The following is a 72089-nucleotide window of genomic DNA, read 5'->3' as shown; positions in this document are numbered from 1 at the left end:
CATTTATGGCTTAACATCTATTTTGTTTGATACAAGTATAACTAGCCTTGCTCTCTTTTGGTTTCCACTTGTATCAAATATCTTTTTCCATCCTTCACTTTGAGCTTATGCATGTTATTTAATCTGAAGTGAGTCTCTTGTGGGCAGCATATAGTTGGTTCTTGTTTTTTTAATCCATCCAGCCACTCTATGCCTTTCTTTTTTTTTTTTTTTTGCGGTACACGGGCCTCTCACTGTTGTGGCCTCTCCCATTGCAGAGCACAGGCTCCGGATGCGCAGGCCCAGCGGCCATGGCTCATGGGCCCAGCCGCTCCGCGGCATGTGGGATCCTCCCGGACTGGGGCATGAACCCGCATCCCCTGCATTGGCAGGCGGACTATCAACCACTGCGCCACCAGGGAAGCCCCCACTCTATGCCTTCTGATTGGAGAATTTAATCTGTTTCCAAATAGAGAATTATTAATAGGTAAGAACTTGCTAATGCAATCTTATTAATTGTTTTATGGCTCTTTTATAGTTCCCTTGTTCCTTTCTTCCTCTCTTGCTGCCTTGCTTTGTGAATTGGTGATTTTCTGTAGTGGTATGCATTGATTCACTTCTCTTTATCTTTTGAGAATCGACTGTAGGTTTTTGCTTTGTGATTAACAGACGGCTTACATAAAACATCTTATAGATAGAACAGTATTTTTGTTTGTTTTTGTTTTGTTTTTGTTTTGCAGTACGCAGACCTCTCACTGTTGTGGCCTCTCCTGCTGCGGAGCACAGGCTCCGGATGCGCAGGCCCAGTGGCCATGGCTCACGGGCCCAGCCACTCCGCGGCATGTGGGATCTTCCCGGACCGGGGCACGAACCCGTGTCCCCTGCATCGGCAGGCGAACTCTCAACCACTGCGCCACCAGGGAAGCCTGATAGAACAGTATTTTATGCTGATAATCACATAACTGATTGCATACAAAAACTACCCTTTTACTACATCTTTTTGATGTCACAATTTACCTCTTTTTATACTATGTATTCATACAAATTATTGTAGCTATAGTTATTTTTAACACTCTTATCCTTTAACATTTATACTAGAGTTAAGTGGTTAACACACCACCATATTACAGTGTTAAGAGTATTTGACTATATAGTTACCTTTCCCAGTGTGTTGTATGCTTTCATGTTTTCATGTTACTCCTTGACTTTTCATGTTCCTTGAAGTTTTGCATCATTGCTTTCTCATTTGAAATAGCAGTCACCTCCTTCAGGCTTTACTAACTGCCTTTGGGAGAGAAATGTCTTCTCTCAGTCCTCCTAGAGATTCTGAGGCTATCTCAGACCGGCTATAGATACACCTCCTCCACTCTTCTTGCTCTGTCTTGTGGCAGAATTCTTAGCTTGTATGCCTTCTCTGGATTCTGCAATGAACCTGGCCTAGGGATGACCCTCTCTTTTGTTTTCCCAAAGGTGGCGCTCAATCTCAAGTTTGGACACACTCTGGCTTGCAGAGTTGGGCAGGCTTTATGCACATGCTCACTAGCCATCTACCAAAGCTCACTCCTGCCACCACAGTGGGAGAGGGCCTCTTTGTCAGCATCTTGCAGAGTTGGAGAAGCAATGTATCTTATTTTAATATAAGGAAGATCATAGGCCAAGAAAACCTCCCTTGGCCTTACTGTGCTGCTTTGGGGGTGGGGTGATGCAAGTAAAGTCAAGCTGTTTTCTTACACCCTTTGATGCATCTAAACTCGTGTGTGTGTGTGTGTGTGTGTGTGTGTGTGTGTGTGTGTGTGTGTATTTTTCCCTCCAGTGATGTGCTAGAACTTCTCTGGAAATCTGGACTTCCACAAAAGGGTCTTGTCATCCATTGGTGATTTTCTAAAATGGTGCTTTCCAGGTGCTCCTGGGCCACAACCAAGGGAAGCTGGAGATGGATCACAGACCACCATAGTGTCCATAGGCAGGATCAAGGTCTAAATGTATATTACCTGGTGCACAGGTGGGCAAGACTTCTCCTGGGTCCCTTGGCATATGGTACGAGATCCCACAGCGCCCACAAAGGCACCTCTGTCCATAAACAGATGGCAAATTAATGTTGTTGACGGGGAAGACAAAAACAAGGGACATCGTATTCTACCATGATGTTGACGCCACTTTTCTGAAAACTCCTTTTGTACCACTCTTCCTGAAAATATCTGCTGGGAGAGGTGAAAGGAAAGAATAGAAGGCAAATCTTTGTAACGTTGAGCGGAAGAAAAATCAAGAGCTAGGGATGACTTGTGCAGGTATGGCCACTGCTGATCCTTTTAGCCAAAGGTGGTCTAAAGGAAGGGATGAAGATTATATTAAAATAAGACACAATCCAGGAAGAGCAAGAAATGGAATTCTAATACATTTATCCCTTTTCATTTTATTTTTTACATTATAAAGATTCATTTAAAATTATTTAAGAATCTACTATATGTAAGACACTGTTCTGGGCACTTCAGAATCATAAGGGAACAAAAAAATGTATCTGTCTTCATGGAGCTTACATTTAATAATAGCACATGCTTGGTGTAAAACATTTAGAAAATACTGAACTTTGTAAGGAAGAAAAGAAAAACAGACTATTACTCCACCAACAAAAGATAGTGAGTTTTTAGAGAATGGACTTGAGGACACGAGGAGGGGGAAGGGTAAGCTGGGACAAAGTGAGAGAGTGGCATGGACATATACACACTACCAAATGTAAAATAGATAGCTAGTGGGAAGCAGCTGCATAGCACAAGGAGATCAGCTCGGTGCTTTGTGACCACCTAGAGGGGTGGGATAGGGAGGGTGGGAGGGAGGGAGACGCAAGAGGGAAGAGATATGGGGATATATGTATATGTATAGCTGATTCACTTTGTTGTAAAGCAGAAACTAACACACCATTGTAAAGCAATTATACTGCAATAAAGACGTTAAAAAAAATTCCAGATAGTTAGGAGACTAGAAAATGGAATTATCTAGCACAATTATCCTCCACAGAAGATGAGTTGATAAGTTTCTGGAAAAACACATTATTTAGTGACATGGACATAATCAGCAAAATAATTAAAATTTTTAAAATTTTGAATTTAAATGTTTCAGTCTGGGAATGGGATAAGGGTGTGGAAAAATTAAAACTGAACGGACATTTAAAAAAATACATTTATTTTTATTTAAAAAAATGATAGTGAGTTTTAACATTTTGATGCATTTTTTAGTTCACTTTTTGCTATGCCTATACTCACACATCTATATAGTTTTAAAATTTGGGATTTTATTGTACCCTTGATTTACATAACACTATACAATTTGTAAAAGGATATGAAACTATCAAGTCTCCGTCATAAAAGTTGCCAAATGGCTTTCCAGAAATTTTGTTAGTCAACAGTCTGAGAGTTATTAGGGGCTTAAAATCAACAGAACTTGGTAATTGATTAGATGTATGTGTGTGTGAGAGAGATAGAAAAGTGGGAGAGAAAAAGAAAAGGGATAGTTCTCAGATTTATGAGTTGCTCTACTAATGGACAGATGGAGGTATCAATAAACAAGAATAAAATTCATTAAAAGGAGTAAACTTGATATGCAGAAGATGTTGTTTTGAGGTACCCCAGGGGCAGCATCCCAACAGACCCACCAGCCTGGAGCTGAACTTTAATGTCTGAGCTGGAGATATGGGTCTGTATTGTATATTAAACAAGGCCAAGGGTGAGATCACCTTGTTAGAGTGTACAGAATAACAAGAAGATAGAAGCTGAGTTTCAGGGAACTTGCACTGTCCCAGAGACTTAGCCTTGGCCTTCCCAATCTGGGGGAGCCGGGGATGGTTGGGATGTTTCTAGGAAAGTCTAGAGTTTTCATCTACTCTGGCATTCACTATACATGGCTCTAGAGTTCCCTGATTGAGTTATCCCTCAGGTTTATCCCTAATCAAATTGGCTTATGGGGTCAGAAGTTGAGGTATAGATTCTCTGTTTACTTCCTTCTCCCTCTACACACTCACACATTCCTTGAGTTTAGGTTAGATTTCTCCATATAAGAATTTGTAATCATGCTAGGAAATCACGTGGGAAAATTATACATTGGAAGTTCTAGTAACATCACTGCAAAGTCTCGAAATTATGTGTAAAACAGAACTTTGGGAGTCCTAGCAATGGAATATAAAACTCATATTTTAGTATCCTAACTTTCAGAAGTCAAATGAGTCATTCTTAAGAAAGAGTTTAGTCTAAAAATGAATTTCAGGGCTTCCCTGGTGGCGCAGTGGTTAAGAATCCGCCTGCCAATGCAGGGGACAAGGGTTCAAGCCCTGGTCCGGGAAGTTCCCACATGCCGCGGAGCAACAAAGCCCGTGCGTCACAACTACTGAGCCTGCGCTCTAGAGCCTGCAAGCCACAACTATGGAAGCCCACGTGTCTAGAGCCCATGCTCTGCAACAAGAAAAGCCAACGCAATAAGAAGCCCATGCACCGCAATGAAGAGTAGCTTCTGCTCGCCGCAACTAGAGAAAGCATGCACGCAGCAAGGAAGACCCAATGCTGCCAAAACTAAAAAAAAAAAAAAAAAAAAAGAAAAAAGAATTTCATTCTTTTTTATGCCTGAGTGATAGCCCATTGTATATATGTACAACATCTTCTTTATCCATTCCTATGTTGATGGACATTTAGGTTGCTTCCATGTCCCGGCTATTGTAAATAGTGCTGCAACAAACACTGGGACGCATGTATCTTTTTGAATTAAGGTTTTCTCCAGATATATGCCCAGGAGTGAAATTGCTGGGTCATATGGTAGCTCTATTTTTTTTTTTTTTTTTTTGGCGGTACGCAGGCCTCTCACTGTTGTGGCCTCTCCCGTTGTGGAGCACAGGCTCCAGACACGCAGGCCCAGCGGCTACGGCTCATGGGCCCAGCTGCTCTGCGGCATGTGGGATCTTCCCAGACAGGGGCACGAACCCGTGTCCCCTGCATCAGCAGGTGGACTCTCAACCACTGCGCCACCAGGGAAGCCCCTATTTTTGTTTTTTTTTAATGAACCTCCATACTGTTCTCCATAGGGGCTCTGCCAATTTACATTCCCACCAACAGTGTAGGAGGGTTCCTTTTTCGCCACACCCTCTCCAGCATTTATTGTTTGTAGACTTTTTGATGATGGCCATTCTGACCACTGTGAGGTGAGTGATGTTGAGCATCTTTTCATGTGTTTGTTGGCAATCTGTATGTCTGCTTTGGAGAAATGTTTATTTAGATCTTCTGCCCATATTTTTTTTAGAAATTTATTTTATTTATTTACTTTTGGCTGCATTGGGTCTTCGTTGCTGCACACAGGCTTTCTCTAGTTGTGGTGAGTGGGGGCTACTCTTTGTTACGGTGTGCGTGCTTCTCATTGCGGTGGCTTCTTTTGTTGTGGAGCATGGGCTCTAGGCACACGGGCTTCAGTAGTTGTGGCACGAGGGCTCAGTAGTTGTGGCTCGTGGGCTCTAGAGTGCAAGCTCAGTAGTTGTAGCATACAGGCTTAGCTGTTCCCATGTCCTCTGCAGTGGCAGGCAGATTCTTAACAACTGTGCCACCAGGGAGGCCCCAAGGTCTTCTGCCCTTTATTTATTTTTTTTTTTTTGCGGTACGCGGGCCTCTCACTGTTGTGGCCTCTCCTGTTGTGGAGCACAGGCTCCGGATGTGCAGGCTCAGCAGCCATGGCTCAGAGGCCTAGCCGCTCCACGGCATGTGGGATCTTCCCGGACCCGGAGCACGAACCTGTGTCCCCTGCATTGGCAGGCGGACTCGCAACCACTGCGCCACCAGGGAAGCCCTCTTCTGCCCATTTTTTCATTGGGCTGTTTGTTTTTTTGATATTGAGCAGCATGAACTGTTTGTATATTTGGGGGATTAATCCCTTGTTGGTTACTTCATTTGCAAATATTTTCTCCCATTCTGAGGGTTGTCTTTTCGTTTTATGGTTTCCTTTGTTGTGCAAAAGCTTTTAAGTTTAAATAGGTCCCATTTGTTTATTTTTGTTTTTATTTTCTTTAGGAGGTGGATCAAAAAAGATCTTGATGAGAGGCCTGTGTGCGAGCGCAGGTCACTGTCCATGCCACCCTTCCGGGAGCCTGTGCAGCCCGTCATTGCCGGGGTCCTGGGATCCAGGGAAGGCTTCCCTGGGAGAACGCAAGGTGCGCCTCGGGCTGGTGCAACGTCACGCTGGCCTCTGCCGCTGCAGGCTCGCCCCGCACCCCGTGCCCCTCCCTCCCCCCTGGCCTGAGTGAGCCAGAGTCCACGAAGCGGCTGCTCCTTTAACCCTGTCCTGTCTGAGCGAAGAACAGACGCCCTCCGGCGACCTACATGCAGAGGCGGGGCCAAATCCAAAGCTGAGACCCGGGAGCTGTGAGAACAAAGAAGAGAAAGGGAAATCTCTCCCAGCAGCCTCAGAAGCAGCGGATTAAAGCTCCACAATCAACTTGATGTACCCTGCATCTGTGGAATACATGAATAGACAACAAATCATCCCAAATTGAGGAGCCAGGAGTCAGTGCTGTGCCTCTGAGGTGGGAGAGCCAACTTCAGGACACTGGTCCACAAGAGACCTCCCAGCTCCACATAATATCAAACGGCGAAAATCTTCCAGAGATCTCCATCTCAACACCAGCACCCAGCTTCACTCAACGACCAACAAGCTACAGTGCTGGACACCCTATGCCAAACAACTAGCAAGACAGGAACACAACGCCACCCATTAGCAGAGAGGTGGCCTAAAATCATAAAAAGTCCGCAGACACCCCAAAACACACCACCAGACGTGGACCTGCCCACCAGAAAGACAAGATCCAGCCTCATCCACCAGAACACAGGCACTAGTCCCCTCCACCAGGAAGCCTACACAACCCACTAAACCAACCTTAGCCACTGGGGACAGACACCAAAAACAACGGGAACTACGAACCTGCAGCCTGCAAAAAGGAGACCCCAAACACAGTAAGATAAGCAAAATGAGAAGACAGAAAAACACACAGCAGGAGAAGGAGCAAGATAAAAACCCACCAGACCTAACAAATGAAGAGGTACTAGGCAGTCTATCTGAAAAAGAATTCAGAATAATGATAGTAAAGATGATCCAAGATTCTATTTCCAAGATCCAAAATCTTGGAAATAGAATAGACAAAATGCAAGAAACAGTTAACAAGGACCTAGAAGAACTAAAGATGAATCAAGCATCGATTAAAAACACAATAAATGAAATGAAAAATACTCTAGATGGGATCAATAGCAGAATAACTGAGGCAGAAGAACGGATAAGTGAGGTGGAAGATAAAATAGTGGAAATAACTGCTGCAGAGCAAAATAAAGAAAAAAGAATGAAAAGAACAGAGGACAGTCTCAGAGACCTCTGGGACAACATTAAACGCACCAACATTCAAATTATAGGGGTTCCAGAAGAAGAAGAGAAAAAGAAAGGGACTGAGAAAATATTTGAAGAGATTATAGTTGAAAACTTCCCTAATATAGGAAAGGAAATAGTTAATCAAGTCCAGGAGGCACAGAGAGTCCCATACAGAATAAATCCAAGGAGAAATACGCCAAGACACATATTAATCAAACTGTCAAAAATTAAACACAAAGAAATCATATTAAAAGCAGCAAGGGAAAAACAACAAATAACACACAAGGGAATCCCCATCAGGTTAACAGCTGATCTCTCAGCAGAAACTCTACAAGCCAGAAGGGAGTGTCAGGACATAATTAAAGTGATGAAGGAGAAAAACCTGCAACCAAGACTACTCTACCCAGCAAGGATCTCATTCAGATTTGATGGAGAAATTAAAATATTTACAGACAAGCAAAAGCTGAGAGAGTTCAGCACCACCAAACCAGCTTTACAACAAATGCTAAAGGAACTTCTCTAGGCAAGAAACACAGCAGAAGGAAAAGACCTACAATAACGAACCCAAAACTATTAAGAAAATGGGAATAGGAACACACATATCGATAATTACCTTAAATGTAAATGGACTAAATGCTCCCACCAAAAGACACAGATTGGCTGTATGGATACAAAAACAAGACCCATATATATGCTGTCTACAAGAGACCCACATCAGACCTAATGACACATACAGACTGAAAGTAAGGGGATGGAAAAAGATATTCCATGCAAATGGAAACCAAAAGAAAGCTGGAGTAGCAATTCTCATATCAGACAAAATAGACTTTAAAATAAAGACTACTAGAAGAGACAAAGAAGGACACTACATAATGATCAAGGGATCGATCCAAGAGGAAGATATAACAATTGTAAATATTTATGCACCCAACATAGGAGCACCTCAATACATAAGGCAAATACTAACAGCCATAAAAGGAGAAATCGACAGTAACACACTCATAGTAGGGGACTTTAACACCCCACTTTCACCAATGGACAGATCATCCAAAATGAAAATAAATAAGGAAACACAAGCTTTAAATGATACATTAAACAAGATGGACTTAATTGATATTTATAGGACATTCCATCCAAAAACAACAGAATACACATTTTTCTCAAGTGCTCATGGAACATTCTCCAGGATAGATCATATCTTGGGTCACAAATCAAGCCTTGGTAAACTTAAGAAAATTGAAATTGTATCAAGTATCTTTTCCGACGACAATGCTATGAGACTAGATATCAATTACAGGAAAAGATCTGTAAAAAATACAAACACATGGAGGCTAAACAATACACTACTTAATAACGAAGTGATCACTGAAGAAATCAAAGAGGAAATTAAAAAATACCTAGAAACAAATGACAATGGAGACACGACGACCCAAAACCTATGGGATGCAGCAAAAGCAGTTCTACGAGGGAAGTTTATAGCAATACAATCCTACCTTAAGAAACAGGAAACATCTCGAATAAACAACCTAACCTTGCACCTAAAGCAATTAGAGAAAGAAGAACAAAAACATCCCAAAGTTAGCAGAAGGAAAGAAATCATAAAAATCAGATCAGAAATAAATGAAAAAGAAATGAAGAAACAATAGCAAAGATCAATAAAACTAAAAGCTGGTTCTTTGAGAAGATAAACAAAATTGATAAACCATTAGCCAGACTCATCAAGAAAAAAAGGGAGAAGACTCAAATCAATAGAATTGGAAATGAAAAAGGAGAAGTAACAACTGACAGTGCAGAAATACAAAAGATCATGAGAGATTACTACAAGGAACTCTATGCCAATAAAATGGACAACCTGGAAGAAATGGACAAATTCTTAGAAATGCACAACCTTCCAAGACTAAATCAGGAAGAAATAGAAAATATGAACAGACCAAACACAAGCACTGAAATTGAAACTGTGATTAAAAATCTTCCAACAAACAGAAGCCCAGGACCAGATGGCTTCACAGGCGAATTTTATCAAGCATTTAGAGAAGAGCTAACATCTATCCTTCTCAAACTCTTCCAAAATATAGCAGAGGGAGGATCACTCCCAAACTCATTCTACGAGGCCACCATCACCTTGATACCAAAACCAGACAAGGATGTCACAAAGAAAGAAAACTACAGGCCAATATCACTGATGAACATAGATGCAAAAATCCTCAACAGAATACTAGCAAACAGAATCCAACAGCACATTAAAAGGATCATACACCATGATCAAGTGGGGTTTATTCCAGGAATGCAAGGATTCTTCAATATATGCAAATCAATCAACGTGATACACCATATTAACAAATTGAAGGAGAAAAACCATATGATCATCTCAATAGATGCAGAGAAAGCTTTCGACAAAATTCAACACCCATTTATGATAAAAACCCTGCAGAAAGTAGGCATAGAGGGAAATTTCCTCAACATAATAAAGGCCATATATGACAAACCCACAGCCAGCATCATCCTCAATGGTGAAAAACTGAAACCATTTCCACTAAGATCAGGAACAAGACAAGGTTGCCCACTCTCACCACTCTTATTCAACATAGTTTTGGAAGTTTTAGCCACAGCAATCAGAGAAGAAAAGGAAATAAAAGGAATACAAATTGGAAAAGAAGAAGTAAAGCTGTCACTGTTTGCAGATGACATGATACTATACATAGAGAATCCTAAAGATGCTACCAGAAAACTACTAGAGCTAATCAATGAATTTGGTAAAGTAGCAGGATACAAAATTAATGCACAGAAATCTCTGGCATTCCTATATACTAATGATGAAAAATCTGAAAGTGAAATCAAGGAAACACTCCCATTTACCATTGCAACAAAAAGAATAAAATACCTAGGAATAAACCTACCTAAGGAGACAAAAGACCTGTATGCAGAAAATTATAAGACACTGATGAAAGAAATTAAAGATGATACAAATAGATGGACAGATATACCATGTTCTTGGATTGGAAGAATCAACATTGTGAAAATGACTCTACTACCCAAAGCAATCTACAGATTCAATGCAATTCCTATCAAACTACCACTGGCATTTTTCACAGAACTAGAACAAAAAATTTCACAATTTGTATGCAAATACAAAAGACCCCGAATGGCCAAAGCAATCTTGAGAAACAAAAACAGAGCAGGAGGAATCAGGCTCCCTGACTTCAGTCTATACTACAAAGCTACAGTAATCAAGACAGTATGGTACTGGCACAAAAACAGAAAGATAGATCAATGGAATAGGATAGAAAGCTCAGAGATAAACCCACACACATATGGTCACCTTATCTTTGATAAAGGAGGCAGAAATGTACAGTGGAGAAAGGACAGTCTCTTCAATAAGTGGTGCTGGGAAAACTGGACAGGTACCTGTAAAAGTATGAGATTAGATCACTCCCTAACACCATACACAAAAATAGGCTCAAAATGGATTAAAGACCTAAATGTAAGGCCAGGCACTATCAAACTCTTAGAGGAAAACATAGGCAGAACACTCTATGACATAAATCACAGCAAGATCCTTTTGGACCCACCTCCTAGAGAAATGGAAAGAAAGACAAAAATAAACACATGGGACCTAATGAAACTTAAAAGCTTTTGCACAGCAAAGGAAACCATGAACAAGACCAAAAGACAACCCTCAGTATGGGAGAAAATATTTGCAAATGAAGCAACTGACAAAGGGTTAATCTCCAAAATTTATAAGCAGCTCATGCAGCTCAATAGCAAAAAAACAAACAACCCAATCCAAAAATGGGCAGAAGATCTAAATAGACATTTCTCCAAAGAAGATATACAGATTGCCTACAAACATGAAAGAATGTTCAACATCATTAATCCCTAGAGAAATGCAAATCAAAACTACAATGAGATATCATCTCACACCAGTCAGAATGGCCATCATCAAAAAATCTAGAAACAATAAATGCTGGAGAGGGTGTGGAAAAAAGGGAACCCTCTTGCACTGCTGGTGGGAATGTGAATTGGTACAGCCACTATGGAGAACGGTATGGAGGTTCCTTAAAAAACTATAAATAGAACTACCATATGACTCAGCAATCCCACTACTGGGCATATACCCTGAGAAAACCATAATTCAAAAAGAGTCATGTACCAAAATGTTCATAGCAGCCCTATTTACAATAACCCGGAGATGGAAACAACCTAAGTGTCCATCATCGGATGAACGGATAAAGAAGATGTGGCACATATATACAATGGAATATTACTCAGCCATAAAAAGAAACGAAATTGAGCTATTTGTAATGAGGTGGATGGACCTAGAGTCTGTCATACAGAGCGAAGTAAGTCAGAAAGAGAAAGACAAATACTGTATGCTGACACATATATATGGAATTTAAGAAAAAAAAATGTCATGAAGAGCATAGGGGTAAGACAGGAATAAAGACACAGACCTACTAGAGAATGGACTTGAGGATATGGGGAGGGGGAAGGGTAAACTGTGACAAAGCGAAAGAGCGACATGGACATATATACACTACCAAACGTAAGGTAGATAGCTAGTGGGAAGCAGCCGCATAGCACAGGGAGATCAGCTTGGTGCTTTGTGATCGCCTGGAGGGATGGGATAGGGAGGGTGGGAGGGAGGCGCAAAAGGGAGGGGATATGGGAACATATGTATATGTATAACTGATTAAATTTGTTATAAAGCAGAAAAAAAAATAAAATTAAAGACTTAAAAAAAAATAAAATGGCATGGCATACCCAGTTGTTACCACTCTGCTCACCATAAAAAAAAAAGAAAAAAAGATCTTGATGTGATTTATGTCAAAGACTGTTCTGCCTATGTTTTCCTCTAAGAGTTTTATAGTATCCAGCCTTACATTTAGGTCTTTAATACATTTTGAGTTTATTTTTGTATATGGTGTTAAGGAGTATTCTAATTTCATTTGTTTACATGTAGCTGTCCTGTTTTCCCCGCACCATTTATTGAAGAGACTGTAATTTCTCCATTGTATATTCTTGCCTCCTTTGTCATAGATTATATGACCATAGGTGTGTGGGTTTACATCTGGACGTTTTATCCTGTTCCATTGAGCTATATTTGTGTTTTTGTGCCAGTACCATATTATTTTGATTACTATAGCTTTGTAGTATTGTCTGAAGTCACAGAGCCTGATGCCTCCAGCTCCGTTTTTCTTTCTCAAGATTGCTTTGGCCATTTGTGGTCTTTTGTGTTTCCATACAAATTAGCCATAAAAAAGAATAAAATAATGCCATTTGCAGCAACATGGATGGGCCTAAAGACTGTCATACTGAGTGAAGTAAGTCAGACAGAGAAAGACAAATATCATGATATTCCTTATATGTGGAATCTAAAAAGGGGTACAAATGAACTTATCTACAAAACAGAAACAGAGTTACAGACGTAGAAAACAAACTTATGGCTACTGGGGGTGGGGGGGAGGGACAAATTGGGAGATTGGGATTGACATACACACACGACTATATGTAAAATAGATAACTAATAAGTACCTACTGTATAGCACAGGGAACTCTACTCAATACTCTGCAATGGCCTATATGGGAAAAGAAACTAAAGAAGAGTGGATATGTGTATATGTATTACTGATTCACTTTGCTATACCCCTGAAACTAACACAACATTGTAAATCAAGTATACTCCAGTAAAAATTTAAATAAAAACCATTATAAGACCCAGAAAAAATAAATTAAGAATAAATAAAAACAAATTTCAACAAACATTTGTTGAACGTCTGCTATGAACCAGCCACTGTGCTAGGCTCCTGGTACAAAGATGAATAAGACCAGGGCCAATGCAAGAGTTGGAGCCAGAGGAGGCAGGAGGCCCATTTGAATTAAGACGTCATATACTTGAAAGGCCTCAGAAACAGAGCTACAGTGACAGGAATGCAAGGTGGTAATTCTACAACTTTAACTTTTTGTCCCTGTTTGGCACTATTAAGTATCTTCTTTTTAAAAATCCTGTCATTTTTTTGGAAAAGCATAACTATATTATATTATACTTTAATTTGTGAAAAAACAGAAATTTATTAAATCAGAATTTTTAACAGGCTACAATTTTTGGAAAATTGTTTCAGGATTTCTCGGTGTTTTAATATGCGAGGAACTTCCAAAAATGAGAGAGAGCCCTGAGAGACCACAAACAAGACATAGTCTCAATCCTCAAGAAATTTGCAATCTAAGGGGAGAGAGACACACATTAACAGACCATTTCAGTTTTGTGTGAACCTGAAGCTTTCTTAAGCCCTATGTGAGAATGTTTCAAGACAAACCGGTATCAACAACAGCAACAATGGTTTGGCCAGAAACAGATACTAAATTGAAGTACTTAGTGGTGAGGGGGAAAATGCTAAATTTTTTCACTCCATTTATTCTTCAATTTTCAACTAATTCCATGTCCCATTCTGCTATTCCTATCATTTCATTTCAATAAAGGTTCAAAATGTATTGAACAAGTTACTTTGCCTCTTTTCATCTAGTTAATGTCATCTTATGAAGTGAGATTATGAGCTATCTCTATTTCAGGGGAAGACAAATTATTTGGTTGGAAGTCTATCCAAATTAAGAGTCTGCACGAAGACCATCCCAGGTCTCCTCCCCACTACAGGTTATAAACAGACTGTTCATACAGCACTAATCTCAATGTCTTTCTTTATACCCACTATAATGTTATTTTTCTTTTTTGACTGACATCAACTGCAGGACTCTGTTTGCCTGATCCTCAGAGGAAAAAACAAAACAAAACAGGAGTTTAAAAGATTCAGAAGAAACCAGTGAACATATAAGAAAGTGCTAGCTTCGTCAATAAAAATAATGTTCTGGGCTCTAAAGCTTACACAAAAAGTGGTGAGAGAGAGGGATCCTCACACTAAGCCCATGTGCCCTCACCCTATCTCAGTGGTTTTCCTTAGACCTGAAAAACTCTTATTTATCATTATCACCTCAGGCCAGCCAGGGCAGGGCACTACTTCCCCTTTAACTTGGTCTGGCCCAAGGAAGTACAAAATATTGATTACCAGCATAGACAATTATGGAATATTATAACATTCCAGAAACAGACAATGAGAAAAAATCCAAACAATATTAACAAAGAAGAGGCTTTGATGTGGGTTAAGAACCTATACCCTAGGATTAAAGGAGAACAAGAAGTAGATTGTTCCTCAAAGGGCAAGAAGTTAATCTTTGAATCACCTCTATTTCTGACATTGGATAAGGTTATCCCAATTACCAATGTCCCTAGCTGCCTGCCAAAAGCAAAATTAAATCTTCTGTGGAGGCACGCCATGAATCACAACCAGACAGCCTGTGCAGCACAACTACTGAGCCCGCGCACTCTGGAGCTCGCATGCCACAATTAGAGAGCCTGTGCACCGCCCAAGAGCCCACGCGCCGCAACAAAAGATCCCTTGTGCTGTAACTAAGACCTGACAGCCAAATAAATAAATAGATTTTTTAAAAAATCCTTTATGGAGGAAGATAAAGTCATCCCATTTCCATTCAGTTCTTCTTTATATCTTCTATCACTTTGCTGAGGCTTTGTATTCTTTTTCATTTGTTTCAAGCATGTTCATAATTGCTCCTTGAAGCATTTTTATCATGAATAATAACTGTCTATTCATTCTCACGTCTCTGTCATCTTTTTGTTGGCATCTATTGATTGAAAATAGTTTGAGATCTTTTGGTTCTTGCTCGGTAGGATAAGTGATTTTTTCCCCCTTAGGATGAATGACTTTTTAAATTGAAACTTGGATATTTCACGTTATGAGACCCTGGATTTTATTTAAACCCTCTGTTTTGACTGGTTTTTTATGACACTGCTCCTGCAGAGGAAATAAGCATCTTATTACTGCCCGATGGAGGTAGAACTCCAGGTTCCCCACTTGGCCTCCACTGACACCCAAGGAAGAGGTTGATCCTTGTCATTACTGGGCAGGAGCGGATGCTCTGGCTTCCCACGTGGTCTTCACTGACACTGCAGTGGAATTGGCCTGTTACTGCTGAATAGTGGTGAGAGTCCTGATGCTCCACTAGGCCTCCTGTAACATCACCCCAGGGGGAGAGAGAGGGGAACCTTGTTACTGCTGGGTCTGGATTAAAATCTGGGTTCCTACTTGGCCTTCTGTGACACCACCCCAGGAGAGGAGGGGAATTGGGATGCATCACTACAACCTGGAGAGGGCAAACGTATAGGCTCCTCACTCAGCTTTGCTGCCATGGGTAGCGGTGGGACCACATTCTTCTCTGTGGTGTTTGGCCTCAGTAGAGAAGCTTCTGTCTAAAAGTTTTATGTCTTGTGAGGCTGCCCCTTTCTTGGTCTTTTGACTAGAGAGAGCAGGCTACTGTAGGGTTGTTTTTTTTTTTTTTTTCGTGTGTTCATTGGCACCTCTGACTTGCTGGCTTCTTTGCCTACAAATCTGGGATACATAAGCCAAAAGAAACCTCAAGGAAGTTAACACTGTGTTGTTCCTCGGGTTCTGAGGTCCCTAGTCAGTCTTCTTTCTTCTATGTTTCAGAGTCTTCTTATGTTTGTTTTTTACATAAAGTGTCGGGTTTTTAGTTGTGCTTAGTGAGTGAAATAGTGAAAAGTACATCTACACTATCTTCCTGGCAGTAGAGGTCTTGCATTCATTTTGTTTCTAAAAACATCGTATAAGAATAGTATTTATCTTGATTTCTGAGTTTTGACCCCCTCTTAAATTTGGCAACTCAGGCAAGTGCCTCCCTCACCTTACCCTAGTTCCAGTCCTATTTAGAAGTCATCTTAGAAGCCAAAAAAAAAAAAAAAAAATCCAAAATAAGGCAAGAAATGAGAGAGAAATAACACAGAACAGTAAGACAAATAGAAAACAAATGTTAACAAAATAGATTTAATCCCAAATATATTAGAATTACAATAAAATTAATGGGGGGGGGCACATGAACATGGAGAAGTTAAGGAAAACAGGAATATCCAGAGAGACCAAGGAGAGTTCAGTGAGTTTCATGTTTGCAATAAAAATTTAACAATAAAAGCAGAGTGCATGGATCCTAAAGGACACTTTGACAATATCAGCATTCGTGAGTTTCTCCAACTTCCAGGAGAATAGTAACCACTTCCACACCTGGGTGTTATTACATTTCATATGGTTGTTATGCCAAGATGGGACCAGAGCTGAACTTGAACACTCAAGATTTAGCAGCCACTCGGGGCAACAATGCTGAAAAGAAACTTCTAGGTCTGGTGTGTCATCCCCTGTTTAACTTGCTGTCTTCTGTGATTTTTGCTGTCCAGCTGCTGTCCTGCCTTCCTCAGCTCCACAGGAATGATTGAGTGCTCTCTTAATTTGGAGTTTCCAAGCCAACATTAAAGTTTGACTAGTATAAGAATAAAGGTCACCATCTACAAGTTGGGAAGCAACTAAGTAACTGTCCTCAAGCACATACTGACACCCTAGTTCCAGCATGTTGCCTGAAGAAAGAAAAGGAGGAAATAACCCTAATAATTTGGTCAGTTTCTTATTTGTGGCATATGTAAAATATTATGTGCCGCTCTGAAAAATCTGGACTCGTTATGATCCCTTTATCAGCTTTCTGTATCTGTGGGCTCACTGGGGACATCCTGGATTTTTAGTTCCTTTGGGCAACCACAAGAAGATTTCTTTTTTTCTTTTTTTTTCTTTCCTTTTTTTTTTCTTTTTGCCATGCCACACAGCTTGTGGGATCTTAGTTCCCCGATCAGGGATTGAACCCAGGCCCCAGCAGTGAAAGCACTGAGTCCTAACCACTGGATCGCCAGGGAATTCCCAACGATTTCGTTTTTTGACCCATAAATAGCTTTTTAAAAATTTTAGCAGGTAGCAAACAGAATATAAACCTTATACTGGGGCATAACAATGAAGACCATGTAATGAAAGCTTACTACGTACCAGGTACTAATGTAGGTGCTTCCCATGTATTATCTCATTTGCTTCCCCTAACAACACTATTTTAAAGATGAGGAAATATTTTAAAGATGAGGAAATGGAAGGTAAATGAAGTTAAACAATTGGCCCAAAGTCACCCCACTATTAAGTTGAACTAAGACTTCAGCCCAGGCTATCTTTCAAACCAAACTCTTAACCACAAGGCTATCTCCTTCCCAATGTTGCCTTAAAACATATGGTAGCCAGAACTGCCCTTAGTTTTTCAACTCTCCTTAAGTTTGAAGAATCCATTTTAACTCCAGAGAACATCTATAAACCTGGTTATTATTAACTGACACAAAATCTGCACCACAGAGAACTGTGTTTTTCTTTTTTTTTGAGAACTGCGTTTTAACACTAACTTCATTCTTAGGTCCTCATCCTTATTATCCTTCTAGGTACCTGATTACTAAATGCTTCTGGAGGAAATCACGATGCCTGACAAACTGCTATCACAGAAATTCGAGGTCACCAACTTCTACCAGATCCTGTTGATGCTATTGTGATATTATTATGTTCAAGATCCATTTGAATGCTTTCCATTCTGTGGTAGGCAGATTTTAAGATTGCTTCCAAAGATCATGCCTCCTAGGACAAGCATACTGCACTTTTAAAAATTTACTTATTTTTATTTATTTATTTTTGGCTGCGTTGGGTCTTTGTTGCAGTGCGCGGGCTTCTCGCTGTGGTGGCTTCTCTTGTTGCGGAGCACAGGCTCTAGGCGTGCGGGCTTCAGTAGCTGTGGCATGTGGGCTCAGTAGTTGTGGCTCATGAGCTCTAGAGCGCAGGCTCAGTAGTTGTGACTCACGGGCTTAGTTGCTCTGTGGCATGTGGGATCTTCCCAGACCAGGGCTCGAACCCATGTCCCCTGCATTGGCAGGTGGATTCTTAACCACTGTGCCACCAGGGAAGCCCTGCACTTTGTTTTATTGCACTTCGCAGATATTGTGTTTTTTAAATAAACTGAAGGTTTGTGGCAACGCTGTGTTGTCAGCTGATGGTTAGTATTTTTAAAGCAATAAAGTTATTTTTTAATTAAGGTATGTACATTGTTTTCTTAGACATAATGCTATTGCACACTTAGTAGACTACAGTATAGTGTAAATATAACTTTTGTTTGCATTGGGAAAGCAAAAAATTCACGTGACTCACTTTATTGTGATATTCACTTAATTGCGATAGTCTAGAACTGAATCTGCAATATCTCCGAGGTTTGCCTGTAGTTCCACCACTGTATTACTTTCCTTTGACTGTGGGCTGCACCTGGTGACTTGCTTCTAACAAATAGGACACAGAAAAGTGATGGAATGTCACTTCTGAGATTAGGTTACAAAAAGACTCTGGCTTCAGGCTTCCCTGGTGGCGCAGTGGTTAAAAATCCACCTGCCAATGCAGGGGACGTGGGTTCGAGCCTTGGTCTGGGAAGATCCCACATGACACAGAGCAACTAGGCCTGTGCACCACAACTACTGAGCCTGCACTCTAGAGCCCGCAAACCACAACTACTGAGCCTGTGTGCCACAACTACTGAAGCCTGCGTGCCTACAGCCCATGCTCCACAACAAAAGAAGCCACTGCAATGAGAAGCCCGCACACCACCATGAAGAGTAGCCCCTGCTCGGCGCTACTAGAGAAAGCCTGCCTGCAGCAATGAAGACCTAATGCAGCCAAAAATAAATAAATAAATAATCTTAAAAATCTATTAAAAAAAAGAGTTTGGCTTCTGTCTTGCTTGTTCTCTCTTGCTCTGATGGAATCTGTCAGTCCCTATTGTGAGCCCCAAATGGAGGGAGGTGGTATAAAGAAAATTGAAGTCCTCAGTCTAATAGCCCAGGGGAAACTGACCTCTATCAACAACCACTTAAGAGAACTTGGAAGCAGATCCTGCCCTAGCCAAGTGCTGATACGAGAGCAGCCCCAGCAAACATCTTGATTAGAAACTTGTGAGAGACCCTGAAAATCCAGCTAAGTGATATCCTCAGACCCACAGAAATTGTGGAATAACAATATTGTTTTAAGCCACTACATTTTGGGGCAATTTGTTTCACAGCCTTAAATAACTAATACATCTCCCAATCTCAAACTTTTCCTCCCCAACACACACACACACACGCACACTCACACCTTTCTTCTCCTAATCTTGGCTTTTAGCAGATGACCTGGCCACCTATTTCATAGAGAAAATAGAGGTTTTCAGTTAGATGTGAATTTTCTCAACCTCCTGGAAGCAAATCTACACTCCTAAAAACACCAAACCTATTAATCCTTCCAGTGCTAACAGATGTTCTTCTTCTTATCTAAAGCTGATTCATTCACCTATCCTCTCAACTTCATCTTCTTCAGTCTCTTCCTCTCTTGCACAATTAGCCCCTTTTCCTCCTGTATTTTTATCATCTTCCACTGCTGGATTCTTCTCTATCAGCATTTAAGTTGTTTAAGTCTCTCCCATACCAAAACACAAAAACTAAAACTGGCTTGACCTATCACCCTCTACAGTTACTACTTTCTTTCCTCCCTTATTATTTTTTGTTTGTTTGTTTTTTGCGCAGGCTCAGCGGCCATGGCCCACGGGCCCAGCCGCTCCGCAGCATGTGGGATCTTCCCGGACCAGGGCACGAACCCACGTCCCCTGCATCGGCAGGCGGACTCTCAACCACTGCGCCACCAGGGAAGCCCCTCCTCCCTTATTTTTTTTTTTTTTTTTTTTTTTTTTTTTGCGGTACGTGGGCCTCTCACTGTTGTGGCCTCTCCTGCTGCGGAGCACAGGCTCCGGACGCGCAGGCTCAGCTGCCATGGCTCACGGGCCCAGCCGCTCCGCGGCATGCGGGATCCTCCCGGTCCGGGGCACGAACCCGTGTCCCCTGCATCGGCAGGCGGACTCCCAACCACTGCGCCACCAGGGAAGCCCTCCTCCCTTATTTTTTAATGAGGGTTCTGTCATTGTCAACTCAACTTATTTTCTTAATTATTCCTTAACCTACTTATTTATTCCTAGACTCCCCCACCCACCATGGAACATTCCTAATCCTTATTTAACTTGAGCACTTTGGAGCATTTGGCACTCCTGATCATACCCTGTCTTTTGAAACATTGACCTCCTTGAAGTCATACTCCTCTGGTTTTCCTCCTTTCTCCAGCTGCCATACTATCCTTTCAGGTTCTTTTTTTCCTGCTAAACCCATAAAGGTTGATACTTCCCAGGGATAAAGTCCTACACCTTCTTCCATTCTGACCCTGTAAGGCCAAGAGAGTCCAAATTCAAATGCTTTAAGAAAAAGGCAAGTAAAAATGAATGATATGCACTGGGTCTAAGACACTAAAAAGTGATGGGGGTTATGGTGAACTAGATAGTTCAAATCCCATTTAGAGATGGCAATCTCTATGTGGCTTAATCCAATTGTTATTTTATAGGAAAGTAGCCGTATAGACTGGAATTTCCAAAATGCCTATTTCTAGGTGCAATTTCTTAGTCTTAAAAACACTCTGTGAATAATAATGATAATGATAATATTAAACCACCAGCAGTCCAATTTAACCTACAAGCTGCTAGTCTCTCATCCCTGCAGATTCTCCTAAAATAATCTCATCTATTTCCATGGCTTCAATATCCACTTTATGCTAAGTTTTTCCAAATCTCTAAGGTTAGCTCTCTCCTCCATGCTCTATACGGATCCATATATAGTTGCCTTTTTTTTTTTTTTTTTTTTTTTTGACTGCACCACACGGCTTGCAGGATCTTAGTTCCCTCGACCAGGGACTGAACCCCTGCAGTGGAAGCGCAGAGTCCTAACCACTGGACCACCAGGCAATTCCCTCTATCAGTTTTCTAATCCCATTCGCCACCATGGTTTCATCTAGATTACTAACAGCCTCCCAACTGCTCTCTACTTCTGTTTTGTCCCATTTAATCTATTCTCCGTAGAATTCTCTTTAAAAAGTAAAATTTACGATGTCACTATCCTGTTCAACCTCCAAGACTTCCCTTTGTGATTATAAGAAAATCTAACATCTTTAACACTGTTTCCAAGGCCCCTGTGGGTCTGCCCAGCAACATTCCTTCAGTTCCCGGAATGCTATAATCTTGGTGCCTCTGCAGGTTCTTGGCTAAGAACACTCAGACTTCATATTGCTTCTTATAGGTCACTAGTTTTCCTTGACCTCCAGATTACCTTGTTCTTCACATCTCATAACACTCAGCAGTCAGCACCCAGCCAATTCACTGTTCAGAATGTCTATTTACTCCATCATACTAAGATTGGGAAGGCAGAAACCACATATGCCTTGTTCACCATCGGAATTCCCAGTCCCTTAAACAGCGCCTAGCACAACGTTGGCTCTCAATAAATGTCAGTTGAAATAATGATTATTACATTTACTCTTGCAGACAGCTATTTAAATCCTTCCCTAATCCCTAATCCTAATCTTTCTTTTGAAAGAATAAGTAAATCTTGACTATCTCATTCTCAAAAGGCCAATTACAGAGGAATGAATGAATGACCCAGTCACGTGAGGCTAATTATGGGTCACTGGCCACTTTAAGCGCGGGGGTTGGGGAATGGAGAGCTGCAGTAACAGCACCATGCGTGAATAATCGAGCAGCTACAGGTCCTAAGCCTAGCAAACACGTGCTGCCCGCCGAGCACGGAGAGGGCGGGCACCCGGGAGGAAGATCCTAGGCGGCCGGAACGTGCTCGCGCCCGTGGCCGCCGCCGCCCGCGCCGCGGCCGTCCGGGTCTCGGAGCGAGCGCACGTGCGCCGGCCGGACCCAAGCAGAGGGAGCGCCTGGGCACTCGCAAGGAAATGGCGAGCGAGGCGCTGTTCAGGGTTAGGGAAAAGTGTGGGGCGAGTTACGCCCCGAGAGGGGAGAGTAGAGAAGGTAAGGCTTTCGGGACGGAAAGGAGAGAGGGAGGATCGTGAGCTAGGTAAGGCGTCCCGACCTAGGCCTTGGGAGGAAAGGGGTCGGGGGGGGCAGCGGTATAAAGGTACACCTGAAACTGGCTGCGAGTTTATTCTAAGGTCCGGGTCGGAAGTGCTCACACCTGGAGTTTGGCGCGGGTGGGTGGAAGGTGGAGCCCCACCCCGACAAAGCCAGGCCCTCAACCGGCCCAACCTCACCACAGCCCGACTTCCTCCTCCCAACGCGGGCGGCCTGGCCTTCTCGAGCGCCAAATCCCCTCGCTTAGCTCCGCCCTACCACTAGAGGAGGGCGGGTGGGGGCGTGGCCCGCCCACTCTCTCATCTGCGCTCAGTCGGCGTCCGCGTCAGCCGGAGCCCGACGCGGTGACGCGGCACGTCGACGTAAGTGACGCGCAGGCCCGGGCCGCTCCTCCTTCCTTGAGTGAGTGCCGGCCCGGTCTGGGCGGGGGAGAAGAGGGCGGGAGGGGGAGGGAGAGGCGACCCGGGAGTCGTAGTGGGCCGCGGGCCGGACCGGGTCCCGGGGCGGCGGGAGCCAGGGCCGGGCCGAAGGGCTTGGCGGGCCGTTAGAGGGCCGCGGCGGCTGTCGGGTCTCCTCCCCTGCCGGAATTGCGCGCCCCGGAGCCCGGGGCCTCCGGCGCTGTGCCCACCCCGCTCCAGCTCGCGTCTCCCGACTCCAATTAGGTCAGGCTCGGAGTCCCGCGGCCGCGGCTCCGGCCCCCAACGCGCGGCGGCCGCCCGGCTCGCCTTTCTTTCTTCCCTCGCCTTCCTCTCCTCTTGTCTCACCCTCCCCCCTTCTTTTCACGTTGCTGGGGTTTTGTTTTTTGTTGTTTTATGCTTTAGGGGTTTTGTTCCTCAGCCCGAGCTCATGGGTGTACGTTATCATGCTCCTCTTTTGTAGAACAGCCCGACGGCCATGGAGGCCGAAGAGACGATGGAATGCCTTCAGGAGTTCCCTGAACATCATAAAATGATCCTGGACCGATTGAATGAACAGCGAGAGCAGGACCGGTTTACTGACATCACCCTGATTGTCGACGGTGGGTAGCGTGGTGGGCCGAGGAGCGAATTTGTGGCTTCACATCTTCTCTCCCCTTCCCCCATCCGCCTTTTTAAATCCACCTTCTATGGACTCCCTATCGAAAGTCTGCGGACGGTGTGCTCTGGAACCCGAGGACACTTATCAGTGTCCCTTCACGTAGACCATGCTGCAGAAGGATAGTCACGCTTTCAACATAATCATGGCATTTTAACTTCTTGCAGCCTTTTGAAGTGTTCGCCTTGTACACTTGAGTGCCAGGTGGCGGGGATAGGGAGGATGTCTCTAAATGTTTGGTTAGTAGATTTCTGCTGCTAAGCTGCTTTGAGCAGTCTCCCACAGGAGTCATTTGGGAAGTGTTCTTTCTAGTTTCCCAAATGGTCTTGGAGGGAAAATGTGAGATATTCCTTTGCAGCACTGGTACCCCCTTTGGTAACCCCCAAAATATAATGTGGTCTTTACCAGTCTTAGGAGTAGTCATTATAATGGATGCAAACCCAGCTTGGGTATCTTTTCTGTTTAGTGAAAATAGACTTCTTGAGGCAAGCTATACTTTATTATAGCCTACAGCAGGTCTGCTGTAGGTTGAGTTTCCAAATATTAGGCATACTAAAATGTTTTCCATAGCAAACACATCCAGCTTGGTGCTTATTCTGTGGCTTTTTCTTATCTTTTCAAATGACGTATAACCTTTTGGGTTGTGTTTATATTTAGCAGTTTCAACTGAATAGGATATGCCTTTGACTTAAGTGGTACCTCCTGAAATGTTGTAAGGTGGCCTTTATAAAGCTGACTTAATAAGGCCCTTGAGGTAAAGATCTTGCTTCATGTCTAATTGAGATTTAAATTTGTCAAGATAGCTGTCCAGAATATAGTTTTATAATTATATTAAGAAAGACCTATTTTACTTTAATTTCTTAACTTGTTTTATATTTGATTTTTGTGAATATGATGATTTTGTTTTGTTTTTTCTCTAGGACACCATTTTAAGGCCCACAAGGCTGTTTTGGCTGCTTGCAGCAAGTTCTTTTACAAATTCTTTCAGGAGTTTACTCAGGAACCTTTGGTGGAGATAGAAGGTAAATGCTTGTTTTAAATACAATATTTAGCAAGCATTATAATTTGATGAAGTTTTAGGCAGTTAATTTAGCAAGATACCATGGGAAACAGGCATCAATGGTTTCTATTCGGTAACTGGATAAATTGTTCTTTTGACACCTGAGAATTCTTACTTTTAGTAACGTGCTTCGTAAAATGATCTTCCAGGAAAAACTCTTACATTAAACGGTTGGTCTCTTAAAGGAGTCTTTTTCATTGCTAATACCAGTGATCACTGTCTTTTGAAAACATGTATTAAAAGTGAATTTCCATCTTATTTAGTGGGCTTATGTTTCAGACTGGTCCAGATGCTGCAGGCCTCTGTATTAGCAGCATGACATGCACAGTGTGAAATGGGCTGTCATAATATGGAAAAGGCTAGGAAAGATTAACTGAAGTAGCATTCAGAAGTTCTAGTGGCTGTAGAAAGTCTAGGATGGAAGGGGGTCATATACTAGATACTGTCTTAAAACAGAAATTTTTATACTTGTTTGACTTTTTGTAATAATAGCCCACCAAGTGCCAGGTATTATGCTGTGTAGCTTATGTGCATTTTCTGAGGTTCACAGCAGTGCTTTGAAGTAAGTGGTTTTATTTCCAATTTACATATCAGGGAGCAGGCTCTAAAAGGTTACTTGACTGAGGTTGCCCAGCTAGCAGGGGATTCAATTTGTGCTATTAATTCTGCTGCTACAATAGCTAGCCCTCTACCCCTCAATCCAAAACTGTAGGAAATAAATCAGCTTACCTACATAAATACAGGGTTCTTGAGTTTGGGTTTTGTATCTCTCTCAGTGTGTATATATTCTCTGTTATGAATGGGTTGCCTAGAAACAGTATTCCCTTGGAAAAATTTGGTGTCTAGGGGAGTAAAGAAAACGTAGAGTTAAGGGTATTCTCTTATTTTGATAGTTCCAGCTTACCTAGCATTCTGGCTGGTATCCATAGATAGATTATCTTTGATTATCTGTGATGGACAGAGCACAGGCATGGTGGAAATCCTCAAAGCTTACTAAAGTGAGAATCCATCAGCCTAGATGGTGCTTCTGTTACAAGGCAAAGTTTTGTCCGTTTATTCACCTGAGGTACTGAGACCCCAGGCAGTTTACTTTATCTCAGTTGCTTATTTGCCTCTTCATCTGAAAAGTGGGTTAATAGGCTTGTACTATTGTACTAATGATTAATTGAAATAGCATCTGCAGAGTGCCTGGCGTAGTGTTTGGTGCACTGTCAAAGCCTAATAGATTGGGGCTGTTTATCAGATTTAATACTTATTATAATATACCGTGCCAGACCCAGGAAATGAGAAATTGATTAATAAGACAGCCCTTAGAGAATTTGCAAATTTAATCATGGATAAGCAACAGTTAAGGAGTGCAAAAAATGTTGCAGAGAATTTTGTTGCAGAATGGTGTCACTAAGGAGGGAGGGTGAGTGGTTTAGTTTACTTTAGAGAGGAGGATTTCAAAGATGAGTCAACTTCTGGGCAGAATCCTAAGTCAAAAAATAAGTGGCCCAGGCTAGAATATGCATTGCTGGTGGAGTGTGGAGTACTGACCTACCTGGAGAAGTAGGGTCTTTTCTTCTGAAGACTAATCACCTTGGGATTATCTCTTGTACTTCTGATGTGCTATGTCCATTATAGTACAGGACACACAACTTTCAGTATTTAAACTATAGAAAGTAAGAAAGAAAAATGTAAAAACATTCTTCCTGTTTTTGCTATTTGCCAGATTCAGGTTTAAAGAATCAATTTGGCTCAATGTCTTCTTAAGCCCTTAACTTTGGAATTGCTGTACTATCTGGCTAGGTCACCTGGCTGTAGAGAAAGCCCTGGGCATGCACTTAGAAAACCTGACTTGTAGTCCCAGCTTTACTGTTTGTCAGTTGTGTAACACTGGACATCTTAGCTTCCTTTTTCTCTTTTAATCTGCAGAATATGTCAAGTAATTTTGGATTATGTCATGGGCATTATTTTTTTCCTTTTTTTTTTTTTTTTTTTTGGTCTGTCAGGTTGTTGAGGCATGCGGGATCTTTCGTCACAGTGCAAGGTTTCTTTGTTGCGTGTTTGGGCTTCTCTCTAGTTGTGGCATGTGGGTTTTTCTCTCTCTAGTTGTGGCGCGTGGGCTCTATAGTTTGTGGCACGTGGGCTTAGTTGCCCGGCAGCGTGTGGGATCTTAGTTCCCCAACCAGGGATCGAACCCGCATCCCCTGCATTGGAAGGCGGATTCTTTACCACTGGACCACCAGGGAAGTCCCTGTCATGGGCATTTTGAATATTATGTTTTGACACTCTGTGTGCTGTTAGAATCCTCTGGAGAATGCTTTTGGTTTTTGTTGTTGTTTTGATTTTGTTTTGTTTTAGCAGACAATCAACCTGATTAGGTTCAGGCTGCCTTGTGTGGACTGTGGATCCAATTTAGTTTTCAAAACCTTTGTTGTTCTGTTCAGGTCCCAGGTGTGCCAACCTGGGTGGTAGTCCACACCACAGTGTAATTCTCAAAGCCTTTGCTGTGCTGCCTCACGTCATTTTTGCACATGTGCAGCTGGGTGGTTAGCTCAAGACTGCATACACAGATTTAAAGGACCTCTCTCCAGCTCCCTCCTGATGGCCTCTGTACTTCAGCTCCCCTGAGCTCCCTTTCCTGGCCCTCTGGCTGGGAGACTAGGAGGTTAGCCTCCCTGTGCTGTCGTACATTTTCTGCAGTGGAATCCATTTCCTGGATAATAACATGGTGAGAGAAGAAAATAACAAGAATTCTCTCCATGCTCTTCAGATGATAATCTCTTTCCTAGTTCTCAGCCAGAGAGAACTTTCTCTTAGAGTTGAGTTGCCTGCTTGGTGGCAACTAGCCATAAATGTGCAGCGCCAGAACGGGGGCTTGTCTTGAGGGAGGGCTGAGAGAGGAATAAAAACCAGCTATTTTTCCCCACCCCCACACACTCTCCATCCCCTTTGCTGGTTCCCTAGCCGGAAAGAGTTTCTCTTGGAGCTTTTTCTGTCTGCACCTGCTACCCAGTTACGTTACGGGAGTTGGGCTGTCCTCAAGCTGGGTTATGTGGGAGGAAAAATATAAAACCAGGAAACTTACTGCTGTTCTTTGAGTTTTGATTTCTCTCCCCAGTCTCTTTGCTTCTGTTTTTTCTTCGGAGTCCTTGTATATTTGCTTTATGTATTCTTTTCAGGATTTTTAGTTGTAATCAATGGACAAGATAGGGTGGCGTATGCGTTCTTCATCCTAGCTAGAACTCCCATCTGTAAAATAGGGATGGTTCTTGTCTTTAGCCGCTCATTAGAAACACCAGGGGAGCTTTTGCAAGTACTAATACCCATGCTTTTTCTCCAGATCAATTAAATCGGTCTTTGAGGGGTGAGATCCAAGCATCTGTATTTAAAAGTTCTCTAGGTCCTTGTTATTCAAGGTGTGGTCTGAGGATCCGTAATGCATGGGCATCACCTGTGAGCTTGTTAGAACTGTAGACTCTCAGGCTCCACCCTAGACCTACTGAATCAGAACAGAATCCTCAGATGATTCCTTTGTACAGCAAAGTTAGGGCAGCACTGCCCTAGGACAAGTCCAGTATGCAGCCAGTGTTGAGAACCACTGCCTTATAGGGTTTTGTAAAAGCAAATGTATGTAAAGAGAATTTAAATTGTAATATGCTCTATGAGTATAAACTGTCATTAGATGCAAGCTGAGCCGGCTCTCTCCCTGTTTTCTGGGTCCCTGGTGAGGTAAGTTACCTTTGATTAGGACTGCAAGTTCACCTTTGATTTAAGTCAAAATTGTTGTCCTTGAAGCCAATGGCACCCCAGCTCAGCTTTGTGACTTGGATTCACACCATATAAAATCTTCAGCAGGGCTTCCCTGGTGGCGCAGTGGTTGCGAGTCCGCCTGCCGATGCAGGCGACGCGGGTTCGTGCCCCGGTCTGGGAAGATCCCACATGCCGCGGAGCGGCTGGGCCCGTGAGCCATGGCCGCTGAGCCTGCGCGTCCGGAGCCTGTGCTCCGCAACGGGAGAGGCCACAGCAGTGAGAAGCCCGCATACCGCCAAAAAAAAAAAAAAAAATCTTCAGCAGACATTCACTCCCTTGTTCAGAACACAACAGCCTTCTCCTAACCTGAGCCTCCAATTTTCCAAATCCATTCTTTTTTTTTTTTAGGGAATTTTGCCTTTTTAAAAAAAAATTTTATTTGTTTATTTATTTATGGCTGTGTTGGCTCTTTGTTTCTGTGCGAGGGCTTTCTCTAATTGCGGCAAGTGGGGGCCACTCTTCATCGCGGTGCGCGGGCCTCTCACTATCGCAGCCTCTCTTGTTGCGGAGCACGGGCTCCAGACGTGTAGGCTCAGTAATTGTGGCTCACGGGGCTAGTTGCTCCGCGGCATGTGGGATCTTCCCAAACCAGGGCTCGAACCCGTGTCCCCTGCATTGGCAGGCAGATTCTCAACCACTGCGCCAACAGGGAAGCCCCAAATCCATTCTTTACTTCTCCTGAAACCACAGATCCATAAGCACCTAGTTTCTCTCAAACAGCAACTCTACCATCGCGTCCAAAATCTTAGCCCCTAATATCAAGGACAAAACATCCAAGCACATATTCATACATCCTATTTGAGTAGGAGTTTTCCACCAATTGAGGAATTCTGTAAGACTGGAGAAATTCCAGAATGCCCACCCCCCACTTTTGCCTCTTCCTAAGGGGAAAAATGACTCAGGTTAAGTGTTTATATTAACATTTTTCTTAGATACTTCCTTAGAAAAATTGTATATTATGAAAGGAGTAAGGAATTGAGAAAATGGGCTGAAATTTGAAAGTTACTAAACTAGTCCTGATAGAGTTATAAGTTTGGTTCCTGTTAGCTAATTAGATCAGTGGCTTATTCCTAGGACCAGTGTTGGACCGGCCACATAAAAAGCACTTAGGGGGCTTCCCTGGTGGCGCAGTGGTTGAGAGTCTGCCTGCCGATGCAGGGGACAGGGGTTCGTGCCCCGGTCCAGGAAGACCCCACATGCCGCGGAGCGGCTGGGCCCGTGAGCCATGGCTGCTGAGCCTGCGCGTCTGGAGCCTGTGCTCCGCAACGGGAGAGTCCACAACAGTGAGAGGCCGCGTACCGCAAAAAAAAAAAAAAAAAAAAAAGAAGCACTTAGGGTGGGCTTCCCTGGTGGCTCAGCGGTTAAGAATCCGCCTGCCAGTGCAGGAGACAAGTGATCGATCCCTGATCTGGGAAGATCCCCAGTGCCGCAGAGCAACTAAGCCTGTGCGCTACAACTACTGAGCCTGCGCTCTAGAGCCCGCCGCGAGCCACAACTACTGAGCCCATGCGCCTAGAGCCTGTGCTCTGCAACAAGAGAAGCCACTGCAATGAGAAGCCCGTGCACTGCCACGGAGAGTAGCCCCCGCCCGCTGCAATTAGAGAAAGCCTGTGCGCAGCAATGAAGACCCAGCGCAGCCAAAAATAAAACAAACAAATAAATAAATTTATTTTAAAAAGAAGCACTTAGGGTGCTTATAAAAAACAGTTCCCTATCCCAGTTTTAATTCTGGAGATCAGGGACCCAGGCTTAAGTCTACAGGTGATTCTGATTAACCAAGATTGGGAACTAAGTCCACAAATTCTTGGAGGCCAGTTGCTCCTTGAAATTACTAATTTTTAGAGTTTTCTATGGTAATCCACTGTGTGTATTACATAATACTCCCATTGGGGTCTGGGGCAATATCCTATAACCAAATAATAATCCAGTGTATTATTAGTAAGCAGCATAGCTTATTAATATTTAAGTGGGATAAAGATTATAAATAGCCTCATGTCAGTTCAGATCAAATTTTGCTGCCAAATTTATGGGAAAACTTCTGGTTTTAAGAGATTTGGGGGACTTTGGAAATATGAGTAAAAGATTACAGTCCTGTAGTGAATGAGACATGGGTATTCAAACTCTTCCAAGCAGGAATGTTTCATACCATCATCCTATTTAAAAATCTTTATCATGCACTTTGGAGTCAAGCCATCTGGGTTTGATTCTAGTATTATCACTTAATAACTATGTGACTTTCACAAGTTACTTAACTTCTCTGTGCCTCAATTTCCTCATCCGTAAAATGGGGATTATAATAGTACTTCATAGGGTTGTCAGGAGGATTAAGTCAGTTGATGATTTGCAAAGTGTTTAGAGTCCTGCCTGATATGTATAGTAGGCATACATATGTGTGTTTGATTAAAAATCAAAATCTCATTCTGCTTCAGGAAAAATTTACACATTGTTTTTAGGAAAGATTTCTGTTGCACTTTTAAATGTTTGGTCAAAACAACTTAAAAAAAAAACCCAGCGGGTTTCCCTGGTGGCGCAGTGGGTGAGAGTCCACCTGCCGATGCAGGGGACACGGGTTCGTGCCCCAGTCCAGGAAGATCCCACATGCCGCAGAGCGGCTGGGCCCGTGAGCCATGGCCGCTGAGCCTGCGCGTCCGGAGCCTGTGCTTCGCAACGGGAGAGGCCACAACAGTGAGAGGCCCGTGTACTGCAAAAAAAAGAAAAAAAAAAAAACCCAGCAAAATCTAGTTGTCTGTTCCTCAGGCTACTCTCATATAATAAAGAACATGGTTAAAAGACAACCAGGAGAAAAAAGATTAGGGGACCCAATAAATTAGCCATTAATGAATCCAGTTATTTTTAGTTTGCTTATTTGGTAGCATGTAATTTGGTCATATTACATTATATTTTATGGTGCTTCTCAATATTCAGATTGTTTTCAGGCATTTTGAAGATGAGTTTTCTGAGGCTCAGAGGTTCTGACTTGCCCCAGATTGCACAGGTTATGGAGAGACTGAACTGAAACTTGAAAGTTGTCTTTCTGAACGATATTTTTTCCTAACACAAATAGAAGATGGTGGATATTCCACCAGTATTCTTACTGTTGTCCTGAAGGCCACATTCAGGTGTATAAAGTACATGGGAAGAACATAAAAATATTTTTTCTTTTCCTATTTTTTTTTCTTTTTTGGCCACCCGGAGCAGCTTGTGGAATCTTAGTTCCCCAACCAGGGATTGAACCAGTGCCCTTGGCAGTGAAAGGGTGGGGTCCTAACCACTGGACTGCCAGGAAATTCCTGTTTTGTGTTTGTAATTGTGCATATTGTGTGCAGCTTGGTCTTGGGCATTTCTTAGCATAAAAAAAAATCTATAAAAACAAGTTTTCTCTTTGTTCCTGTCAGTAGCTTTTCATAGCCTTGCATTAGCAGACTGAAACAATATTATATAGCTTTGAAGAGCACAAAGAGGTAGAGTATCATTTGGGGCCAAAATTTAAACAGAAACTTGCAAAGAAAGCTTGGAATTGTGGAAGCTTAATTCTGAAAGTGACTTTAGCCTTTATCCATTTATACCTACTTTATGTGCCTGCATTTTAGGAAGCATTGTGTTAGATACTGTGAGGTGGGTGTAGAGGCAGATTTCCATGAAGTAGCTTACAGTCAGGAGTTGTCCATGAATTCTAACTATAAGACCAGGTACAGAGTTCAGCCTGAGGGAGCTATTAAAGAGGTTCATTAAAGATGTGGCATTAAAATTGGTCCTTCAAGGGTGGTAGGATTTGTCGAGGTAAGGTGATTAAGCATTCAGGATGGAGGGTGTTAAGGAAGGCAAGGAAATTCTTAGAAAGTGAAGGGTTTGTTTGAGGATCAGTATATAGTGTGGGCTTGATATAGTTTAAAATTTGGAAGGAAAAATAGTGGTAAGTAGAAAAATAATGTGAAGGACCTTGAAATAAAGGCAGAGTGGTACTGAACTTTATTTACTAAGCTTTTGAAAGCTCTTGATGATTTTGGAGCTGAGTTGACACAGAGCTCCCTGGCAGGCAACATAGCATGTCTGATGTAATAGCCCATTCGTGTATTTGAGTGATAGATTTTACTGTTCTGAAAGAGCCTTAGGAAGTCTTTGGGAAAGATCTTAAAGTAGTTCGCTAGTTAGCGCTGAACTTGGCTACAAAATTATTATACTGTAAATGAGAATTCTGCCAGGAAATTATCTTCCAAAATGACAAATACTAATCATTTTCCAAACACTGGGCTTATGTTTTTTTCTTTAATAAATGTTATAAGATTTGAATCAATGTGAATACATGTTAATGCATGTCTTTTTTTTTTTACAGGTGTTAGTAAAATGGCCTTTCGTCATTTGATTGAGTTCACGTATACAGCAAAATTAATGATACAAGGAGAAGAAGAAGCCAACGATGTATGGAAAGCAGCAGAGTTTCTACAAATGCTTGAAGCTATCAAAGCCCTTGAAGTCAGGTAATTACTTATTTCCTTAATGGGGAACAAATAGTTATATTCAGTCATGTTCACCCTGACTGTCAGTCAAGAATTTATTATGTCATGCCATAAGGAACTGATTTCCTTAGTGAGGCAGAGATAGTTATAGTCAGTCATGTTCACCCTGTTAGTCAAGAATGTATTGTATGTATCATGCCGTAAAGAACTGATGTTTTGAAATTAAGAATGTGTATTTAAGGATCTATAAAGTTCTACTGGTTATGATTGTTCTTTCCCTCACGCTTGATTTCTTGTCCTTATGTAAAAACTGCTATTATTAACTCAAGTAGCATCTTTTGTTTCTAATAAAATAAGGAGGACTAGGCATCTTTTTAGGAGTTCTCTGGGTTCCTATAAACTATTCTGTGGATTCAAGTTGTTAATTGTACCAAGACTTACTCTAAAAACGGTTTGGCTTACAAAGGTTAACATGGTACTGTTTAAAAATAAGTGAGGAGGGGCTTCCCTGGTGGCGCAGTGGTTGAGAGTTCGCCTGCCGATGCAGGGGACACGGGTTCATGCCCCGGTCCGGGAAGATCCCACATGCCGCGGAGCGGCTGGGCCCGTGAGCCATGGCCGCTGGGCCTGCGTGTCCGGAGCCTGTGCTCCGCAACGGGAGAGGCCATAACAGTGAGAGGCCCGTGTACCGCAAAAAAAAAATAAATAAATAAGTGAGGAAATCGGTGAAGATATAAGAAACAGGCCAGGTGGAAGTGATAATCAGTGAAAGGTGATGGCCAAAATGCATGCTGTTTAAGTCTGTACACTTGCTAGATGGGCTGAGTCTAGCCCTGAGTTCTGAAGTACCTAGTGCAAAGAAAAAGGGGAAAAAAACACCTCAGTTACATTATTTATAATAAGATGAGAACAAATCAGTTGCTTAGGAGCCATTCTTGGTATTAAAACACACAGTTTCTCATAGGAAGTTATTAGGAAAACATTAAGTGATATAATGAATAAAGACCTCAGCATCTTACATAATGAATAGGGGCATGGTAGTGTCTAAGAACAAGGGCTCTGGAGTCAGACTGCCTCGGTCTGCTGTCAGCTGCTCAGTTGCCTTATCTGTCAAATGGGGATAAAAATGGTACTTTCTACATAGGATTATTTGTGAGGGCTGAATGAATGAATGTAAAGTGGTTAGCATGGAGTCTGGCACGGGGGTTGTTATCTCCTGGCTTTGTTTCTTGTGACCCTCAATATAGGTCATTGGTATAACACTAATGTGCAGTTTGGTAAAATCAGTTTCACATGGGACAGAATGATCTAGTCTGACTCACTGATGTGGTTCAGTCAAAAGATATAACTTGGAATAACTAAGAAATAATTGAACTGTAGTCATCCAAAAATACTATTTCTCCTAATGAGCTTTTAATTAGTTTGGTGACAGAGTTCAAGATTAGACTTTTCTGACAAGAGCATGGTGTGTATATTTTCTCTGATGGCTACTGCTTGGCACATAGTAGGTGTGCAGTTAACATTTATGAATGGATGGATGGGTGCATGCCCATTAAAACCAAGCCAGTATTCTCCTGCAGAGACACGGATAGCAAAATAGAGGTGTGTTGAGGATATATACCTGATTAGGTCATACCTTCTCAATATGGAGGTAGGCTAGGGGAATATATATGCATGGGGCAACATCAGATTTGTGGTTAGATCCTGTATGAGAACTTTTTGAAAACATGTTCTGTGTGGTCCCTTTGCTGCTCATGGTAGCGAGTAGCATCTTACTACAGGGAAAGTCCTGAGTAACAGAACATTGGAATATATTCTGTGACAACGGCCCAGGTTGGATTTGGTAGGCATTTAATTGAGTTCATGTGTCTAGTCATTGGGTAAGAACAGCTGGGTACAGCTGTTTTACTAGGCCTATTTAGAACCTTTTAGAAGGTTTATTATTATAAGACTGGGATCCTTATAATAATTATAACCGTCAGCGCTTTACAATATAAATATAGTAGCACGTTGAATTGTTTCATGAACCAGTTAGGCATGCAGTATACTCTGAAGAATTCTTCAGAAAGATAGCAGTATTACATATTGGCTGTTTATAATTGGCTGTGTATAATGTTATACAATTTAGGAATAAAAATTACATAATGTAGTTGTGTTTAAATCAACTGGTGAAGGCAACTATATTGAGTAGACTATTGTATAACTGTTTTGCAGGTACGGAAGGTGAATAAGGCTCTTCTCACATTTGCAATATGCAAGTATTTTTGGAATATAGTGTACACTTTTTGAATGGCACTGAAAAAAAATACTAGGACCTTATTTTGCTGAAATTGCATCATTGTTTATTTAAAACTGTAGGAGAAGGTTCCTGTTATTTGTTAGGAAGAAACATTTGCCTTACAGATTTTTTCCTCCCCAGCCTTTTAAGATGTAATTTACATATAATACAATTCACCCATTTTAATGTAGAGTTTGAATTTTGTTAATTGTACACAGTGGTGTAACCACCACCACAATCAAGACATAAAAACATTCCCATCACCCTAAGTTTTCTTATGACCCTGCAGTCGACCCTGATCCCCAGCCCCAGGCAACCAGTGATCTGATTTTTATAACTGTGGCTTTATCTTATTTAGAATGTCATATAAATGGATTCCTAAGGCGTGTAGTCTTTCATCTTTGACTTTCTTCACTTAGTGTCATGTTTTAGAGGTTTGTCCATGTTGTTGTGGGTTCCTTTTTATTGCCTTTTATTATTCCATTGTATGGATATACGGTCTGTTATGGACATTTAGGTTGTTTCCAGTTTTTGACTGTTACAGGTAAAGTAGCTACGAATGTTTGTGTGTAGGTCTTTGGACATATGGTTTTATTTCTCTCAGTAAATACCTAGTATTGGAATAGCTGGGTTGTATGGTAGATGTATTTAATTTTTTTTTTAAGAAACTGCCAAACTGTTTTCCAAAGTGATACATTCCAACTTGCAGTGTATGAGAGTTGCAACTGCTCCACAGCCTTGCTAATACTTGGTATGATCATACTTTTTCGTTTTAGCCAAGTTGGTAGGTATATAGTGGTTTTAATTTGCATTTCCCTAATGACTAATGATGTTGAGCATTTTTTCATGTGCTTTTTTGCCATCTGTTTATCTTTTTTGGTGAAGTATCCTTTGCCCATTTTTAAAATTGGGATATTGTCAAGAACTGACAGGTGGAAGACTTTATCCTATTTGCAAGCTAATAAGTTGGCCTGCCACATTTTTATGGATGCTGGCAGAAAACATGAAACTCATGAGTCAGAAAGGACTTTATTTCTCTCACAGCATATGGAGCAGCATGAGTTTCATGTTCATATCAACATGAAGCTCATGATGCCGCCCCCCCGGCCCCGCCCAGAGTCCAGTGGGGAATGATGCAGTGGCCTCGCTGTGTACCGTGCTCACAGTGGTTTACATCACAGTTGAGGAACTCTGGGCTTTAGGAAACCCAAATCTTTTATAATGAGCTGTAAGCAAACCTGCCCAGCTTTTGCCCCAGAGGGGCTGTTATCTTTATTTTTCTGTATAATAAACGAACCTGCCCTCCATTCTGGTGGAAGACAGGCTCTATTTTCTAAGGCAATTTGCTGTACAGACAACCTTGAAAAGATAGAACAAAAGACTGCCAGTGTGTTTGTGTATAAGATATGCAGAAACATGAGGGATCCATGGAGAGTTTTCTTCTACACTGTTTTAGCTTCTGGTGAATTTTCCCACGAGCACACTACTCCGTGACCACGCTGATTGATCTGACAAATAGGGGACTGGGACCTAATCCATTCAGTTTTCCTTACACTGGATTTAATTAAGACAGCTATCAGTAGCACTCCAAGTAGCAGGATGTGGCCACCCTGCAGTGCTAAGCTTAAGCATGCACGTACCCCCACTAAGGTCCTACACTCAACCAACTGAACAAATCCCTAGAAAGCCAGGTGGCTTTCTCCTTTAGTTTGTGTATTGACTTTTCCACTTAGCCCTAAGCATTAATCTAAGTATAGCAAGATGTTTTAGCCATTGCACAGTCTGAGCATTGGTCCACAGGGAGGAAGTCTAGGGCAAGTTTAGCCTCTGTAATAACCCTGGCCAGTGATTTGAGGCTGACATGAATACCTTCCAGAGCCCAAGTGGTGTCATTGATCACATTGTCTTGAGTCAGGCACAAATTTTCTACCACCTTTTTATTTGGATGACTCCCATTGTAGAGAAAACTGCCCGTAGGGCTTGCATAAATAAGTCAGTTATTCCTCCAGGACGCTCCCCCAAGTAACCAAGGGTTACTTTTCTTCTTTTGGCCGCTCAGGCGGCATGTGGGATCTTAGCTCCCTGACCAGGGATTGAACCCGCGCCCCCTGCATTGGAAGTGTGGAGTCTTAATCACTGGACTGCCAGGAAAGTCCCAAGGGTAGCCTCATTTTGGAGAGACCTCCATGGCCATCTGAGAACTAAAGTGATCTACTAGTGGTGTTTCCCTAAACACTGGATGGTCCCTTCTTCCCACCTCAGAGTTGCAAGGCATATTTTTGGGAGGGAAGGAAGTTAGTACTTGGCTTCCATACAGGAAGTATAGTTGTTTGTGCCCCCAAAGGGGGACCTTCATCAGTCAGGGGCACAGGTTGACATTGTCACCAACATTGTCTCCCTCTTTCCCAGCTCAGAATGATTGGGTCTAGGCCTTGTTTTTGGACTGAATGTCTGAGGGCAGCCAGTTCGGTCTGTTCTGTTTATCCTGAGCACCTGGATGCCAGCTGAATGGCAGTCAGCCACCTCGCGAACTGAGCCTCAGCTTTGGGAATGGTAGTGGGCCAACATCTCGTGTTTTGCATGGGGCATGCAGGACGCTTGACCATCCCCTGCTGTTTGCAAAATACTTCTCGGTAAAGTTAAGGGAGATGGTGATCCAGTTGTCAGAGCCCTCTGGCGTGGGATGGCAGATCCAGCACGTTTCAGCAGTTGGGGAGAGCTGCATGAGAGCCTCTTCCTAGCTGAGGAAGGCTCTAAGAGCGGTTCTGAAGAACAAAGGTTTTTAATGTCCCTTCTTCCCCCATACCTCCTGGAGTCTAAGAGGTTCTCTCTCCAGGTTCCAGGGTGGTGGTTCTCCCTCCGCCTCCACAAAATCAGTGTATCCCATTCTAGTAGCTGTAACTTAATCCCTTTTCCAGTCATCTCTTCCCCTTACCCAGACCTTTCGTCTGGAATGGTCAGGGACAAGAATATTTTATAAAACTTAAGAGACCCGTTATGTCTCCCACTTTGGCTCACAAGGGCCAATCTGATTGTACTTGGCAAGCAGTATATTCAACTAAGTGGTCATTATTCTTAGGATCTAAGATGATGTCCATTCAATAAGAGAATCCAGATGGCTGAACTTGAACTAGGTTTGAATCTGCTAGGCCCACTTTTGACCAGGCTGTCACCTGGAAGTGGTACCAACCAGGCCGTCCCAGGGTTGCCATTAGGCAGAAGGAAAAAGATTGTGTCTGAGAATGGTCGGGACAGATCCTGAACTTCCATTTAGGTTTATGTAACTTCCCACCCCATTAGGCTTGATCATTACCCAGGAGGCAGCTAAAAACAGATCCTTTTCCTGGGAGAGCTGAGTTTGATGACCAAACTGCCTTACTAGGACCTTTGGACAAGGAGGAAGTGAGGGAAGTAGAGTCTGAAATCTTTTTGAGTCAGTAATTGAGGAAACTATTGTAATCCTCTACAATATCAGTATCTGTGGATGGCAGGGAGCTTGAAAGTTTTAACAATACCTTGACTAACAGCCAATTGAATAGCTTTTGGTGCATCATTATCAGACTGCAGATGGTCCAGAAAGCTAAACATATGACACAGCTTAGTTTCAAGAGCCATCTGGTGTGGCCAGAACCAACTGCTCAGACTGGAACAGCAACAGTGTAACCTGAAAAAGTGTCAGTAGTTGTGAGGCATCAGGGATAGCCCTGAGATGGGGTGAAAGGTCTAGTGTAGTCAGCCTGCCAGGAACAGTTGGACACAATGCCCTGTATGATTTGGCCTCATTCACCATGAAACAAACAGGCCAACTTTGGCAGGTGTCACAAGTCTGACATGCGGTAGCAACTTCTCCATCAGAAGCATAGGGTCTTTGAATTTCTGCTCAGTCTCTGATGGTGGATGTGTCACCATGTTCAGAATAATGTTGGGCCTAGGTGGCAGTGATGGAAGTCTGGGCAGTGTAGGTTGATAAGCAACTTGATTCCAGTTGGTATCAGAGAACAGGCTTTTACCATGAGCATCTAATCAGTTATCCAGAGAGTTGAAACAATAGCTGCTCTTCGTTGCCACAGTTGTGGAAAGATGGGTGTCTAATCTGCCAAGACTTGCAGGTCTCCCAGGCAGCTTGGCCATTGCAACAGCCCAAGAGTCAGTAAAAATACAACAAGGCTCATAGTGGAGAGTGTTGTCCAGAGCGACAAAGACAGCCTTGAGTTCTGCCTTCTGAGCAGAGCAGCCATGTCCACTTTTGGTTTTGCAAAGTTGGTGTTAAGGCTGAGCATCCGCAGCAGCCCAGTGAATACCATCAGCCTTCAGCTTAGCCAAACCATTAGTGAATCAAAGACCCCATCGATCTAGTGGCTTTCTTTGGGCAGCAGCGTGGGGGAGCCACCACTTTCTCACGTAAAGCCGAGAGACCAACTGCTTTCTTGACTGTCACTATTTCTTTATGACCAGTGAGACTTGTTGGGCACATCTTACCTTGCTAGTCATGAAGTCTTAGTTAACACACTCCCAAACGGCAGTATCAGGCTAGAGAGCCTCAAAGTTTCCATGGATCAGGCATCACTTTTAACAAGAGTCCAGTAGCAAGCTAATCCTTTCTTGTCAAAGGGAGTGTACCTTGTAGCCATGTCAGGGAATTGGCAAGTCCAAAATCCAGGGAATACCTTGGGGTGGAGATGACCTCCCGTTGCCAGAAGCTCTAATCTGCAAAAAGCGTCAGTCTCAGAGACTTACAGCTCAAAGAGGTCGTTAGGGTTTTGGGGCCCGAAGGTAGAGATTGTGCCACAGCTTGGTGGAAACTTCCAATGCAGCCTGTTGGTTGGAGCCCCACTTAAAAGACGCTGTTTTGCAGATTGACTGATATAACGAAGAAAGTAGAATGCGCAGGTGAGGCACATATTGTCTCTAGTACCTAAAAAGTACAGTAAGATGCTGGGCTTCATTTTTGGTGGGAAGAGGGAGGAGGTGAAAAAACAGGTTTTCTTTTACTGCTGCAGGGGATTGAGTGTTGTGAATCTGCCTGTCTAGTCCCAAGAAACTCTACCTGGTGAGCAGTCCTCTGAATTTTGTTGGGATTTATCAGCAACCTCTGCTGGTAGAGGTGTCATAACACTACGGTCAGGGCCTTTGAGACTGAGACTTCTGGCTTGCCAGTCAGTAGGATATCAACAGTATAGTACAAATTTTAGATATCAAAAGATAAGACACTTGTGCTGAATTCTGACCCAGCTACTGGTGGCTAACGTAGGGGAGTTTGTTCCAGTAGCTCTTCTCTACATCTGGCTCTTCTCAATTGGGTTGTTCCGTCTCTGGTACTTATGGGATGAGAAGTGGTAAATGCACGTGCCATACCAATCCCTGCTGTGCATTCAGATGTCAAAGCAACAACAGTATGTAGAATCAGGCCCACCCACAGGGTCAGGACAGCCTCCCTTTCCTGCTGTGATCCTTGCCCAAGCCCCATCAGTTGCATGTAAGTGCCTCCTCTCTGTGGAACCAGGTGGGATGGTGAGTTGGACACCTGCTGGATAAAACAGAGCCATGGAAGTTTGAGCCTCTCCCATTCTTGAGTTTTCCTCAGCATACTTGGATGCATACACGGTGTCTTCACTGTTTACCCTTGGGAACAAGGAGACCTTGGCTCCAACCCTAATTATCTTTCTCCAAGCCGGTGAGGTCAAGTTAGAGGCAACGGGAAGGTAGAAGGAGGGGAAGTGGTGTGGAGGGAGAAAGTGATTCTCTGCCAGTGCGCAAGGCACATTTTGGTTTCAAGCAGCACTGGAGCTGCATGTGGCTCAGCCAAACAAACCTCCAGTGTTTTCAGCCCACTCAAAGCCCTCTATCAGGCAGCAAAGTCATCACTACTGACACTGTCAGTGTCAGTTTGGGGGACCCCTTGATTCAGTAGCCCCATCCACATTGATTTCTAGTTGGGGCCATGTGGTTTATGCCTTTTAGCTGACTCAGACTTGACTTCTGCAGTGGTGGTTTTTTTTCAAGAGTGTAGCTTAATCTTGGACATTTGCTGCCTCACTGTCATGATAACATCTCTTACACTTGTTCCTGGTCTAACATAACAGGGGGCTTTTCAGCAGGCCTGACCAAAGAATTTTATATTACTTTGGATCCTTTTTTCATTCCCCAGTGACTCATCTTCATCAGCATTATAAACCCAGTTGAGCAGGAAGACTCTTAACTAGTCAATGCCTCATCGTAGGAATTTGCTTCAGAGAAGTCTCTCCAAGAGCATCCACAGCACCCTTATGGCAGCCAGGACCCACTGCAAAAAAACTCAAACCTTTTACAATCATCTCCAAATAGATCTCAGGTGGACATGACAAACTGCAGGAGGAGCTGAGCCCTGAGATGGCCCGGGTGTTGCAATTCTTCCTTGCTCTACAAGCATTATGTTGCCCCCTCATCTCCCATGTGGACCAGCCAAAGTTCTAATGACTCAACTGGTTTCTGCTCGTAGCAGTTGTGAATTTCCCTCCTGGCACACTTGGTTTAGGTACATGTGACAGTAACTTGTCTGTAAAGGGGCAGAACCTTCTGTCTCCACCCTCCTACTCCCTTTGAATCTTAGTGTTAATTGTTACTGTGGGCAGACTTCAGGCTGACCACCCAATTGGCAGGGAAGTCCTCCGCTGCCTCCCCCACCCCTAGCAAGTTTGCAGCAACTGGGACACCATTCCAGTTGAGTACTGCCCAGTACTCATCCTGTAACCACCTTCTCAGTTTTTCCTCATTAATAGGTGTTTTCGTTTCCTGGGGCTACCATAACAAAGTACCATGAACTGCATGTCTTAAAACAACACGAATGTATTCTCTCACAGTTTTTGAGGCTAGAAGTCCTAAATCAAAGTGTTGGTAGGTCCATGTTCCCTCAAAAGCCTCTAGGGGAGAATCCTTCCTTGCCCTTTCTAGTTTCTGGTAGCCCCAGGTGTTCCTTGGCTTGTGGCAGCATACCTCCAATCTCTACCTGTATCTTCACATTGCCGTCTTCCTTCAGTGTTTTCATATGGCCTTCTCTTCTTTGGGTCCACATGTCCCTCTTATAAAGACTTAGTTAGAGTAGGGCCTGCTCTGGTGACCTCAGCTTAACTTGATTGCATCTGCGAAGACAATTCTAAATAAGGTCGCATTCCCAGATATCAGGGGTCAGGACTTCATCATATCTTTTAGGGGCACACAGTTGAACTCAGAGCAATAGGCAAATAAGTAGAGGACCATTTATTGCCCAGTTGACCATACAATTTGGTAAACAGGTTTACTGCCAGCTCTCGTAGACTTCCTCAAATTCCACTTGCTCTGTGAGGTTTCATCCTTCCTGTTCCAGAAAGCCTTGTCTTTTTCAGCACCCTGTTCTTGGTTGCCAAACTTTGGCAAGGTCGGTGAGGGATCTGAGTTTTTATCCTACTTGCAAGCCAAGAAATTATCCTGCCATGGTTTCATGGATGCTGATAGAAGATAACAGGACTCGTAGGTCAGAAAGAAGGACTTTATTATTCTCTGCACAGCAGGCAGCATGAGTTTTCTATTTGTGCCACTTTTCCCTTCCTCAAGTCCCACAGGGGTAACATAGAGTGGCCCAGGTGAATGCTCTGCATGTGGTCATTTTTCATCACAGCTGAAGGATCTCCAGCTTAGGAAACCAAAATCTTTTAGAATGGGCTGCAAACAAACCTGCCTGACCTTTATCCCACAGTGGGGGACATTATTATATTGGACAGTAAGTAAAGGTGTCCTCTTCTCCAGTGGGAGCCACTCTATCTTCCCAGGCTGTTGGCTCTTCAGCAAACAAACATCCTTGAAAACTAGTCCAGAGCCAAAGCTGTCAATTCACAAGATATGCAGAAACACAAGGGACTCATGGGGAATTGTCTCCCAACAGTTGTCTTAAGCCGTTGAGTTCATTGAATTGTACGAATTCTTTTTGTATTCTCTATATAAGACCTTCGACAGATATATGTTTACAAATATTTTCTCCTGGTCTATGGTGTGCCTTTCTGTTAACTGTGTATTTCAAAGGACCAAGTTTTTAATTTTGATGAAATCCATTTTATCAATGTTTGCTGAAAGTCTCTGCTTTCTGTGTGCTATTTAAGAAATCTTTCAATGTTGCAAAGATTTTTATCCTGTTTTCTTCTAGAAGTGTAATAGTTTTAGTTCATACATTTAAGTCTATGATCCATTTTTAATTTTTTTGTGTATAATAGGGTAAGGGTCAAGGTTTATTTTTACCATATAGATACCAGTTGTTCCAACACCACTGTTTTATATTTTCTCCATTAAATTACTTTGGAACCTTTTTTCAGAAGTCAGTTGACTATATATATATGTAGATCTATTTCTGGACTTTATTCTCTTCCATTAATCTCCATGTGTATCCTTTCACCAATATCACATTGTCTTAATTTTGTAGCTTTATAGTAAGTCTTGAAATCAGGTCGTATAAGTCTTACAGTCTTGTTTTCTGCCTTTCCATACAAATTTTATTATCAGCTTATCAATTCTTCCAAAAAGCCTGGTAGGATTTTGATTGATCTTATAGATTTTTTTAATCCATACATTGTGTATTTCAGGAACAAAGAAAACTCAGCTCCACTAGAGGAAACTACCACAGGAAAAAGTGAAGCAAAAAAAAGAAAGATTGCAGAAACTTCAAATGTTATCACTGAGTCATTGCCGTCTGCAGAATCTGAACCTGTTGAAATCGAGGTGGAGATTGCTGAAGGCACAATCGAAGTGGAAGATGAAGGCATTGAAACGTTAGAGGATGTGGCTACTGCCAGGCAGTCCATAAAGTATATTCAGAGCACAGGTTCCTCTGATGATTCCGCTCTGGCATTATTGGCAGATATCACCAGCAAGTACCGTCAGGGTGATAGAAAAGGGCAGATTAAAGATGAAGATGGCTGTGCCTCTGACCCCACAAGCAAACAGGTAGAAGGTATTGAAATTGTGGAACTTCAGCTGTCACATGTGAAGGACTTGTTCCATTGTGAGAAATGTAACCGTTCATTTAAATTGTTTTACCATTTTAAGGAACACATGAAATCACACTCCACTGAGAGTTTCAAGTGTGAAATATGCAATAAAAGGTATCTTCGGGAGAGCGCATGGAAACAGCACCTCAATTGTTACCACCTTGAAGAAGGTGGAGTCAGTAAGAAGCAAAGAACTGGGAAAAAAATTCACATATGTCAGTACTGTGAGAAACAGTTTGACCACTTTGGACATTTTAAAGAGCATCTTCGAAAGCATACAGGTAATTAGCAAATACTTTATGTTAAAAGTATAGATTTTCCACATTCACTTGAAGCTAAGTGTCTAAATCCTTTTTTCTTATTGTAATTAGCACCACAGGAACCACTTCCTGTGTTCCCTAATGTGCCGGCTGAGCACACAGTGTTTTTATAATATTAGTTGAAATATTTATGCTTTCAAAGCAAAATCAGTACTAACTTTGAAAGTAATTTTCATTCTTACATCTTGCCAATTTTTATTTTTATTTTATTTATTTATTTTTTAAGATGTTGGGGGTAGGAGTTTATTAATTAATTAATTTATTTTTGCTGTGTTGGGTCTTCGTCTCTGTGCGAGGGCTTTCTCTAGTTGTGGCAAGCGGGGGCCACTCTTCATCGCGGTGTGCGGGCCTATCACTATCGCGGCCTCTCTTGTTGTGGAGCACAGGCTCCAGACGCGCAGGCTCAGTAGTTGTGGCTCACGGGCCTAGTTGCTCCGCGGCATGTGGGATCCTCCCAGACCAGGGCTCGAACCCGTGTCCCCTGCATCGGCAGGCAGATTCTCAACCACTGCGCCACCAGGGAAGCCCCCAATTTTTATATTTTTTTAAAAAATACATAAAACAGTTGGTGATTCTTTATTAAGGGTTATAGATTATGAGATTTTAATTACAGTTGAAACTTCACTGTTAACTGTTTTTACTTGCCCTGCCTTATGTTAACACATTACATAGATGGGTACATTTGCAAACAATCCCAAATATGTTTATACCTTTGCATACATTTGGTTATCTGTTTTGACCTGGCAGATAGGAAGGCAGTATTTGTCCATCTCCTTCATCTCTCCAAGGGCAAACATGTCAGGACTGGTGCACAGCCAGGGAGATGAAAAGGGTAAGGTCTCTGTACTCTGCTAAGAGCCATCCCAGACGTGAGGGAGATGTCCAGGAAGTCTACCTTAGAACCTCTGGCCCTTATAGTTCTGCATCCATCCCTGGGCCTATTTTTCTCCCTGTCAGATTCCCTGTCCTTGGTCCCACACCCCAGGCTTTCTCTGCTAGGTCTCCTGTGCCATACCACAGGAGTTAACACCACGAATGACTTGGAATCTTGGGGAGTCCCTAAACCCACTGTGACAATGTGTGGGGAAAGCAGTTGCTGCAGAGTGCTAAGTGTCAGACTTCTGGACCTTTGTTCCCAAGTTCTTACTGTGTGAGATGGTTAAGGCTATTGAGACTGTTAATACAGTGAATACAATAGCGTTATCCCACACTATTCAGAACTTTCTCTTTGATGCTAGAGTTTGGAGAACTTTGGATGAAATTTTTTCATAGATCCCTTGCTGTCCAGAGTTGCTTGCTACATACTACTTGAAACTGAGAAAACAGATAGATTCAAATAGTGTGGATCCCTCACTATTCAAACCCTTGGTAGTAATACTCAGGAACTGGATAAATAAGTGAACAGCAAGGGAATCTCCTAATTTACTTAAAGTCTCACTATGAATTTAGAAGGCTTTAAGGTAACTAATTTGGGGTAACTAATAGGCATTCATGAAATCTTTGGGGGAAATGCTTTCTGGTTTTACAAACATTATATGTAAAGACCTGTTCTGTATTTGGAAACTGCCTAAAGGTATAGTTTTTAGTTCTTAAAAAACAAATAAGCACCTATGTTAATGGTCTTCTGATGAACATGTTTGTGGTAACTGTGCATTAGTTTTGCAAAAGCATTGGTGTACCTGCAGCACAACTTAGTAAATAAATGTTACTTGGTAACTAGCACATTTTGATAGGAGTTTCCAGTACCCCAACAGATAATCACTTTTATATTATTTCCTATCAGTGTGAAAGTAGAAACAATTGTCTCTTTCACCCAAAACATTACCTAGTGACTTACCTGTTTGAACGTAGGAAATGCAGACCATTTTGGAAGTTTTAAAATATACTTTCCAAGCCCTGCACATTATATTTTGGATTGAACAGAAAAGTTTAGAGCTAAATCACATTATGTTTTTTTTTAAATTTATTTATTTTATCCATTTTTGGCTGCGTTGGGTCTTTGTTGCTGCACATGGGCTTTCTCTAGTTGTGGCGAGCCGGGGCTACTCTTCGTTGCGGTGCGCAGGCTTCTCATTGCAGTGGCTTCTCTTGTTGCAGAGCAGGGGCTCTAGGCGCATGGGCTTCGGTAGTTGCAGCACACAGGCTCAGTAGTTGTGGCTTACAGGCTGTAGAGCGCAGGCTCAGTAGTTGTGGCGCACGGGCTTAGTTGTTCCGCGGCATGTGGCATCTTCCTGGACCAGGGCTTGAACCCGTGTCCCCTGCATTGGCAGGCGGATTTTTAACCACTGCACCACCAGGGAAGCCCCACATTAGGTTTATTTATTTATTTATTTATTTATTTTTGCGGTACGCAGGCCTTTCACTGCTGTGGCCTCTCCCATTGCGCAGCACAGGCTCCGGACGCACAGGCTCAGCAGCCATGGCTCACGGGCCCAGCCGCTCTGCGGCACGTGGGATCTTCCCGGACTGGGGCACGAACTCGTGTCCCCTGCATCGGCAGGCGGACTCTCAACCACTGTGCCACCAGGGAAGCCCCCCACATTATGTTTTATGTCTGTGTTTCCCTTCAGAATTATGTGAGATAACTTAAGTACCTTAGTTAAGTAGTTGTTACAAATTACAGAACCAGATGCCCTTTGAAGGAACAGTTCAGTATGTAAAGCAAACTGAACTTTTACTGTGTTTTTTAACCTCGATCAATTATTGTACTAGTAATTAGTGACAAGACAGTAGCATATGTGATCAGTGATTTAGTAAATTCAAGAGGAACATAAGTAAACAGGGTTTTAAAAATAAATTTATTTATTTATTTTAGGCTGTGTTGGGTCTTCGTTTCTGTGCGAGGGCTTTCTCTAGTTGGCGAGCGGGGGCCCCTCTTCATCGCGGTGCGCGGGCCTATCACTATTGCGGCCTCTCTTGTTGCGGAGCACAGGTTCCAGACGCGCAGGCTCAGTAGTTATGGCTCACGGGCCCAGTTGCTCCGCGGCATGTGGGATCTTCCCAGACCAGGGCTCGAACCCTTGTCCCCTGCATTGGCAGGCAGATTCTCAACCACTGCGCCACCAGGGAAGCCCCCAGTAAACAGTTTTTAATTGTGTTTGTGTTAATAAAGGGTGGATCATTTTTCACTTATAACAAACTAAGTAAGTGTAAAGATAAATGGTCCCGTTCCTGTTTCCTACTCTCAACATATACATAATACACCCCCCTCAATTTCATATTTTGCATACTTTCATTAGTTTAGTGCTTTGGTTTCTTGTATGTTCTTAAAGCATGCACAGTAATCCACGCTTGATTTGCAAAATTTTGGCTGTTACTTGTCCTGAATTACTTTGTTTCCATTTGGATAATAGTGATGATAATGCCAGCCTGCTAGGTCATGGAGATAAATTTTAGAGTCCCTGCCTTCAAGGAGTTCAAAGTTACGTTAGGGGAGACAAGCAGGCACAATCAGCTAAGTGCTGATAGAGGTAAGCACAGAGTCTTATGGGAATGCCTGCTTGTGCTGTTTATGATGAAGGAGACAAGGATGGCTTCCTAGAGGGTTTACCCTATGACTCCCAAAGGAAAAGGAGTTAGCCAGGAGATGAGCGTTCCAGACAAAAGAAATTAAGTGTACACAGACTTGGAGGAGAGATAAGTCACTCATTTGGAGTACTTGCTAGCAGGTTGTTATGACTGGAGGATTGGGTCCAAATGCCAGGAGATGCGGCTAAAGAGTTTGGAGGGCTGACCATGTGGCATGCACTTAGGCATCATGGACGATCTCCCAGTGGTTCAAGGACAAGAGAGAAAGTGATGGGACATGAGGCTAAGATCATGTAGTTATTTTCATTTAAGTGCTCTAAATGAGTTTGGATTTTTATCTTGAAAGACTCTGGGTCACTTTAAAGAAATTTAAGCCAGGGAGTTTTCTGATTAAATTTGTGCTTTAGAGAGAGAGAACTGGCAGGGTAGATTGGAGTGGGTGAAGCCTACTGGGTCTAATTCGAAGTCTGTTGGAGTAATCTAAACAAGGATGGGGGATTGAATAGAGGCAGTAATAGTGAAAAAGGGTTGGAGATAGAACATTAAGTAGGCAGAATCAACAGGGTTTGGTGATTGGTGAGATGTAGGGGTAAAAGAGAAGGTGACTCCCAGCTTTCTGATTTGGGTGGCTACATGATTGGAAGTTTATTAATTTAGAAAGAAAAATATAGAAGGGTAAGATTTGTGGGTGGGGGGAGAGAGCAGATATATTGACAGATACGCCTGTGGGACACCGCATGTGAAAGAATCCAAAGATGACCTGTAACCATGTTTTCAAATAATTGTTCCCTAGTTGCCCAGAGAGGTAGTGTGGAATTGTAGGAAAAAATCTGGGTCCGGAAACCATAATTAGATTCAGGCTCCAGGTTTTTTTGGTTTTTTGTTTTTTGGCCACACCGCGCAGCTCTCGGGATCTTAGTTCCCTGACCAGGGATTGAACCCTGGCCCTGGCAGTGAAATTGTCGAGTCCTAACCACTGGACCGCCAGGGAATTCCCAGGCTCCAGTTCTGACATTTGTCAGCTTGATGAACTTTATCTTTGGGCCTCTTTCCTTGTCTGTGTAAATAAGAATAATGATGCCTACTTTACAGGGTTGTGACAAATAAGAGAAAATGATAAAAGCACTTGGAAGACTGTACTTTCTGCACATCTAAAGTATAATTAATCTCTTACAATTCCTAGATTTTATTGGGCTTATTAAACTAATTTTTTAAATAGCAGAAGCTCAAATGATGTGCACTGAAAAGTGAATCTCTTTCCTACTTAAATAGATCTCCCCAGAAGCAGTTACTGACATCGTTTTCTTATTTATCCTTCCAGATACATTCTTTGCATTTTCAAGTAACCATAAACAGACACACACAGAAGTTTTGAAACAAACAGGAGCATGCAATACAATGTTACGCCATTTAATTTATCTTGAACTCTTTAATGGGTGAAACATTCATGAATCTACTTAATTTTTTTCATTGTGGCTGCGTGGTATTTCAGTGTTTGGGTATGCCATAATTTACTTAACCATCCCTGTTGATACACTTTTAGGTTGTTGCTAGTCTTTTACTATTACACACTGCACTGTAATAAACACACCTGTACATAATCTTTGTGTACCTGTTCAAATAACTTAATTTTTGACAGCAGAATTGCCAAGTCACAGAATATGTGCATTTTATATCTTGGCAAATATTATCAAATTGCCCTTTAAAGAGGTTATGACAATTTTTATCTGTAGGCTTCATTTATAGTGAAAAATTATACACTATTAAAACAAAACTATTCTAGTTAGCAGTATCTCCCAACATTTGGGGAGTTGTAAAGGAGTTTCTATACCAACAATAATTCTAAGCGATTAGGTCTTCTCTCTCAAATTAATTTTTTCATCTCATGAAAATTATATAAAAAATAAGCTATAATTGTTTTGTCAGGGATAAAACACAGCTCAGAGTTACTTGACTGTGTCTGTTCCACGTGCGTATGAGGGTCATGTCTAGGACCAGATCATCACTGAGGTTCCACCTCTGAAATCTTAGTCCTGTTCTCTACAAGCATCATCCCGTCTCTTGAATTCTCACCGCTTTCCTTACTTTGACTGTGGGAGTCTGCCTCATTCAGCCTTCCTGTCTTTCCATACCCCTTTCCACCTAGTTTACTGCCCCATTTCTGACGTTATCTTGTCCTCATTGTATATATCTTAAGTCACTTTTTCTTGTACTCTAAGCATATTCCCTTTGGCTTTTTCCTCCCCCACATTCAGTATTTTTATTTAATTTTTTAGTGGACAATTTACATACCTCCCCCACCCCTTTCTTTAAGTTAGTGTGACAATTTTCCATAATAAACTACTTAAAGAGAAGCTTTGGTCAAGAATGGAATGAAATAGCAAAACAAAACCCAAATCACTGCTGCTTTTAAAAAACCAACACTTACACTAATTATCCTCAAACAAAACACACAACAAGGTTTGCGCCATATGTGTCTTCAGTGTTTCCTGGTGGCTGGCTCTCCTGCCCATGATGCAAATGGTGCAGCTGCCTGGCGCAGCCTGTCCGTCCTCATGCTAGATCTGGGAGGCTCGCTCAGCTTCACATTATCCGAAGGCCCTGGATAGAAGACTCTAAGGTCTTGAAATCCCAAATGGTCATGGCTCCATCGATGCCAGTAGTGCAAAATTTGCGACAATCTTGCTTGTCCACCTCATAAATAGACGCTTGAGTGATGCTGTTCTGGTGCAGTGTCTCCAGGGCCGTGTTGTGGTCCTCGGTTGTGGCCCACTTGTCCGTGTTGCAGAAGCGCTCCATGGCCGACATGTTGCGCTGGATGCTCTGTTTCAGGATGTCTAGCTTGGAGACGAAGGTCAAGCAGCCGCGGTCAGCGCAGCTAAAGAGCATGGAGCAGCAGTCACGGCCAGCGGCCACGACGCTGTTCTCCGAGACGAAGCACACACTCAGGAGGGGCAGGAACTGTCTTCAGAGTTGAGACCTGCACACTTTTTGAGGCATCGGCAACGGACATGGTGCTATCGTGGCTGACCCAGGCCAGGCAGCTCCCGCTGGCGGAGAAGCTGACCCCGTGCACCCAGCCACCAGTGCCACTGCCACGGCCACCAAACTCTGACATCAGCTGACCAAAAGGCATCTTGCTGCCCCAGGGTGTACTGGCTGGCTTCTCATCCACTTCTTTAATGTAGGCAGAAAACACTCTGCATTTGAAATCACAGGATCCTGCTGCCAGCAAGACATTGTTGGGATGCCAATCCAAGCTGAGGACCGTGGAACGAATGGGTTTTTTAATGTGCTTGCTTACCCACCAGTCATTTTCGGACTCGAAGTAACAAACAGAAATGAGTCGTGCTCCGCTGCCCACAGCAAATTTGTTCTCTAGCGGGGACCACTTGACAAAAGTGGCTGCACGGTTAATTCTCAGGATCACCAGGGTCGGCTTCCAGGCACCATCTTTCTGACTCCACACGTAGGCATTGCGGTCAGCCCCACAAGTGACGACGCGGTCACTCTTGGGAGCCCAGTCGGTACCTGTGATGTGTCCGTTGTGCTCCTTGAGTTCATGAGCTTTCACCCACTGGCTCCTGTTCTCATAGATGTGGACTTCGTGGTTATTGGGGCTCAGGGCAATCTGGGTACGATCCCTGTTCCAGGCATGACAGGTGATTGGCTCAAGTAAAAACTGACGCAGGGACATTATTCTTAGTGTCTTCAAAGGACAGAAAGCTGGGGGTCGGGGCCGTCCGAACGGGCTCGGAGCGTTGAATTCGCGGACTCTGGTTAGTCAACGCGAACAGGCTCCAGTGGGCGCGGGCGGAGGACCGAGGCCCTGCTCCCTTTGGCTTTTGAACCCTTCATCCTGGAATGAATTATTGCAGTCATTTACTTCTGCTTCCTGCTGAGCACTACTGGAAAAAATTCTTATCAGACCTTGAGTTAGGCCTTTTGGTGTCTGATTTATATCTTTCCTGTCCTAATTGGCATTCTAGACCTTCAGTGCAGCACTCAAGACCTCTGCCCACACCCCACCCCAGCAGGTGACATGTCTGACTTCCTACCCCCAACCTAGCTGTGGTGTAAACGATGTGGCTCCTCGTTGTCTCCTTCTCTTTTATTACAGAGAAAGATATTTCCCTTTTCTTCAAGGCCAATCCTGAATCCCACACCTTGATGTCTCCTCCAAGACCATGTCTCATCTGTCATGCCTACTACTCTCTCCTTCTCCACGGGTTCCTTCTCCTTCAGCAAATAAGTAATGACTCTCTTCTGGCTTAGAGAACCTCTTATTGACATGTCCCCCTCTAGTCACGTCTCCTCTTTACTTCCAAGCCTTCTTGAAAGAATTCTGTACTGACGGTTTCCATCAACTTGCCTCACTCATGCTCCCTTATCCCACTGTAGTGTGGCTTCTGATTCCACCATACCACTCACAGTGTTCTTGCTAGAGTTATTCCAGTCCCCTGTTACCCTACCTGATCTTTCTGTTCAGTTAGGCGCTGTTTATTACCTCATCTTCCTGAAATTTCTTTCTTAATTTTCCTCAGTGTTCTTTCCTTCTACTTCTGGCTATTCTTTTTGTTTTCTTTGCTTGCTTCATCGACCTGCTATTTTAACTGGATGTTTTATTGGATTCTATATCTGTATGTCAGTCCACCCTCTGTTTAGCTCCAGATTTGTCTATGTAACTGTCTACCAGATTTTCCACTTTGCTTTGAGTACCTCAGACTCACCAACTCAAAAATGAATTTATAATCTTCCCTAGCACATCCCACTCCAAACCTACTTGGACTTCTCTGTTCTTTATTCTGGTTGGTATTCTAAGCCAGAGATCTGGGAGTCAGTATGACACCTCCCTCCTTACTCCTCACCTGCCATGCTGTTTTACACTTCTGTGCCTCTGCCTAGAATAACCTACTTCTTTCCTGTCCTTCTCTCATTCCATTCCAGGCAGAATTCATCACTCTCCTCCTCTGTACTGCTGCAGTCCCATTTCCCATTGCCCTCTTCTCTGTAACAGGCCTTCTGTGGTGCATTGCATTTGTTTATGTTCATGTATTTCACCTTCCTGAAATACTCTGGCCTATGATATGAAGTTTTTAAAAACAAGGACAGTTTATCTTCATTACCTAGCACATGGCCTGGCAACGCAATAATTGCTCAAAAAATGCTTGTGGAATGGAGAGGGGTGCATGTCCCCAAAAAGGAAATTGACCTTGATTTCTATCTAAGGGAAAATATACAATTTTTTAAGAAATGCAAAAACATGGAACAACATTCAGATCCAAGTTTTATTTCTTTGCTAGAGCACAGATACAATTATAAGAATCATTAAAAACTTACTATTTCCACCTCTTAGAATAGTCTTTTGGATGTGGTGGAAACATCTGAGTTATAAATTCTGATCCTTCTTTCAAGAAGGTGCTATTAGAATTAACCAAAAAGAAAAAACTTTTTGCATTTTCTGTTTTTCTTAATTTGTCAATATGATTTTTTTTTCTATTCTAACAGGTGAAAAACCTTTTGAATGTCCGAATTGTCATGAACGATTTGCTAGAAATAGCACCCTCAAATGTCACCTGACTGCATGCCAAACTGGAGTGGGGGCAAAAAAGGGAAGAAAGAAGCTTTATGAATGTCAGGTATGTGTGGGTGTACTCCGTCCTTAGCAAAGGAGTCTGTGTTTGAAATCATTAGAAGTGAAGGGTGACAGACCTAGAGCAAAGGTACAGAGCTGACAAGCTTAGAAAGAAATGAGAGTAAAGAACATCACTGTCTTCCTTTCATAAGGGGGAATAATAGTAGTAGTAGTTGTTGTTTTTACCCAACCCTAGATGATACCAATGTCAATAAAATTATGTCCTAAGTAACATAGTCTGAAACTATGGTTACTCTTAACCATAGAACAATCATTAGAATTCAGGAGTGGGGTGGAGGAGGCAGACCAGCTATAATTGGCTCTTCTTCCATGATTAGTGTGTATTTATTCCACATGGTGAAATTGTTCTTAATGTTGATATCATGGAAGAAATTATAATAGTGTTACTTTATAGTCCTTTAATATAGGCAATATTAAAATGTTCCCCAAAAGGATTTAAGTTGTTAGCTAATCAGGTAAAATATCAAATAAACAAAAGAATTATGAAATTCCCTTAGACTATGTTACAGATGTCATATTTATAACATTTTCAGAAAAATCTTCAGCTTTTTTCTTATAGAGAATAAATGCATCCGTATTTCCTTCAGTTTGAATATGTGTTAACACCAAATGTTTGGTTATTTCAGGTCTGTAATAGTGTGTTTAACAGCTGGGACCAGTTCAAAGATCACTTGGTAATACACACTGGAGATAAACCCAACCATTGTACTTTGTGTGACTTGTGGTTTATGCAAGGAAATGAATTAAGGAGGCATCTCAGTGATGCTCATAATATTTCAGAGCGTCTAGTAACTGAAGAAGTTCTTTCAGTAGAAACACGTGTGCAAACTGAACCTGTGACATCAATGACTATTATAGAACAAGTTGGGAAGGTGCACGTGTTACCATTGCTTCAGGTTCAAGTGGATTCAGCACAAGTGACTGTGGAACAGGTCCACCCAGATCTGCTCCAGGACAGCCAAGTGCACGATTCACATATGAACGAGCTTCCAGAACAGGTCCAGGTAAGTTATCTAGAAGTGGGTCGAATTCAGACTGAAGAAGGTACCGAAGTACATGTAGAGGAGCTGCATGTTGAACGGGTAAATCAGATGCCAATGGAAGTACAAACTGAGCTTCTAGAAGCAGACTTGGATCAAGTGACCCCTGAAATCATGAACCAAGAGGAGAGAGAGCCTACCCAAGCAGATGCTGCTGAGGCGGCCAGAGAAGATCACGAAGATGCTGAGGGTTTAGAGACCAAATCAACAGTGGATTCCCAAGCTGAAAAGTCAGGAAATGAGAACAGAACACCTATGCCAGTTTTAGAATGAAATAACAAATGAATATATTTTTAAATTTATGTGTTGAGTTTTTGAACTGATGGGCAGTGTGACTGTCCTTAAGCTAACAGACATGTGGACCAAAGTTAAGCTCTTTCCTGTTGTGTTGAACTGTTTCTGTTGAAACAAACTGATTTTCCCCCACTTGATGCCATGGAGGAGGGATCTTTCCCATAAGTGAATGGGAAGCTTTGAGAAGTATATTTCTGGAAAACTGAAACGGATTATATTCTTATTATATAGTTGGGTACGAATGTATCTATTTTCATTGTGGTAAGGGTTCTCCCTTCTCTCTTTGCCCAGTCATGTCCTTCCTCAAGTTTTTTTTCCCCCATATTGTAAAATCAAATGTAAAATCATTAGAATACAAGTTTATGTATTCTAATGCATGTTAGAACATTTGAATATATAGGATACACAAGGCTGCATGAAGAAAAGTGCATTGTTACTGTGCAGTTAAATTTTGGCTTCTGGCTTTCTTTAGCTTGAACAACACTCTTGTCTACCCTGACAGTCACAGATGTCATCTCTGCAACAGAAACGGTGGTGGTGGCGGCGGCAAATTTCTAGAATGTTTAAAAACCAACCACACCCATGTGCCTTTTCAAATTCAACTAAACTTCTGTAAAGCGCCTCTGGTTCTTTCAGAGTTTGTGTTGCAAGGAGCAATGTAGGTCATGCTATATAGCACTCGGTATTTTCCTTACAGTGACAGCTACCAGTTCTTTTTCACTTCAGTTAGATTGAGAAATTTCATTCAATGGCGGCTGAAGGGCCATTTTCAATTGGGAAAATTCACTTATATCTGTGGTAAACTTTATTTTGATGAAAAGTTGCACTAGTATTTTACCACCAGATGAAAAAAAGATAAGCATCACTTAAAAATTAATGTATTTAAAATAAAGTACAGAGAAAAAACATGTATATAATATATCAGGCTTTGTTTTGAATGAATCTTTTTCCCCAATCCTTAATGTAAAGATCTTGTGCTATAACTTTTAAAGCCATACAAATAAGAGTGCTAAACTGTGGACTTAAAAGTAGGTGTGTAAATATTTTTAATCAGTATTACTTGGAAAATAAAATATAACAACCACATACACCAATATGCTATTTTCTTTACCTGTTAAATATTGGGAGATATTTACATTTTTAAAGTAAACTTTAAAATTATGTGTTCATGACTCTTTTTTCACCTTACCAGTGTGGAAGTTGGTTTGTGGTCAGAGATGTCTTCTCATCTGTATTAACATGACTGATACACGAATTGAGATATAAAATTCTCAGTACACATCTCCAGTCCCCAAAAATCAGTTCAAAAGAAAGGAAGGAGGAAGAGGTTGATATTTGCTCTTCTATATGGTGGAGCACAATAGCCAATGGGATTTTAGTACAGCCTATTTTAAAAATACTTTCTCCACTTACTAGTGTGTTAAATTTAAAAGATCAGGGCTTCCCTGGTGGCGCAGTGGTTGAGAGTCCGCCTGCCGATGCAGGGGACACGGGTTCGTGCCCCGGTCTGGGAAGATCCCACATGCCGCGGAGCGGCTGGGCCCGTGAGCCATGGCCACTGAGCCTGTGCTCCGGAGCCTGTGCTCCGCAAGGGGAGAGGCCACAACAGTGAGAGGCCCGCCTACCGCAAAAAAAAATAAATAAATAAAATAAAATAAAAGATCAACATGACTTTTAGTAATGCTGATGTTAAATGGTATCACATTTATGAAATATACTGAAGAGGATGGCTTCACACAACTGGAGAAGTCATGGATTTAAAGATAATAGGAATTAGAAGGTTGTTTTTATTTTAGGATCAAAGTTTATGAACATTTCCAAGTCTGTTCTCTTTGGCAGTTGGGTATCTGCTACAAAGCTTATATTTTTATTTATATAGATATTTTTTTTTCTTTTTTTGAAGTCAGAAAATACTAATGATAGAATTATATCATATTGCGTTTTTCAGTTTGCCTTAAGATGTCCACGTTCCTGAATTAGTTGTAGTTTAAAGAAATGTTTCAATTCCTGACAGATAACAGTGGTCTCAAGTATATAAATTACTAGTTAGTATCTAGTGAATTTTGAATGCTGAAAATAGCTCACGCTGTGCCCTTAAGCCAAGGTATGAAGCAAGGTTTATTTTTAAACATAATCTTTGTGGAGCCCTGACCACAAGGTAGAGATCAGGGACAAAGGCACAGCAAAGCATTAAAATTACCATTTGAGTTTTTAGATTTGGCAAGGCCTTCCAGAACAGGTTTGAGGAACAGGTATAGTTCATTTTACTTTTCCCGAAAGGTGTGAAGGCTGTATCAGTGTGCTCCAAATGCCAGTAAATTTGATTGCAGAAGAGAGAAAGCTACCCACTGGTGGTAAACCTTAGGTTGACTAGGACTTTGCAGTTCATAAAGCATTTTACAGTAACAGCTATTAAAAACCATGATGTATATTGAAGTACTGAACTGGATATTTTGTTCCTCTCACTTTACTCCTACTGGAGTTTTTAGCTAGGTCTACAGTGTGACACCTGGGCAGTAGTGCCAGACAGTGGTCATCATAGGAATCCCAAGAGCACTGGAGAATGATAGGAGAGCCTCTTCTATCTCCCCTACTCCACTGTTCAACAGCAGTTCTTTGATTATCTGACACCGACTGGGTTTCCTTCAATTCTGACAGTACCAAGAGTTAACGTAGATTCCAGAAGTTAGAAGTACCACAAGGTTGCCCCCACTTCAGACACCAGCCGACAATAGAGTCCCCCGGGTACCCACACTTCTGCCTGGCCAACTACAAATTAGGTGTTCCCACCCCCTCCCCGGTTCAATAATGTGCTAGAATGACCCAGAATTCAGGAAAGCACTGTACTTAGGAGTATAGTTTTATTATAAAGGATACAAACCAGGAACAGATGGGAGGAAGGACGTGCATAGGGCAAAGTGGGGGGAGAAGTGTGCAGCACTTCCCTGTCCTGTCCTGGTGCTCCACCCTCCCAGCACATGGATGTGTTTACCCAGATGCTCCTTTAACATTGTTTACTTAAGTTTCATTACCTAGACATGATTAAGTTATTGGCCATTGATTATTGAACTCTCTCCAGCCCCTCCTACTTCCCTGGAGATCTTGGGGGTGAGGCTGATAGTTCTAGCCCTCTAATTCATATGGTTGATTCCTCTGGTGACCAGAGCCTGGAGTCACCTCATTACAAAAACTCAGGTATGGGCTTGTTAGGAATAACGAGAGATGTAACAGGAAATTGCAAGGGTTCTAGGAGCTTAGTGCCAGGAACCAGGGACAAAGACTGAAAACATATTTTTTTATTATACCGTATGTATCATCTGAGATTCAAAGGAAAACTAACTGAACCCTAGTGTCAATACATTTAAAATCTAGAAATCTTTTGGATATGTACAAAAACAGAAGGATCTTACAGTCTTACCATTTAAAAAGGCTGCCATCCTCATCCTACTATTGAAAGTAAAAATATTTTCATGGAAAGGTAAGTGCTTCTGCTCCAACTACATTCAGTTTTGAAGTAATATTTCAAGATTTAAAAAGTCCATGAGAGTCTTCTAATTACCCACTTTATACTTTGAATAAGCAAGCTATTGACTGAGGCCTAGATGTAGATAAAGTGTCAACCAGTAAATCAAGTGGATTTTAATGCACATCTTCAACATGGGTTGATCTAAACGAACAAATGAACAATTAAAGACCAAACAAATGGTCTTTAAAGTGTTCCCATGGAAACAGTTTTATAACTGTCATGTAAAATTACAAGTAAATGACCTTTTAAATGTTGAGCCTGATTTTGTTGGAGGTAACATAATAGCTTTGAATTTATTAACACTAACCACTGTGTTTGTTGTATCAGGAGAGAGAAACCTAAGCTGAATGCTTTTCATGTGTAATGTGCTGAGCTGTGCCATGGCTCTTAAAGAATTTGTCATAAAGGATTCAAGTGAGAAGCAGAAGGAATTAAAACTATCACCACCAATTACTGAGATCCATTTATATTTGGAGGCCTAGAAGTGTATTGCTTTAAAACCATAAATGTAGAGGCTGTCATTATCATAAATATGCTGAATTTACAGAATATCTTAAAACTACTACATGTTCTATAAATGTTACTTCATTAATTATGTTGACATGGTATGTAGGAAGGCAGCATGTGAATTCATAATTTTTTTCTCCTTAACTTTCCTACAACCTAATATGACACTAAATATGACACATAATTATACAACTGAAGTGATGCCCACCTTGATATTTGTACCAAAGTACAGCCTAGGGGAGAAAAATCTTGTAACAGAATAGCGTCATTTATGAATCACTTATTATATGCCAAGCACTTTATATTTAATCATCTCAATGACCTCATGAGGTCATTACCATTATTAGCTATCATTTTACAAATAGAGGAAACTAAGAGGAGGAGATGAGAAATAGCTGGTAGAAAGTGGAGCCAATATTTGAAACCAGGGAGTTAGACTCCACAGACTACACCCTTGATCACTAAAATACAGTTACCTCTGTATGAGATCCGTTTGTGGCTGACAATATTGGATTGCACAGAGCATAAGACACCCATTTTCCTTTTGTAATTTACATCAGCCCTTGATGGGGTTGGGGTGGGGGAACAGGAGATCAGAAAAGGTGGCAAAACACATGGAGCAAATTGCCTTTTGGTAGCTCCTTGCCAGTCTCCTTGCCTTGAGACCACACCAACTAGGCAATGGTTCTGCAACAACAGCATGCATCAGCATTTTGTTAAAATGCACAATTCAGTTGGTCTGGGTAAGGACCCAAGAATTTGCATTCCTAACCTTCCCAGGTAATACACTGGGTTTAGTCCTGGAACCACACCTGGAGAATGGCTGACACAGAGTACTTAAAGGAAGCACAAATGACTAGCCAGTAGCACTAACCTGTTTTGAGGGTCTCTTCTTTTTTTTTGTAGCGTAGTCAGGTGTGACTCAAAATATCTTGTTACTTGTTGTTCATGTTTACTATTCATGTAATGGACTGGACTAAGACAACAGTCTTGGATTTTTTTGTTTCAAGAGCATTCTACGTATTCTCAGTAATGAATTGCCTTTATAATGTTTCTGAAATGAAAATGCCACAAAGACATGAAATGTTAGAGAATAATAAGAAATTAGAAACTGGAAAATCACAATAATTGAATAATTTTGCTTCCACTGGGTAACTCAAATATACTTTAGAGACAAAACAATAGCTAATTATCTGCTGAGGAGCAAATGTCAGTATGAATTCACCTAAGAGAAGAGCTAGATCATTAACTGGTTGGGGGTTTGGTAGACCACCCATATTAGAGCAGTAACTGTGTCCTCTGAAATAATAGTTATCAATTAGATACAGCTATGAAACACTATGGAGGGAATAATAGGGGTTCAGAACCCTAGTCCAGTTGAAATGGTGCTTATGAAAAACTAAAGACAAAAATCAAACAAAAGGGCTTCCCTGGTGGCGCAGTGGTTGAGAGTCCGCCTGCCGATGCAGGGGGCACGGGTTCGTTCCCCGGTTCGGGAAGATCCCACATGCCACGGAGCGGCTGGGCCCGTGAGCCACGGCCGCTGAGCCTGTGCGTCCGGAGCCTGTGCTCCACAACGGGAGAGGCCACAGCAGTGAGAGGCCCGTGTACCGCAAAAAAAAAAAAAAAAAAAAAATCAAACAAAAGTAACTTTGATTCTGACAACTTTTCATGAGATAATTTCACTACAGGATCAATGGTCCCAGAGCCTTCATCTGTTCACTGTCCAACTGTAAATAATACCCAAGTGCTGATTATAAGAAAATATCACCCCTATTGCTATACTTGGCTACATAGTCAAGAAAAGTTTGGAGTATAGTTGCTACTATGGTGGGAATCTCAGCAACTCAAATTTTTTAATGAAAATTACTTTTATAATGAAAACTTTTTATATGAAAATGTTTCAAGATCACAATTTGGGGTTTTTTCTCTCCCCCCCCCACCTCTCTCTCTCTCTTTTCTCTGTTGTACTTTACCTTTAGAAAGAAAGCTCAATATTGAACATTAATGACTAAATGATGAGGCAGGAAAGTCTAAAGTGAATTAAAGTACGCAGTATATCAATAGAATTTAAGCTGACTGGCAGGAGTAGTGGCTCCTCACTCAGCTGCTGAAATTTACAACCTTTTTTTCTACTTTGTTGTTGTTGTTAAATTATACTTGCTCAAGTAGAAGATTCACCTATTTTAGAAAAATAAGAAAGTTAAAAACTACTCCAAGACCCATTAATCAGAAATAACTATTGTTAACATTACATGAATATCTGTCCATATACATATGCACGAGAGAGAGAGAGAACTTTTAAAAACAGAATTGCCATGCTAGTCTTAATTCTTTTGGTTTAATTTTGCTTGAATTTAACAGAAATAAGAAGGGAAGCAGAATACATGGATAAACCTCAGGTAAATGTTTCTTTACTACTAGTCCTTTAAAGGTTCCTATAAAATTAAGGAAAAAGAGATTTTAATAAATACTAATTGTCAGTGATTGATTTGCCAATTATATTTGCATCGTCAAGGCTTATAAAGTCAGTGTGAAGATTAAACAGCTGATTAATTACAGCACAGAGAGAATTTGTGAAATAGAAGATAGAGCTGAAGAAATTACCCAGAATGTGAAAGAAGGTAAACAGAAGGTAAAAATCTGGAAAATATGAAAAAAGCCATGAGCTAGAATGAGGGGGTCTGACACACATAATGTTCAATTGGAAAACCTGAAAGAAAGATAAACATGGGACAGGGATCATATTCAAAGAGATATTGTCTGAGAATGTTTCTGAATTGTCTGTAAGACATGAAGTCTCAGACTCGGGTAGCACACAGAACCTTAACAGCATAAAGAAAACAAATTTTCCTGGAACAGGATATACCTTTTGAGTTACAGGTTCAACTCTACAGCAATATGCAGTCTTAGAAAACTTTTGCTCTGTGTTGGCTCCCAAGATATGTCAAATATCCCTACCAGGAGAGAGGAAGGAGAGTGGAGGTAGGAAAACCCCATGAATAGCCCAGGTTCACATTCAATAGGGATGCTATGTATCAGGTAACTTAATGACCAGAAAATTAGAGTAGAATGTCCCTATATGCCCTAGAACAGCACTAAAGGTGGAAAGATCCCTCAAAACCTGAAATAAAAATAATAGCTACCATTTATTAGGTATTTATTAGAGGAGGTTCTGACGTTTGGGCCCCAACTACTTAGAGACTGTGATGAAAGGAGTAGACAGATACATTGTCAGTGGGGGGGTCCTCCTGACTACAACCTGAGCCCATGGACTCCAGATTAAGAAAATCTAGTTTAATGTTTTCCAGAAACTTTGTCTCAATTCTCACAACTCTCAGATTACAGGTGAGGAAACAGACTAGAAGGTGCTTGAAACCAGAGTGTCATATAAGTAGTAAGTAACAGAGCTAGGAGTCAAGGTGTAGCTTTATGACTCAAAAATCTAAACTTTTAGCCACTGTCAATGTTACTCAAAGTATAGAACAAGGACCTCCTGCATTAGAGTCAGTGTTCCTAAGAATGGATTTGACTTCTTTTCCGCTAACACAAGGGAGCAGGGTTTAGCAAACTAAATTTTAATGAGCTCTGCAATAACATGAAACTGTCTATACTGTCTTTATAGGGCTTACAGTTTCATCAATTCTTTTGGAAAATAATATTTTTCTGACATTAAAATTTTTTTCTGACATATACACCCATTGTAGAAAATGCAAACAACACTGAAAAGTATTAAGATTGTTTAAATCACCTGAGATTCTGCCACATAACCAAAAACATTTCCAATGTCTGGTATAGTTCCTTCTAGTTATATATATCACAAATGTGTGTCATTCTGTTTTTTAACTTTTGCTTTCACTTAACATGTTGAAAATATTTCCCCATACTATTCAAAACAAGAAATTTTAACCTCTATATATTATTGTTACACTGTAATCAACCTATTGTTGAATGGCCCTTTCTAGGAGAAAAACAACACTGTTTTCAAGTGAAGGGAATTGAACCATGAGGTCAGCCCTGTATGGCTGGGTATCCCGGGACTCCCAAGGGAAGGGAAGGCATGAAGGAAGTGTTTATGATTTGAAAGGGAACAGGCCCTAGCAGCATGTCTGCAAGAGAAATTGGGGTATAGGGGGCTCCTGGAATGGAGTCTGGCCAATGGACTTTAAGAGAAGCGGTTTCTGATGCTGAGTTTTAAGTTTTCCTTTTCTATGATAGCCTAAAGTTTTCAGTAACCTCTTAATTCTCTAGAATCAAGCATTGGCTTTGCCCTCTGGTGCTGTACGGGTACACGGTGGGAGGGCCTATGACAGAGTACATGTCAGGTTGGGAGTTTGAGGCTCTTGGGATCTAGGCAGTTTCTTTATGAAATCCTGCTCTGTGTATTGTCATGTTGTAGGATTCAAGGAGTATTTTATATTTTAAAAATATGCAATGATTTATCCTGTATTTTATTGTTTTAGAGAGACTGACGACATGTATTAAGATTACTCCTTTTAAAAAAGTCCTTTTGTCTTTTGAGGAGAAGTCCTCCCTTCAAAGTCACACTTTTCTCACAGAGACCCTTTATCCTACACAGGTAGATGACCACTCTTACAAAACAAGGAAGCCATTATTCTAGGTTCTCTTGGTTTTCCTGCCAATCTCAATGGTCAGTCTGTGGAGCTGTCCAAGGTTTTATTTCTTGTCTTTCCTGTTCTGGCCCCTTTAATCATCATACAAAGAGGCAGCAGAGGGTAGTAAGGAAGAGCTGCAGACTCGAGTCAGATTGCCAGGTTTGAATCCCAGCACCAGCATTGGACAGCTGTGTGACCTTGAGCAAGTCAAATAACGTTTCTGGGCCTCAGTTTCCTCATCTATCAAAACAGGGATGGTAGTAAGAGCACCTAACTAAAAAGGTTATTGTGAGGATTTAATCAGTTACTCTTTGTGAAAGTGTCACAGTTCCTGGCAAGTAGTGAAAAAAGGAATCTTTGGATACCCTAATTTCTACCATAAAAGGGTTTTAAACTTAGGTTATTTTTCTCCTCAGCTCTTTCGATTTTGTAAATACTCCCTGGTACTCATGAATTGAGGATGCCGCAACAGGAGGAGGAGGAAAGAGTGTTCACTGAGCTGTGACTTAAGGCCCCTGATCATGGCTCTGCCATTAACTAGCTGTGTGGCCCTTGTTAAGTTAATTGACCTCTCCGACTTCGATTTCCTCCTCTGTAAAATGAAGAACTTGAACTTCAATAAATCATCTCTATGCTTCAGTATTCGGTGAATCACATTCCCTCCTTGTTTGTAGACTGGAAAAATATTTGGCACCTACCGTTAGCCAGAGAGTCATAGCTGCGGAGTACACAGGAACTTAGGGGTCCACTGCCTAAGTGGCACCAAAGGAACAGGGCCTAATATATGCAAGGACTCCGCGCTGAGGGTGGCATTAGCGCTTATTTCTGCAGAGCCTAAACCCTGCCAGACTCACCTGAAGGAGCCGTCACTGTGGTTTGCTAGAAAACCCCGTTCTGTTAGGAAGATTACTGGGTCGCTGTCTCCCAAGGACACGGAAACCTTTTTTATCCAGAGACTGGAGCGGCTCAGTACGAAGCGTGAGTTGATGGGAGCTGTGTCAACCCTCTTTCGGCTGTGTGGCCACTTCGCATCCGTGCTCTAGGAGGCGTCCTCTCGGCAGCAGGGCCAAACCGCCTCCTCGAGTGTCTGCGACGGGTGTCCCCGCGCCGCGCGCCCCACTCCCTCCAGCCCCTCCCTCCTGGCTGCCATAGAAACCGACCTACGGGGTCCAGGCCCGCGTCCCGGCACCTCGCGGGCCTCCCCTTCCCCCGCTCCGCCGGGCCAGCCCCCCGCTCCGGATTGGTCCTTCGGGAAACGCTGCGGGGCGACTGGGTCCCCTCGGAGGAGCCCGGGCCGGGCCGGTGGGCGGGGTTTGCCGCGGCCGCCGTCCGTCAGGTCGGCCACCCCTGACAGCTCAGGGAGCCTACAGCTCGGCCGCGGCGCCCCGACACCCACGCACCGCCCGCGTCCGCTCCAACGACCGGGAGCGCCTGGCCGGGCGCCGCGCAGCCGACCCCGCGAGAGGAGCTCGCCACCAAGGTAAGCGAGGGCCGCGGGGCTCGCAGCCAGCACCCCACCCGGCAGCCCCTTCCTCCGCCAGGCTGACGACCTGGGTGCTGAGGAGGGACGCCTCTCCTCCCCGTGACCCGAGAGGAAAGAGAGACACAACTCCTGGCGGGGGTGGGCGACTTGGGGTTAGGAGAAGGTTAGGTGCTTTTTAGGGGCGCCCCCTCCCAGGCCCAGCGCGCCTGGGAGGAGAGCGCGTTAGAGGCGGAGACCGGAGTTTGCCGGCGCCTGGGGCCCGTGCCCGGGGGCGTGTGCGCCTGTGTCCCGGAGTCCCGGCTTGGTGCGGGCACCCGTGTCTGGGGGCGCGCCCTGAGCCTCGCCCCGCGCACACCAGCTGCGCGCCACCAGCGCTCCCGGGCGCAAGCCCAGAGCTCGAGAGTTTGTATCGAGGGCCGGGGACCTGCGTGACCCCGGCTGGCAGTGGGCAGTGGAGGAAACTGACAGTGAACGGCTGTGGCCCAGAGGAAGGAACCCTCCACCCCACCCCCCACGCCACGACGCGCCCTAAAGAAAAACGCTCCTTTTGAAAGACTGTACAAGTAAGGAAGAACCTGTCTCCTCTTCCCTGAGGTCCCTTCAGGAATATTAGGAGCTCGAGGATTGGGCGATGCGACCCGGAGAGGATCGCAACAGGGTCTTTAAAATGCCGTCTCCGATCAGCTTTGTGTGCCTGACACAATATCGGAGCGGATGGAGAGGTCCAGGCAACAGATAAAGGTGCTCCTAGCCCTAATAAGGGTAGCGGAGGTTCAGCCCTCTGCACTTTTTTTCTTCCCTTCTCTCTCTCCCTCCTCCGCCGTCCCTCCCGGCCTGTCTCCCCACCTCCTCCCCGTTTTCGTCCTCCCGACTTTATTAGACAAGAGGGCTCTCTGTTAGACCCACCCTCCCCCACCCCATTCCTCACCCCGTTTCAAACCGAGAGCGAAGGAACCACATTCTAAGCTCTCACCCGTGCAATTTCAGACAAGTTTGGAAGTTAAACAAATCGCCCTTGCACTCGAGGCCGCGGGAATCCAAAAGGGAAACAAACAAAACCAGACCGAAAAATCGATTCCAAGTTAAGTCAAGATTGCAAAGGGGAATCTAAAACGAGTATTTGTTCATGGCGATATGATTTTTTTAATGTTTGAAAAATATGTATCACTCAAGTTTGCATCGTCAGTATTCAATTTGATTCACAGAAGAGCTTCAAAAGATGGTTTCTGTTAGTGTGGCAAAAGCACTTCTAATTTTGGTTGCCATGGTAACTGAAGAAGTCGCCCGGCACTGTTGAGAGGCTGCCTGGCTGGATCCAGGAACTGTTCTTGAGGAGATCTCCCCACGTCGCCTCATGTTACCATGGTAATAATAATCGAGCCTGTAAGATACTTGTTTCTTTAAAGTACTAAAAGCCCAAGGCATGTCGTTGTTGTTTAATTTTACCTTTTCAGAGTGTGCAATTTGTGAAACAGATCTTCCCTCTCAGACAACTGAGAGTAAACACTGCCCTCCAGCCAATCAGTCCCGCTGGCCCAGCTCCCTTCCCACAGCTCTCTGCACTAAGGACTGAGGCCGAGGAGAGTGTTTGATGCTAAAGGAATCCTGGCCTGTGACCAGATCTCTCTCCCCATTAAGCGTTAAATTTGGAATCCTAATTAGCTTTCTAATTAGAAGAGGGGGGAATGTGAGTGGGAGGCCCAGAAAGAGGCTAATAGGGAAAAAGCGAAGTCCAGCTCTCCATGGACTGGTGTTTTGTGTGCTGTTGAATTGCCTAGTAAAGTCCTCATAGGTTTATTTTTGGCTTGACCACTGTTAAGTGGTAAGCCTGTAAAAACCTTCAGAGAGGCCTCATTCTGTGCTAGGAAAAAAATGTGGATTGATATTTAGTTTGAGGTGTGTGCTTTTTTCTAATAACACTGCATTTAAAATAAAGACAGTTTTGTGTGAAATCTCAATTTTCCAGTAATAACTACAGATAGGCCATAGAGCCCTTTATGCTCTTGGTTTGGCCTTAGGTTTTCAGTTAAAAAGGCTTAATTTGGGTGGAGCAATGGTCCCATTCAAATACTTTTATTAGTAAGTGTTGATGTCTTTAAAGGACCATAATTTTTTACACATTCACAATTCCTGAGCATTGAATCCTATAAATTAAATTTACATATTGATAGCATATGACTGGGAAATTTGAAAGCCCCTACACTTACAGTTAAAAAAAAAATTTGTCTTAGTAGGTTAATGTTTTCAGCCAAGTATCTAGTTCCATTTTAAGAAACTTAAAAATTAAAATATAATGTAAAATCCAACTGCATTCTTTGCATCTCATTACAGTATTTCTCTAGGGACTAAAGAGCCTTAATTCATTGGCTGATTTTCTTTCAGTTGTTGAAAGGACAAACTGTTTATAAAATTAGTCTCATTCTATGGTTGTCACTTCCTATGGTCATTCTAGAAAAAGTTCTCTAGAATTGAAGTTATAAATTTCAAGAAAAGAAGAAAATATTAGATTTCTTATGAAGACAGTAGTCTACAATTTGAATTAATCAGATCACAGTTCTTAAATTACTTTTTTCTCAAGAACTTCAAAGATAGCTCAACCATTATCATACAGTATACTGAGGAATATTAACCAGTTTTATGGATGGGCAAGTTGTGTTCTAAAGAACACATCATCTCAGCTAACTACTTGGAAAATTAAGAGATGAAAACTAAAATTACCTGGCATATCTATGAACATGAGTATCAAGTAGGACTTAGAGAAAATCTAGGTGAGAAGAGAGACAAGGTAGAGGGGCAGGAAGAATGTAAGATTATGAGAAAAATAAAACAGCAGGGAAAAAGTCTTAAGTGAGAAGAAAACTCACAGATTAAAGGAAAGGGAGTAAAAAGAAAAAATTGAGTGTAAAGAGAGTTGCACAGAAAAACAAAAACAAAAACAAAACAAAAACAAGTTGGAGAACAGGAAGCTAAAAAGAACTCTACTCTTCATCTTCCGTGGAGAACAGAGAATCTGATGCTTTTCCAGAAAGCCCCCACTATCCTATTTAGCAAAATCCTCCAACTTAGAGGATCTCTGGGAGGCCTGAGTGGTGGACCAAAAATCTCTCTGGGTCCCTGCTTCCTCTCAGTAGTATGGGCTGAGGCAGCCTTCCCATCTGCTCGCTAGACCTCCTTCTTCCCAATCCTTAAGCCACTAAGAAAGCTTTCTACATTTACACTTGTTGGGATCATTTAGTTGGGATAATTTGTAGACACACTTGATTATGTAATTGCAATTTTTAAACTTTAAATTGCAAGTTTCACTTTTAAAAATTGCTTAATTTGTTATCAAAGTAAGGCATTCATCTAATTTTGTGAATTAGAGCATGTGAAAAGATTCTAACAAAACAACAGTCCCCCTCCTTGCGAGACTCTGCTCTTAGCTGTTTGATCACATACCTCCCCATTTCCAAATAATTCACTTACGTGGCTGGTCCTTGAGTTACCAGTTTTAGACAGAATCTATGTACTTTCTCTTATTATAGGGGAAGATATAGCTCTCTTACTCCACCCGTCCAACTTCCCCTTCCTCCATTTTTGCAACGTAGTTGGTGGAAGAAAATCAGCCAGAGCACTATTAGTATAACCCTTTATTTGCAAATACCAGGCAGGGGAGAGCTCCATAGAGCATCAAGCTTAGGCAAGGAGGACGAAAGGTTTCCTAGGACTTTAGCCAGAGCAGCCAGAGTTCTGCTAACTTCAGAAATAGTTGGTCAAGGATAGAAAAGGGAGAAATTGCTCTTTTGGATTTGTAGCCATTGTTTGAGTAATTTGGATTTTATACAGGGGAATGGGGAGGAAGATTCAGGGGCTAATGTCTTGTGCTAGGACGGTGAGGAGGAAGAGTGCAGGAGACAAGGACTTGCACACCTCTCCGTGGAAAATCCTGCCCTATAGTGCTTCACACAAGTGGCATCGCAATGTTAATTAAATCAACCTTGTGTTTTCATTGCTGTGACTGTGTGATTATTGTTCACTGCAGGGCCAAATCGTGAACTATGGTTGAATTTCTTTTTCTCTACAACTATCTTGAGGAAAATAGTTTTTCATTTGTTTACTTTTTAGAACCTATCGCCATTTCTTCTAGTGGCTCTTTAAAATGCCTCTCTTGGGTATTTTCCACACAATGGAATGCATCGGCCAATCGTCTTCTTTCTGGGACCCACTCCAGCCCTCCAAAACGGACCCCTCAGTTCTCCAGTCTGAACCAGTTTTCTGATGGCCCTGACACACACTGGCATTCCAAGATTTTACCTTCCTTCTGTGCTGATTCCCTGTTCCCCCTGTTCTCTTGTTTTCTTCTTTCTTGGTTTATGTGTTCATTTTATGGAGCATCCATTTTGCTAGCTTCTTAAGAAAGGGTACAGGAAGTAAATTTGGGGGACCTTACATGTCTGGAAAAGTCTATTTCACTCTCACACTTAATTGATGGTTTGCCTAGGTATAGGATTCTAGACTGGCAATTCATTCCTGCAAATTTCCGAAGATTGGTTTATTGTTTTCCAGCTTCCAGTGTTTCTGAAAGTTCATTGCCATTCTGATGTTTGATTCTTGGCGTGAAATCTGTTTTTTCTCTTTGGAACCTTGTAGGATTCTCTCATTGTTTTATGAAATTTCAGTAAGTATGGATTCACTTTCTATGGATTATGTTCATATACTTGGTAAAGCCAGGAAACTCATGTCCTGCAATTACAGGGAATTAATAATGTAGGCATACTTGGGAAATTATTCCATTTTATTGGTTTCTTTTCCTTGTCATGTATTGATTATTGTTAATTGTATCAACTCAGGATTTTTAGCTTTGAATAAATTGGTTGCTGCCCTTTGGAATCATGCATGCTGCCAAACCAGTTTCTCTTTTCTCACCACTTTTGGTCTTTTAAAAACTGATCTCTACTCTCATTCATATAGTATCATATCCTTAGCTCTACTAATAGTTTTGGTACTCTTTGGGCATCTGCGTTACGGTACATATTGGTTTGAAGATGTTAATCTAAACACAAAGACAGCAAATTTGCTACAGACTAATCAATGACGTGAAGGCCAAGACTAAAATGATGGTGCAGGTTTCATGACCTTTCACGTCAACTGTTGGTAACCTGCAGAGTAAAATATCTCTCTAGAATATAGACTTGTTCAGCTTCACATTTTACAGTGGAGGAAACCAATCCTGAGATGTTAAGTGTGGAGTCATTTCTCCTGACTCCTTTCTAAACCACTATTCTTTCACCTTGTCTCCTCTCTCTGCTTGGCTACCTTGTCTTATATTTCTTTTTCTTTTTATTTCTTAATCTTCTTTTCTTTAGTATAAAGAAATAAAGAAATATTATAGTTCTTTACTGTAAGACATATTATATTTATACATAAAGTATATGTTCTAAAACAGTACATATTCCAGAGGCAGCAAGAAGTAGGGGTTAAGTCTAATTCTGGAACAGCTTGCTGAGTTTGAATCCTGGCTCTGTGACTCACCTACAGTGTGACCTTGGGCACATTATTTTACCTCTTTGTACCTCAATTTTGGGGGCCTATAATAATGGTACCTACCTTCTAGGATAGTTGCGAGAATTAAATGAGTTGATTCATGTAAAGCTCTTAGAATGGTGCCTGGCATACAATAAATATCAATGTCGCTAGTATTCTTGTCAGAAGTACAGAAACAAATGTTAAAATGATAGAAATAATTATCTTTTTTAAAAAAAATAATTATCTTTAATTCTGTCTCTACTACCATCTATAATCCCAACTAGAGAGATGACCATGGTTAACATTTCTGAGGGTTGTTTCTTGGTAGTTAAAAATAAAGCAAAAAAAAAAAAGGCATATTGTACATACAGTTTTAATGTTGCTTTTTCCACTTGTCTTTATAGTTTAAGCTTGACTGTTCAATATTCTTCTGTGTGGTATATTTGCTTCCTGTATTGGCCCTAACACAGAGCCTTGCAAATTAGGTTCTTCATAAGTACTAACTGACTGGGAAGCAAACTCTTCCTTCTGGACCCTTTGGGTTTGGAACAGGTGTAAAGAGGTCTTCCTGTCATGAATTCGAGAAGACTCAGTTACCTTTAAGACAGGTCTTATCTTTCTCTAGACAATGAAAGCATTCTGGCATCTGAAGAATCTGGAGATGGCATCTGAAAAGTGTGGATTAGAACAAAATGAGGGGATACTCACATGAAAAGATGATGGAGGAGGAGAGGGAGGGCTGGATGACAACCAAAATGGAAGTGGTGGGGTGGGACTCAGTGGGACCATTAAGCATGGAGGTGTGGGTCTCCCCACCCGCACGGCAGAGACCACAAGGAATGTGGATCTGATATTTTGATTTTTTCCTTGGAACCTCAGCAATTAAGTGAGGCTGGGAAGCCAGTGAAAAGGCTTCTGTGTGCAGACACATCCTGAAAGCTGAGGCTTCTTTGATCTCCTGGGAGATCCGACATGATCTTCCCCAGTGCATGACAGTCACGTCTGCTTCACTCACACAGGACCTATGTAGCCAGAAGCAGTCGACTTAGCAATGTTTCCAGAGTTCTGGAAGTAAGCCTTGAGCAGCCCCAGTGAAGATTCATGCCTCTTGAGAGCACTCCATGTAACACTGAGACAAATTTATATTAGTGGGTTTGTGTTCTGTCATGTTGCATGTGCTAGAGAATTACTGTCTTCTCAGGAAGCAGAGAAGTTCTTCAGAGGTTTGTGGTCTGGGTGGTGGGTTTTGGATGGAGATATATAGAAGGTGATGTAGAAGGTGAGGAGGAACACTTCTGTCTTGCCTAAACTCAGGCTTCCTTAGGAGTCACCCTCTCTGTATAGCACATCACATCCATGTGAGAACTAGTCTGTGTGGTTTGGTGACTACTGTCTGCCGAGAAAAGTAAAAAAGATTTAAAACAATAAAACAGGTGACATAGTTAATAGCTATAGGAAACAGGATGCAACATTTTTTTAAAGGTTAGTATATAGCAGTGCTAAGTTAGTATATAGCAGTGCTAAGTAAGTAGACTCTGGGTTTAAAGCTGTTTGTCTCATTGATGGAATGTTCAGTGACAGTTGAAATTTGGTAACTTAAACCTTTTTTGTTCAATGCTAGATTAATTGGTGAAAGTTGCCCATCAGAACAGAGACTAAGATGCAAATACAGA

At 42.2% G+C, this 72089-nt stretch overlaps 2 protein-coding genes across 3 annotated transcripts; one reads left to right on the top strand and one right to left on the bottom strand.

Moving 5' to 3' along the window:
- Window positions 1-23175: 23175 nt before the first annotated feature.
- On the top strand, window positions 23176-54862 carry ZNF131 (zinc finger protein 131; the record flags this gene model as incomplete). 2 transcript variants are annotated; one of them, XM_079702399.1, is made up of 7 exons in its annotated part: window positions 23176-23299; window positions 24276-24377; window positions 32547-32691; window positions 43537-43897; window positions 44000-44222; window positions 53298-53428; window positions 54072-54862. In XM_079702399.1, the coding sequence occupies 7 exons, from the start codon at window positions 23176-23178 to the stop codon at window positions 54756-54758; spliced, it is 1773 nt and encodes a 590-aa protein (XP_079558525.1). In that variant the 3' UTR covers window positions 54759-54862. The 2 variants fall into 2 exon arrangements, with proteins under 2 accessions (XP_079558525.1, XP_079558524.1); XM_079702398.1 differs by having other exon boundaries at window positions 43537-44222.
- On the bottom strand, window positions 50373-51486 carry LOC307052899 (actin-related protein 2/3 complex subunit 1A-like; the record flags this gene model as incomplete). The annotated part of the gene is given in 2 exon segments (XM_079704071.1): window positions 50373-50751; window positions 50753-51486. Coding segments are annotated over 2 exon segments (1113 nt in total).
- Window positions 54863-72089: the final 17227 nt, after the last annotated feature.

This window comes from Hyperoodon ampullatus (genome assembly GCF_949752795.1).
Source record: "Hyperoodon ampullatus genome assembly, chromosome: 4".
Lineage (NCBI taxonomy): Eukaryota > Metazoa > Chordata > Mammalia > Artiodactyla > Ziphiidae > Hyperoodon > Hyperoodon ampullatus.
Note: the sequence above shows the minus strand (reverse complement) of the source record. Positions and strands in the feature narration are given on the sequence as shown.